General features: G+C 37.8%; 1 long non-coding RNA gene and 1 pseudogene across 2 annotated transcripts; one reads left to right on the plus strand and one right to left on the minus strand.

The window, feature by feature from the left end:
* Window positions 1–23,559: 23,559 nt before the first annotated feature.
* Window positions 23,560–40,193, plus strand: LOC105478010 (uncharacterized). Of its 2 annotated transcripts, none has more exons than XR_985102.2 (4): window positions 23,560–23,712; window positions 25,828–25,924; window positions 39,566–39,661; window positions 40,046–40,193. It is a non-coding gene; the product is annotated as an uncharacterized lncRNA (long non-coding RNA). The 2 variants fall into 2 exon arrangements; XR_985101.2 differs by having other exon boundaries at window positions 39,569–39,661.
* Window positions 40,194–48,225: 8,032 nt separating this feature from the next.
* On the minus strand, window positions 48,226–49,350 carry LOC139364010 (uncharacterized; annotated as a pseudogene).
* Window positions 49,351–60,948: the final 11,598 nt, after the last annotated feature.

Genomic DNA, 60,948 nt, shown 5'->3' on the forward strand with positions numbered 1-60,948 from the left:
ATGTATGTATAAATACTTTTATAATGTATGTATTCATGAGTTATTTGAGGGCTATAAATTTCTCATCTTTGTGTTCACAGAATCTAGCGAAGTATCTAATACTAGGAAATAAACATGGCTTTTGAATGATTCTAATTAACATATGTATGTTTTTCACTCACACATTTATATGTGTGTGTAAGTATATGTGTATGTAGGTATGTACACACACATTTGTATACACACACAAATACATATAGGAACATCTCTGTGTATACATATTTTTATTTATATACATACACACACACACACACACACACCACAATGAAAACACACAAATATAATAGGAACATTCTTTTGAGAACTTACTACATGGCACAGATTTTGCTAAGTGTTTTACTTGTATCGACTTCCCTAGGCAAAGGACACTAAAGGGGAGGTAGTGTTATTGTCTCATTCTATGTAAGTGAGGAAATTAAGCTGGAGCCAACATGTAAACCCAGTCAGTTCACTCCAGAGCAATGTTCTTGATCACCACACTGTACTAAAATGATTTAACATAACAATGAATGCCAAAATATAATGTAATTCAAATAAAATCAATTTTCTAGACATGTATTACGTGCCACTATTGGTCAAGTACTGGTTTTGGTTCTAGGAGAACCAAACAGAGAAAAGTCTTTTCCTGAGACTGGCTGCCATACATTATTTTAGAGACTTATGCCCTGCTCCTCTCCCAAACCCCATTACTGTACATGTTGGTTAAAGTACCTCACCACTCCATTTTAGGGATAAGCATTTGGTAAAGGTCTATCCAACCACAATATCCACTCTGCTAGAACTAGTAACTGGTACAGAAGTGAGCATGTACAACAGTGGGACCAAAGTTGTTCTTTGGAGTTGATACATGGGTGCTAGCAGAAAGAAGTTGAAAGTTCCCTCTCCCATGGACTGTTAAAAACAGAGGGGCGGGTGTTCAGGACTTTGGAGACTTGTAAATTAAAGACTATCAGCAATCAGTTTCCCCAGAAAATTCTCATTTTTAACCAAAAAAGGATAAAGGATAAGGTCAGCACACAGGGGAAGCAGAGCTAAGAGCTGGAAAGAGGGAGAAGGAAGCCCACAATGCAGTTTAGCCTTGGGATTTGGCCAAGTTTAAGGACCCTGACTTTCTAGGTAAATGAGTTAATAAATTATATTTTCTGCTTGAACTTCAAATAATTTTGTCTCTATTATAAAAATAAACCTCAAGAGGGCATCTGCCACTTTGTTCAAGCAGCCAAGTCAGAAGAGTAAATTACAATGTATACTGGTTATATATAACTAATTTATTAAAGCAAGTATTTATTCTATCATCAAAACTGCACAAGATAGGTATCAGTCATGTTCTAGCAAAAGTCAGATAATTCACCTTTCCTCTGTTGCCCTTATATAGAGCAAGACTATGATTTACAGAGTAGTGAAGGAAACAATGTTCCCACTATTTCCATAAGAGAAAAGGGAATGTTGGGGTAGACTTGGAAAGTAGGGACTGGGGTTAGTGGTGAGCATGTGGAATAGAAATTGTTTACATTTAGGAAAATGGTAACTAGGCAAAGTCCAAGCAATGTGGCACAATATATTTCACTGATTTTTTTCCGAAACCCAATAACTCTAAATAAAACACCGTAACTAAAACACAACTGCCTAAATTCAGTCAGGCAGTTGGCATGTGAAATATTTTCAGAAGAAAAAGTTTAAATCAGACTTTAGTCTCCTAGAGAAGGAAATGTTCAAAAAACTGAGTAGAATCTCATTTCCAAAGGTTTAGGGGTGACATGTGGGCCTTTGACTTTCAGCTCCTACTTCATAATTTATGTACACTACACTTCCTCATAAATAATAGTGAGGACAGCAATTCAATATATCTTAGGAAACAAAGCTCATCTTAGTTATGATTGCAAAACTGTCCTCAGCAAAATATATCGAACAATGATTTTTTTCACCCTTATGACTTGTTGATTGGGAGGTATATAACAACTCTAAGTATCTACCTTTTTCCAGTTGGACTTCTTTTCAAAGTCACTTGAGCAAAAATAGATCTCTGGAAAGATTAAGATCTGAGTAGCAAAGCAGATGTTCAGAGACTAGAACCAAAACAATGACCTATTTACCCGACCTGGAGCACAAAATCAGAGCCAAGATTAACAAAGGTGAGTTGATGCAAGGACCCAGTGAATTAGTTTCGTATTGCTTCTGTAACAAATCACCACAGATCTAGTAGCTTAAAACAACACGAAATGTGTTATCTTACAGTTCTGGGGGTCAGAAGTTCTAAAATTAAGGTGTTGGCAGGGCTGCATTCCTCCTGTGGTAAATAGAGGATTTCCATTTTCTTGCGTTTTCCAACTTCTATCAGGACCCATGTGATTCCATTGGGTCCACTTGGATAATCCAGAATAACCTTTCAAACTCATGATCCTTAATCACAACATCAAAGTTCCTTTTGCCATGTAAGGTAAGGTAACATATTCATGGGTTTTGGAGATTAAGACTTGGACACCATGTGGCGGGGGGATACAGTTTTCTGTCTATCACACCTAGGTTTATGGCTGCATTCCTAAAACCTGTCCAACTAAAGCCAGGAATTCTCTGTAGATGAAAAGAGTCAAACTCTGTAAAATATTTGAAGAGATTTATTCTGAGCCACATATGAGTGACAAATGAATGGCTTGTAACAAAGCCACAGGAGATCCTGAGAACATGTGCCTAAGGTGATCAGGTTGCAACTTGGTTTTATACATTTTAGTGAGACATAAGAAATTAATCAGTACATGGAAGGCATCAGTCCAGAAAGGCAAGACAACTGGAAGCAAAGGACTTCCAGGTCATAGGTGGACTCAGACATTTTCTGGTTAGCAATTGGCTGAAAGATTTATTATCTGAAGACCTGGTATCCACAGAAAAACAATGTCTGGGTTAAGATAAGGGATTGTGGAGACCAAGGGTTTATCATGCAGATGAAGCCTCCAGGCAGCAGGCTTCAGAGCCTTATCAGATCTAAAAAGGTGCCGGACTCTTAGTTAATTCTTTCCTGAATAACAGGAAAGTCCTGAAAGGAAAAGAGACTTTCCACAGAGTATGGATTTTCCCCACAAGAGACGGTTTTGCAGAGCCATTTCAAAATATGTCAAATAAATATATTTTGGGTAAAATACTTTGATTTCAGTCAGGGCCTGCTATCTTTCATATGATGCTATACTAGAGTCAGGATGAAATTTGGTGAATTATTGCTACGAAAACTCGTTTGGTTAGTCTTAAGATTTCTGTGTTAATGTTAATGTTGGTCAGTTGTGCCTGAATTCCAAAGACAGGAGAGTATAACAAGGCATGTCCAACCCCCGCCTTCCCATCATGGTCTGAACTAGATTTTCAGGTTTACTTTGGAATGCCCTTGGTTGAGATGGGGTCCATCAGTCAGTTGTGGGGCATCAATTTTATTTTTGGTTTACATGTCTTAGGGATGAATGTGGGCCTGAGCTGGCATGGAGAAGTCAAACCACCTGTGTTAGGGACAGAAAAGAAGTAGGGGTTGGAGATCAAACAAAACTAAACGAGTTAACTCCAAATGATAAACTGCTTTTAGACTCCCCTGACCCCAAATGGGTGATTGTATAAAGCTCTGCCATATTAACTTTTTAAATAAAATTATATGAAATCATTTTTACTCTCTGGCCAATATATACTAACATTCAGTTTATGGTGTACTAGGGGAAAAATGGACTTTGGAAACATCTAGACTTGATTTTGAGTCCTGCTTCTTATATTTAGAACTTTGCCACCTTAAGCGGTACATACACTCTCTCAATTTCTATTCCTTCATTCGTAAAATGGCAATAATCATTTCTGCCCAATAGGATTGTTTTGAGGATTAAATGTAATAATTTTATGAAAGTGTTTACTTAGCACACCGTGTGGCATGTAGCAGGCTTATCATTTCAGCTTTTCTTCCTTTGAAGCAAATTTGCCTTCTGGTTGTTTTGGCAGGAGGTTGCATTTTAGAAACCATCTAAATCTTGGTTATTAGACAAGAAACTCCATTTTTCTTTTTTCCTGTAAAGGTCTTTCCTTCATTCAAAGTGAGAAAACTTGTAAATTTCTATTTATTTGAACTTTTCTTTCACTTCAGCAAACAAGTCTTGACTCCAAAATTATTAGTGCAGCTCATGAAATAAATGTAACTAGTTTGAGCACAGTTCATTTGAATACAATATGATGCTTTCTTTTCTTTTTCTTTCTTTCTTTTTTTTTTTTTTAAACAAAAATCATTTTCTAGCATTCAAATTGGTGGAATGATGGAACTAGATGACCATAATGACATTGGTTCACTTTTACAACAAGTTTCCAGTTTTTCAGAGAATATCTTGGGAAACATATTGACTACTTCCTGTAGTCCAGTAGTTCGACTGGCATAAATGCCGCTCACGTTCTCAGTGATCAGGGAAATCTCTTGTTTCCAAAAGCCTTTTGTGTTATGTCCTTGCTTGAACAAACTGAAGCTTCTTTGTGTAGAAAACACATTGTAATGTTCACAGTAACGCTCTCAGAAACTTCCTTAAGATTTTAATCTTAAAGAAAAGCATATTGGTTTTAGCAACTTGACAACTGATGCTTTGAAAATAAAATTATAAAAGCTGTCTTAGTCAATAATGGATAGCCGACTAAAGTCCATTTTAGGTTCAGAGTTCACAGCCATCAATAAAAATTGTTGCAGAATTATAAAGCCTCTTACGGGGATCTATTGCTATTTATTGTAATATAAATAAGAACTATCAAGTTTTGGGCACTGCTGCTCATACTACTAGATTTTGAATGTCATGTTCTCCAAGTGTCTGCATTCTGCCCCCACGACTCTTCAGGCAGAGTACCGACATAATTCTCCACAAAATGATCAGTGTTTGATGTCTGAATGAACTGTTGCTTTTCTGAAATGAGTGCATCTCTGCCTTGCTTTCCCAAATGACAAGAACATTACTATATATTGAAAACTACTCCTTTGATTTGAGAAAATCAGCTATGTAATTTCTTTTGCTAGATCATTTTCCTGGATCTTTAAAATTATCAAATGTAGTTCAGTTGAGCGTCAAGTAATAATCCTTTGTGGAAACCGAACATAATAGAAGATTACACAGCATCTAAAAAATTTCCAAATGTTCTTTGTTGAGACAGATGGTGAAACTATTCAATGTAAGTGACAATGCCTCCATTTGTAATATTTAAACATCTGAACAGTGATTGATGGAGCTTCTTTAGTAATACAATCATTTCATCAAAAGTCTTGTTCTTCACAATCAAAAATACCTTCTCTATATTGTTTCACTGCAAAATAATAAAATGAAAGTTTCACAGCATGTGAATCCTAAGAAGAGTAATTTAGAACATCAAAATTTTCAGTGAGCCCCAAAGCAACCATTTGAGGTCTGCTCAAGTTTTGTTGTGGAGGTTGGATTCAATTGTTTGCCAAGACTATTTGAAAATGAATTTATACTGCCAGCTGCTATCCAGCTTTTATTGCCAAATAAAGCACATTACGTTATTATAACTAAAAACCGATATAAATAACTTCTCCGTTTCTCCTGTAGCCTACCCAATAGGGAGCTACCTAAAAGGAATGAGTTAAAACAAGGAGTTAAAGGAATAAAGGAGTGCAAGATGATAACTGTGTCAAATTCAGGGTGCTGAATATAATAATATGCAGTTCAGAGAACTTGTCCATAGTTTTTGTGGATATCCCTAAGTCACTTCATATTCAACCTTTACAAAACTGAACTTCTGACATTCCCCCAAGTGTGCTTCCTCCTATCTTCCCAATCTCAATTTCATCATCTACCCAGTCACCTAAGTCAGAAACCTGGCAGCTCTCTCAGTTCTTTTTTTTTTTTTTTTTTTTTTTTTTTTGCATCACTCTTAACATTAAATCGAGTATGAAGTCTTGTTGAGTATATCCCTTAAATGCCTCTCCAATTCAACCACGTCTCTATCCCTGCTACCACGAACCTGATCCAGGTCACCATTTCTCCCTGGATCACTGCCACAGCCTCCCTATTGGTCTTTCAGCATCCAATCTGGCTCTTGAAATACTTTCATCTCCATGCAGCTGGTGTTATGTTACGATATCTAATCATGTCACCACTTGCTTAAAACTCTTTAATGAATCTCATTGCCATTAACATGGCTCACATGACTCACAAACCTCTTTGTAAGCTTACTCCTGCTTACCTGTGCAGCTCCATCTCTTACTGCTTGACCACTCTTGGTTCATGTTCCAACCATGAGGAACTTCTTTCAGCTCTCTAAACATATCCTGTTCTCTCATCTCTGATAAAAACCATATCGTGTGTATTATTCCCTCATGAGACCCATCATGTAGTTAACTTCTGCCAATTCTCAGGTCTCCATCTTTCCCTCTAGAAAGCCTTCCAGGTAACTTCTCCTTCTACAGGCCCTTATAGCACTCCATATATTTTCTCACTATCCATTATGCTCCCTTAAAACTGTTTGCTTATTTCTGCCTCTATCACCAGACTGTTAAGCCCCATGAAGGCAGGGATTTGCATTTCCTTGTTTACTCTTGTACCCTAGTGCAGTGCTTGATATTATACATGGTGTAGACCTAAGCATTAGTTAATTGACTGAGTAGCCAGCTGAGGAACCAGCCTAGCCCATGCCCTTTCACAGGGCAGGGAAAGGCACATTCCTGAAAAGTCAGGAGCCGGTGAAAGGGCCGTGAGATATATGCAAGAAAGAATAGGATACTGAAAGGAATGGTGGTGGGGTTTTCAAAGAGTGGAGTGCAACTACTACACAAACTTAAGTCAGAAGCTCCATGGATATAGATAAGTAAAAATAAGGAAGAGAATCTTCAAGTTGATTAGAATTAGAGAAAAATTAGGAAATATCTGTGCTTAGTAAGCAACCAATCTGCATAGTTGACCCAGTTCTTTTACTGAGGGTAGAACTTAAGGGTGGTTTTATACCCACACCCATCACATACATAAATTTTGGCTCTAGGTGAGCTCTTCTCCTATCTAATAGAGAGCTTTGTAACTTTTTTATATATGTTTATGAATTATACAAGAAAAACCTGAGGACGGGCCTAAGAATGCTGTAGGTCATTTTGGCATACTGGCTTTGCATCCCCAACGAGGAAAAATGTCAGCCTGTGAACTGTATTCATAAATATGCCAGAAAGCATATCATTGTGGGACCTGGCATGGCCATAGCTTGGCATGTATTCAGTCAGGAATGAAACAAATGATAGAGTGCCTGGAGAGACTATTTCTTGCATATTGGAGATCTTAAAGAGCTGAAAGCTCCTCTGGATGCATTTTTGTATTATCTCATCCAACATCAAATAGAAATCCCAAGGTTTGAAGAGCAGAAGATAGTAGTTTATTCATCCTCTCAGGAACTCCCCAGGGGAGGAAATTAAGAGGGAGGCAGATTTCAGTGCAACATATGGAGATTTTTGCCACCCTCAGAGCTGTCTAAAGTGAGAGTAAACTAACAGCTTTGCAAATACTGAAATTCGTTTCATTTTCAGCAGGAAAAGGAGAAACTAGATCTTAGTCTTCAGCAGTGATTTGGGATGGAAGGGAAGTGATGACCTCTAAGCCTCTAAGTTCTATTCTGATGATAAAATTTGATGATGTAATTTTTTCTTGGTGACTCAGAGGAACGTGATGCGTGTGAATCATTGTAGTGCCCAGAGATGCAATGAGGTCCTTACGGTTTGTGAGGTGACTTCAGCTGCATTTTCCTATCTTATGTTGCTCCAGGCAGCAGTGCTTTTGCTGTTAACTTGTATTCTTTTCCCTCCATTCTATCCATGTCCCCGCCCAGGCTGGTCAACTAATACACTACATATTACCCGCCCTCATCTCAACAGAAATCCTTAGGAACAGGAAGCAAATTTACTTTTGGTACAAAGAACAGTGCTTTGACCCAAGAATTCCATCACTGTGGCTCTCAATGAAAATTTGGGGAATAGATTATGAGTGACTTTTAGGAGAGAATGCTACTCTTTATTTACCACAGCTTAGAAAAAAATCTCTGCCCCATGCGTTCACCCACATAGCCATATAGACTCTTTGCTCATATCTGAGAATAACATTTAGTGCTAGATTCTTCCTGTAGTTTGAAATGTCAACTGTCTCTTTCCTGTCTTCCAAATGCTTACTCATCTGTTTAACTCCCATTTAAATATCTGTTCTGGGATGCTTTCCTCGGGCATAATTAACTACTCCTGTGTGCTCTTTTAATTAAATACATACTTCTATTATTCAAATTTCATATTTTATCATAACTATTTGTTCCCATTTGTTTCCTCAGTTAACTCAGAGCTTCTTACAGACAAAGTAGCCCACCTTCATAAGCCCACCTCCATTATATATAATGCCTAGCATATAATGGGTGCTCAGTAGACCCTGGGTGGCTGGGTGACTGAGTGAGGTAAATTTGTGTGTCTCCCTCTGATGAAGAAAAGCACATAGCTTTAAGGCATTTATCTCAGGCAGCATTTTTACCCACTTTCTAATTCTCAACTTTGCTCTAGACCTAAAAATATGACATCCAAATTAGTGGGTCATGTATTACTACAGTGAGGTTTGTTGGTGGTACACACACACAAACAGATACACACACACACACACACACACCCTCAAACATCCCTATTAAATTTTAAATCTTTTTATATTTTGACAGATATGAGAAAACCATTTGTTATCATTTTAAGGATCATACCTTTACAAGATTAATGTGTTGTACAGAAGCCAATTTTCTTATTAGGTTTAAAATGGCCACAGAATTATATAAGGTACAGTCCACCAGACAGCTTCAGGCTCTGAATTTGAAAGGACATGCAGCTACAGGAGAAATGTATCCACAGTTTAATAATCACTAATATATAAATACATTAGATGTGGGTCACCACATGCACTGCTATCAGGGATGCAAACACTGTCTCTTCTCATCTGTCATCAAATCACTTAAAATTTTATACCCAAAGAACAGTTTAAGTCGCAATTATTGAAAAACAATTATTACTTTAATTAAGTCTGTACATCTTTACTATACTATGAAAAGAAAATTACAAAAGGTAAGCTTGGAGCCTGAACCTTAAAAAATAGTTCAATTAATTAATTACATCGATTTTCACATCATAAATATGACTGTATCATATTATGCCATTTTTCTGCCTTACTGATTCACTGCTAGGAATTCATGAGATAGGTTTTGGCACTTAAAATAGTGTTGGCCATTATTTCACAAGCAAGAGGAGCAGGTAGATCATTTTCCACCATCCTCACATCCATCCTGGCTTATCTCTGTGTCCCCTCTGTAGTTTTCTGGGCCAAGAGAGTTGTGCCCCAGGGATTACGTCTCACTATTTAAGGACACCAGTGGTTGAAAGATGATTCCACATCACTTAAGCCAATGGAAGAACTTGATGGGGGAAAATATCAAATCAAAAATCTCCTTTTACCTCATTTATGTAAGCTACTCATTCCGAATCATGAATTTACAGTAACATAAGACATTCCCAATTATGTCAGAGAACAGTTTTCAAAACAAAAGCCATTAAAATTCAACGTCTTTTTTTAAATTGAACTTTTAGAGCCCTATTCAGATAAGGGAATAGTGGCTTTTGAATGAAGATAGTACAACTCTGAAGATAAATAATATACTTGTACAGCAACGATAAATTTCATTTAAGTAAAAGATAGGTGTGTGTGGTTTTTTTAAACCAATTGGTCTTAAATAGATGCTCCTCATTACGACTTTTTCACTAGGATTTTTAAAACTAGGTTATAAATTGCTTTTTTGAGTAATTTCAAGGCACTTGAAAAGATAAACTATCTTATAGGTTATAGGTAGTCTTTAACTTGTTAACAGTTCGGCAAATTTGTAAATTGACTGAAGCTCAGAATGAACTTTTCCCAAGTAGATAATGTTTTACATAGGGTTGGTCCACAGGTAGACCCGTAGAAAAGTTTTTAAACTTTATATACAAGAAATGACACTAGGTTGTGTTAAGATGTAAGTACTACAAAGATTATGAAAGATTATGATGGCCTTACACGTGATTCAAGATAACATATTGCTTTTTTATAATGACATGGTATTTGTTTATATATCCAAATCAAAATAACCCTCTAAATTTTCTTATTGCAAACATCTCAGGTCAGTGTATCCAAAGGGGAGGATGGATTTGTCCCATTTCTCGTGCCACAGCTGTGCTAGTGTCCTCAGTAGGGACTTCACCTATTGCATAATTAAGTGCTGAGCATTCACATAGCAATGCCTTAGACAAAAATGGATCCTTAATTCCACATTCAGATATCTGGAGCATGTGTACTTCACAATGTGAGACAAGATCCTGCTCCACACTGTGGCCTTGCAGGTGTTTCACTGACTTGGAACAGGGGCGGCTGCAGGGAGTGAAGAACCACGGTGGGATTTGAGGGAGAAGGGAAGAAGCACTGGGGTGGTGGCGGGGGGAGAGTAGTTGGGAGGGGACACTGGGCTGGGGGAATTTCGAAGAGGGGAGGAAATTAGATCCTTTATTTTACACAGTACAACTGACCCTCTAGTACTACTTATTGTATATTTTCCAAAGATGACACGTCAGAAATGTTTTGTCTTCCTTTGTCTTTCGCTTCCATATCTTTATCTACCTCCACTGTCCATGTCAACGTTGTTCCAAATTATATATTTGCCTTGATCATCAATACTTAATAAGGCAAGGTGGAGAAACAGGGACCCAAACCTGCCGAAGAAGGGGCAGTAGATGGAGGGAAAAAGCTGAAATTGGGAGAGAAGGTCAAACTGAAGACAGAGTCTACAGCAGAAGGGAAGTGGAATGAGCTATGCCAGCAGAAAGGGAGTTCCAGAATGACATGTGGATGAGTAGGAGGGTGTAAGCAAAAAGAGAGTGTGAGTTAGAGTTATTCTCTACCAACACTGGTACAGTAATTCTCCCTCTACTCTGTGAGGATTGGAGATTTAAGGGCCATATGCTCAGCATTTAAATTCTGTGATGATCATGGAAGATTGCACATCTAGGTAAGGGTTGACACACTGAAGTCCTTGGACATGCTAAACAAAAAGCACAAACAAAAGGATGTCTGTGCCAGACATTCACTGAGCTAATGGTCAAGAAATCTGAATCTGAGAGTTAGCCTCAGCCTTGCCCCACTAACTCTCTGTGTGATTTTGGAGTATAAGTCTTTGAATTTCATTATCAGTGTATTGGAGAGCAGGACGAAACTGCCTCATCTCTTAAAAATCTTTACCACTCTTCTTCAAGTAGGTTTCCTATTTCTTGGCTGAGCAAACACAGTTTTGCTGGATTATTAAACAGTCCATAGGCAATGATTCCAAAACGGAATGAAATGGACCTGAGCCATTGCACAATAGATCTCATTAATGAGTCTCTGAAAGTAAGGCAAATCCTAATCTGTAATCACAGAGCCACCTGCAGATGTCAGATTGCTATTTTTCTATTTAATAATTTCTACATATAAACTCTTATCCCTATTCTAAATACTAGGATTGATATAATGAGGCAGTTATTCAAAATAGACTTAAGCAAATAGTCATAATTATCCTAATTTTACTAATATAGTTATTCACTAGAACAACAGAAATCAGTTTAGCAACTGCCATATTCCCATTCTTTAAAAAATTTTCCATTATTATTGTACATCTCCAATGTTATCAAAGTGACTTTCATCCATTACAAGGTATATTCCAAAATCTTTATTATAATTTTATTACCTTTCATGAGTCATAAAACCCTTCTAAAATTTGAACAAAAATGAGGCATGACAATAGTTTGATTTTCTGGTGAAATATTACCTCTGTGTTAAAAATGGATGCTAACATATATTGCACATTTATTTTGTGTAGGTTCTATGCCAGCCAGAACCTAGTGGATCCAATGAGGCAGGCAAGAATTATTATTACCGTTTTGTTTTATGTGAGTATTTGAGTCACTTATAGGACAAATGCTAGGTAAGTGGCAGAGCTAGGATTTTCCTAAAATCTATCTGATTAAATAAAATTATTCAAAAGAGGTAAGAAATTCTGGCTGTTTTCTGTGGTTTAACATACTTCAATTCAGGTCCTGGTTTGCCCACTGATACTCTGTAACAACCAGGTATGTATAGCCCTCAGTACCTTGAAGCCTGACTCAGGGACTCCAGCATGTCCTCTTCCTATAGATTTGAGATCATGCTACATGACAGGGAGTCATTAATTAGTAGAGGCTCCTTGATAATCTGCCCCCATTCTTTCTCTTGCCTTTTGACATACAGAAGCCAGTAAAATTTGTTCTGTTTTCTTAGGGAGTCTGTGAGAAGTTGAGACCCTTTCATCCTCATAGATTTCATGGTAATTCCCTGCCATTTGAGGCAGTTTCCATGAGGGTGAAAATTGGTGTTATTGTTTGGGGACCTCTGGGACACCCTTATTTTTTAAGGGAAGAGAGTCTGGTTCATAGGGCTTGCTTACGTCAAAGTTACAAAATGTATGACCTGGTTTTGTGGTCAGTCTGTGTGACGCTGAGTCATGATGTTGGCAATTTAGCAGCGGAGATGCAGCTTCACAGTGGTGATGCTCAGCCCGAGAGTAAGCAGCACAGCAACTCCTGCCACTTTCCACCATCACATTTTTTCTTTTTAAATAATGACAAAATAGTTAATTTATCGTACTTATAATATTTAGCTTAACATACCTAAGTAAACAGAAATATAACAAGGTTAACTATGCAAATCTTTAGGTTTAGTTATCTTAAAAAAAATCTAAGAGTATATGCTTCCTTATTTAATGGTGAGACATATGAGTCACCGTAGTACAAAATTAGTTGTGACTGAAAGGCTAGCTTTGAATAATTACATTCGTGATAAAAAGAATGATATTACCATAATATAAATCTGCTCAGTAAAGGGCATTACTCACATAATTTTACAGTGCAAAGAAATCAGTGGTAGAATAGATGTTTGTCAGCTACTCTTTCAGAACCAGATACTCTTTATCCTAAATACTTTTATACTAAAAAATGTACACCTAGTAGTAGGCTTTCACCTTTAATTTTGCTACCAGAGAAAATCTCTTTACATGTATTATTCATTTTATATTAGGCATTCAGACATATTTTTATTTAACATTAATTATACTATTAATACAAATAACTGCCATGCTCAGGTTAATATCCTTTAATATTATAAGTTCCATTGTTTATGTTATAGAGTGATATTAATTTTCAGTCAAATTTTATACTATGTAGTCACATCATTCTTTTTGCCATGGGTTCAATGTGAAATTTATTTGTTAAAAATATTGATAGCTTTACCAGTGGTTAGGGTTTAATTTAAACACTAGATGGTTTACATAGGATTTAAAAATGTACACCAATACACACACAGTGTACTGTGATTTTAGACTCAGAGAAACTTATATTCAAATCCTATGTATGTCACCAATTAGCTGTGTGAGATCATGGAATCTAGTAATTGATATAAAATACAAGCGCTGGGCCCTGATGTGCAGATCACAGAGGGAGATCATCTATCAATAAGGCCACAAGGACTGCTTCCTTGAAACTCTGTGCTACAATTTTAAGGGACACTGCCTCACTCCTTCACTCTTTACCAAGTGTTTTATTGTCATTGTTATTGGTCTTCTCTCCTCTGTTTAAATTAATTTGCTACACAAATAATAGAGTTATCTATATAAAATACAAAAGAAGATTTTTATCTCTCCCCTGCTTAAAATCCATCTATCTGTTTATCTATTTATCCATCCATTTATCTATTCATTATCATATTGTCTCAGGTCATTTCAATGGTATTAATTTATAATTCACCTCTATAGTTTGATATTATTTAATATATTATTCAAAGGGCAGTACCATCATAGAATAAAGAATTAAAAAGCAAAGATATTTTCCAGCCTTTATAATTTAAAGGAAAATTATACTGGACTATGAGGCCAGCACCTGCATTAATCATTTTGTGATCTATTCAAGTTCTTGGATTTTGAAATAATTAGTTAATATTGAATAAACTGTGCCTGCATTGTAATTTTTAAAAATATAGCATGATAAATCATGTCACAACAAACCTTTTACACATCATGTACAAGTAACTCCAGTTTTATCATATTTTAAAAAGTTCAAATATGATGAAGATGTTCTTGTAACAGCGCAGACGTGGGCACAGATGCTTAATGTTTGTTTGATTGTTCATGCATTTGTTTGTTACTGGAAAAGCTGTCCTGGATTCTCTGGCAAGATCTTTATTATCTCGTTCCAGAACTGAGGGGCTTACTCATATATCCTAGATCTAGTCCACTGGAGGCCGAGACCCTGGGTTGCCACACTCACTAAAGGGAAACATAGACTTTGGACTTTAATATATAATGCAATACAAATTTAGAACACAATATACTGGAAGGCACTAGAAACTATTTTTCACTGTGATATTATAAAAAGAAAACTAAGAAAAAAATATCCTTTAGAGTATAATTTACATAAACAGTCAGGTTCTCACATCCTCAGTGCATTAAACACATACATTGAAATTGGTTTCTTCTGCATTTACTTTCCCAAAAATAAACAACTATTTTACTATAAATTATAACAAAATATGCAGACTCTAATCAATACAGTCATTTCTACTCCTGTGGGGAGCCAAGAGCATGTTCCTCATAGAGGAGTTTTTGTTTCCTCCTACCCTGCCAACATAGAAATGGGGTACAAGCCCATGGGCGCTTGTCTTCCCTCTTCTCACTCTCTTCTGTCTTCCTCAGTGTTGTTGCTCACAACTCTTGCCTCAGAATTGTTCTCAGAATAGATCACATAGGTTCAGATGTAAACAAGTCATTAAAGAGCTTAAATATCTTGAGTTTCCAAAGGTGTGCCCCTTAATAGTAGAACATCCATTTTAAATTAAAGCAGAGCTTCTCAAACTTAATAAACTCCCAGAAACACGCAGACTCCTTGTGAAAAAGGAACATTCCTAAATCCATCTCTTGCATATTCTAACTCAGTAGATCTCAGGTGGGATCAAGGAACCCAGGTGACTCTGAAAATTAACCAAACTTAGAAAATACTGATCTAAAAAATGACTCTTTGGTTGTAGATTTCAGGAATCAAATGAGTAAGTCACAGGTTCTTTCTGACAAAGCTGTTAGAGGATTGTGGTCATGGTATTAAAATTATTTACTCCAGGAAAATGGAGAGCTAGACTGGCGTGTTTTGCAATTTTAATACAAAATAATTGCCCTGATCGTCTTTAAGACTGGACTTTCCATTTCCTATTTTAGCCAGCTTTATACCTAACAAATAAAATGAAGGACATCTCACAGGAGCTAGTATTTCCTGCCCCTTAAAATTAAATGTAGCTATGAACATTAAAACAACTTCTACTTAAGACCATTTTACAAATCAGTTAGAAGCTAACCCCTAGTGTTTAATAAGACATTTTAAAAGGAACCTGTGCTGGAAGTCAGCATCTTAATTTTCAAAATGGAGATTAAGGATGGAAATAAAAAATGATTATGGGAGCAAATTGAGTGTGACATGGGAACAATTTAGAGTCTCTTGGGAAATAATGCTTGGGAAAGATTATTACTAGAGTATTTTGGCTTATTTTCCTGTTCTGAGATGTGGGACACTAAATTTAAGTTTCATGTCATGAACTATAGACTACAGAGCTACTTTTTCTTCAACATTCATCTAATATTAAATGAGTTTGACCTTGTGTGAGACCCAGGGAGATATTCTACTTTGCATTCTACTTTGCATTCATAGTATCAAGAAGTTTAAAGAAGTGAGTGGTAATGGAAATCTGAAATGCTATGTGATTAATGTGATTATTTCATTTGTTTACAATGAAATAAACTTTAATGTTCTCAGTCATTGTTTATTTATTTCAAGAAATTCAGTATTAGAAAATACGTCATGTTCGACTCTCCCACAAGGGAACTAGCTTAGTAAGATTGGGTGGTTTTATTGTTTATTATTATTGTTGTTTTATGAGCATAAACTTCATTAAAAGAATGGGAATGAAGTAACATTCAAGTTGTCTGTGCTTCTTTATATAACCAAAGACATATTCGCTCTGAACTAGCCACCAATTAACTTTGTGAACTTAGAAAAGTGAATTCAGGCCCTAGATCAGATTGCAGCTTCCTCATCTGTAAAATGAGAGTTAGATTGGAGAAACTTTAATGTCCTTTGTGGTTGTATCATGGTGTGGAGTGGTGCTCCCTGACTCCTGGTATAGCCATGATGGTCAGTGCTGAGGTTGTCTGCAGAAGTTATACAAGGAAGTGTTTATGCTTGATACAGAGACATACCACATCTCCCTGGTAGGTCACATTTCATAGCACTTTACTTACATTAAATCATGTAATCCTCACAACAATGCTATAGAGTAGATGCTATTAATTTTGTTTCCGTTTTACAGATAGGGACTGTAAAGCACAGAGAGGTTAAGCAACAAGCCATGAGTCACCAGCTAGTAACTGGCTGGACCAAGATTTGGATTCAGGCCGTCGAGTTCAAGTATTTGCATGCTTTACCCCTATGGTCTATTACCTCTCTGCTAGTTTATGGGAAGAGCAGGTTTAGATCTCATTGCTAAATCTGGGACTGGCTGTGATATTCACATGGGGTCAATAACTTTATTGAGAAGATAAAACAGAGTTACTAGTTTTACCTAGAGGAGCAGAAATGCAAAGTCAGTTGCAGAAAACCAAAATGGTATCATACCAGGCACGGACATATTGGCTGCCAAACATCTGTCAGTGGCCCAGTCAAGGCTGTGGGGCGATTCCAACATCCAAATCAGATGGTGCCTCTAATTTCACAATCCTGCGTACATTCTTAATAAACTGTTGCATTTGTAAAAGAAAAAAAAAAATACCAAGACCACTAAAAATGCTGTCACTATAATAAACTTATAAACCCAACACAGTGTGTCTATAACTTGTGCCTTAACTTTCTCCAGAAGTACTAAGTCAAATAACAGCATTGAGTGTGATCAGCCTAGTTTTGATCTTACTTTAATGGAATTCTTTTTATGTTTCACTGTTAGATATATTTTGTGTTAATTTTTGAAATGTATGTATGTGTGTGTTTAATGCTAAGAGTATTTCTTTATCTTCCTCTTTCCAAGAATTCTTATTAAGAATGTTTGTTTAATTTTACCAAATGCTTTTTGGTGGTTATCAAAGCAACCATACCTTTTTTTCTTATTGAACCATTGCTACACTCCACAACAGAGTATATTGGGCTGTTTTAAAAGAATACCTTGAGGAGTATTACTACAATTTCAAGAAAAAAATTAAACTTAATCCTACCAAAAAAATAGTTGTGTGAATCTATGATATAGCAGAGACCACTGAGGCAATTTTAGGACCACTATACAAGGAATTTGAGCATATGCTGTTTTCTTCTTTGTCTTTCTTTTTTTAAAATAGGAGAAAAGACACACAAATTTATTTAACGTGTATGCATAAGAGGCTTCAATATGGAGACTCTGTGTCTTTCAAAGGTTGACTTATTATTAAATCATTTCCATAATTATCAAAAATATCTAGATCCATGAAACAAAATAAAATGAAGCAGATCAACTCTGTGAGAATTTTGCTCTTAGGAAGTCTTATCCAGTAAGACACCAGTTTAAAAGATTGCCTCTCTGTATTGGAAGACGTGAGATGTGAGAAGGGGCAGCACATGACTATAAAGACTAACTACACAGCCATAAAAAGAATAAAATTATGTCTTTTGTGGCAACATGGATGGAGTTGTAGGCCATTACCCTAAGTGAAATAAGTCAGAAACAGGAAGTCAAACACTCTATGTCCTCACTTATAAGTAGGAGCTAAAACACGGGTATGCAAGGAGATACAGGGGGGAATAATAGACCTGGGAGACTCCAAAAGGGAGTGAAGATTCAACAATCACCTATGGGCACAATGTTCACTATTCAGGTGATGGGGACCATAAAAGCCCAGACTCCTATGCAATATATCCATGTAACAAAACCACTTCTATCCCGTGAATCTTAAAATTCAAAAAAAAAAGAAAAAAAAGAAAACTCCATGATTTTTAAAGACAGAGTACACTAAGAGAGTAAAGGACAAAACTGAGTTTCCCCTCAGTTCAGAGGTATATTTTCTGTGAAATTAATTTTTTTATTGGAATTATTATTATTATTATTATTATTTTTGAGACGAAGTGTTGCTCTTGTTGCTCAGGCTAGAACACAATGGTATGATCTCAGCTCACCGCAACCTCCACCTCCACGGATCAAGTGATTCTCCTGCCTCGGCCTCTGGAGTAGCTGGGGTTACAGGCATACGCCACCATGCCCGGCTAATCTTGTATTTTTAGTAGAGATGGGGTTTCTCCATGTTGGCCAGGCTGGTCTCGAACTCCCAACCTCAGGTGACCCGCCTGCCTCAGCTTTCCAAAGTGTTGGCATTACAGGCTTGAGCCACCACGCCCATTTGGAAAATTTTTAAATAGGATATATTAAAGGTGTACAACATGGTGTCTTTTTACATAAGTATACCTTTTGTAATGATTCCCATAATTGAGCTAATTAATATATCCATCAAACATATTCATCACCTCACATAATTACCTTTTTCTTGAGATTAGAAGATGTAAGTTCTACTTTCCTAGAAAATTTCTACTATATAAGGCATTATTAGTAACTATAGTTACCAAGCTACCCATTGCATCTCTGTTATTTATCTCATAACTGACAGTTTATACCCTTCGACGAATATTTTCCCATTTCACCGCTTCCCAGCCCCTGGCAATCACCATTCTAATCTCTGTTTATCCAGGTTTGATTTGTTTAGATTCCACTTACAAGTGATATCATGCCTTTCAGTGCCTTGCTTATTTCACTTAGCATAATGTACTCTAGGGTCATCCATGTTGTTCCAAACGTCAGGATTACCCTCTTTTTTAAGGCTGAATAATGTTCCATTGTATCTGTGTGTCTGTGTGTTTGTATATATATATACACACACATACGTATGTATATATTATACAAGTTACCTATTTATTTATCAACAAATTCTCGTTTTTGTATCTTGACTATTGTGAATAGTGCTTCAGGGAACTTAGGAATGCAGATATCTCCTTACGATACTGATCTCATTTCCTTCAGATGCAAACCCAAAAGTAGAACAGCTGAATCATATGACAGTTCTAATTATAATTTTTTTTTTTTTAGGAAACACCACACTGTTTTCCATAATGGCTGTACTAATTTACATTCTCTCCAACAGTGTACACCTTCCCCTTTTCTCCATATCCTTAATAATTATTATCTTTCTTTTTTTTGATAGTAGCCATTCTAACAGGTGTGAAATGATACCTCATAGTGGTCTTGATTTGCAATTCCCTGACGATCAGTGATCTCAAGCACCTTTTTATATACCTGTTGCCTATTTGTAGGTACTATTTGAAAGATGCCTATTCAGGTCCTTTGCCCATTTTTAATCAGGTTATTTGGATGTTTTTATTTTGTTTTGTTTTGTTTACTATTGAGTTGTAGGAGTTATTTATATATTTTGGGTCGTGCACACTATTGGATATATGGTTTGCAAATATTTTCTCGCATTCTCTGAATTGGCTTTCCATTTTGTTGATTGTTTCTTTCACTGTGTTGTTAGCTTAATTTATTCCTACTTGTTTATTCTTGCTTTTGTTGCCTGTACTTTTGGTGTCATATCTAAAAAAAATTTGCCCAGATAAATGTCATGAAGCTTTTTCCTTGTGTTTTCTCCTCATAGTTTTACAGTTTCACAGCTAATGTTTAAGTTTTTAATTAGTTTGGAGTTGATTTTCATATATGGTGTGAGATAAAGGTCTAATTTGTTTTTCTTCTTGTGGATATCCAGTTTTGCCAACACTGTTTATTGAAGAGACTGTACTCTCCCCACTGTATATTTTGATATATTTGTCAAAAATCAATTGATCATTAATGCATATATTTATGTCTGGGCTCTCTATTCTGTTTATCAATGTCTGTTTTTGTGCAAATACCACGCTGTTTTGATTGCTATAGCTTTATAGTAGGTTTTGAAGTCAGGTAGTATCATGCCTCCAGTTGTGTCCTTTTTGCTTAAAATTCCTGCAGCTATTTAGAGTCTTTTTTGGTTCCATTTAAATTATAGAGTTACTTTTTCTATTTATGTTAAAAATGCCATTGGGATTTTGATAGGGATTGCATTAATCTGTAGATCACTTTGGGTAGTATGGATGTTTTAACAATATTAATTTTTCCAATTCATGAACATGAAATATCTTTGCATTTATTTGTGTCTTCTTCAATTTCTTTCATACATGTTTTCATGGTTTCTTCTTCAGATAGTTCATTGTTAGCATATAGAAATGAAACTGATTTTTGCATATTAATTTTGTATCCTTCAACTTTACTGAATGTATTAGTTTTACCAGTTTTTTGGTGGAGCCTTTAGGGTTTTTAATATATAAAATCATGTCATCTGCAAATAGAGACAATTTTTCTTCTTTTCCAATTTAGATGTCTTTTCTTTCTTTGTCTTGCCTAATTGCTGTGGCTAGGACTTCCAGTGCTTTGTTGCATACAAGTGGCAAGAGTGGGAACCCTTGTCTTGTTACTTATCTTAGAGAAAGAGATTTTAGCTTTTGATTGTTTGGTATGATGTTAGCTGTGGGCTTGTCCCATACGACCTTTAAGGTGTTGAGGTACATTCCTTCTATACTTAATTTGTGGAGAATTTTTATCATGAAAGGATATTGAATTTTGTCAAGTGCTTTTACTGCATCTATTGAGATAATCAGATAATTTTTGTCCTTTATTATGTTAATGTAATGTATTACATTTATTGATTTGCAGATGTTAAACCAGTTTTTTTGCATCCCTGGGATAAAGCCCACTTGATCATTGTGTGTGATTCATTTAATGTGCCATTGAATTAGGTTTGCCAGTATTTTGTTGAGAATTTTTGCATCTATGCTCATCTGGGATATTGGCCTATGATTATCTACATATGGTTCTGGATGTATGATACATTAATTTGCTACTGAATTTGGTTTGCTAGTATTTTGTTGAGAATTTTTACAACTATGCTCATTGGAGATATTGGCCTATAATTTTTTTCTCTTTAGTGTCCTTGTATGGTTCTGGAATCAAGTTAATGTTAACCTCATAAAATGAGTTTGGAAATATTCTCTCTTCTTCAATTTGTTGGAATAGTTTGAGAAGGATTAGTATTAGTTCTTCTTTTAATGCTTGATAGATTAATTATTTTCTTATAGATATCCTTTGCTCCTGGAAAATAGATGGAAGAAACACTAAAGCCATTGACTATTGGCAAGGACTGAATTCTTATGTTCTCCTTTGACAGTTGTCAGAGCCTGCACACAATAGGCATCAAAATGGGGGAATTTGCTTTCTTGGTGGAAGGTCACATAACTTTTAACAATTTAGGTGTTAGAAAAATTCCTCTGAGAACTCAGACCTAAATGTAAGACTGTAACAGGAAATCCTTCACAGACCTCCTTTACTCAGCCCGCAGCTCTTAACACCTCGTGGGAGGGGGAGCATGCAGGTGAGTGGGTACAGGGGCTAGATGAGTGCTTCTGGATGGCAGCAGGAGCAGAATTCTGTGTGGCCCCATGGCAGTGTCTAGAAGGGGAACTCATGACTCCTGGAGCCCCAGAGGGCTATGTGTTACAGTGCTCTTTTAGCTTTGCCATCCACCAACATCTTAAGTGTTAAACAGCGCAGTGTGACAGCCCTCTGTATCCTAAGCTCTTGTTCAGCATTCAGGAAGAATCAGGTCGCATGAATGAATTGAAGATGGTAAATATGGGAAATTTTATTGCCAATGAAAGTGGCTCTCAGAAGGATGGAGAGCTGGAAAGGGGATGGAGGGGAAGGTGGTCTTTCCCTGAAGTTCGGCCGTCCCCAGTGGCTGTGCCCTCACCCAAATCTCACTTTGAATTGTAACTCCCATAATTCCCATGTGTTGTGGGAGGAACCTGGTGGAAGATAATTGAATCATGGGGGCAAGTTCACCCATACTGTTCTCATAGTAGTGAATAAGTCTCACGAGAGCTGATGGTTTTATAAGGGGCAACCCCTTTCGCTTGGTTCTTATTCTTTCTTGTTTCACAATGTAAGACGTGCCTTTTGCATTCCTCCATGATTGTGAGACTCCCTGGCCATATGGAGGTGTAAGTCCATTAAAACTCTTTTTCTTTATAAATTATCTGGTCTTAAGTATGTCTTTATCAGCAGCGTGAAAACAGACTATTAGACCAGCCAAACTCTTCTCTGGGGTCCTGCCACCAAGCCATCCCTCTGAAGTCAAGCTGCTTCTCTCTGACATCTGGCTGCTGTTTCTCTCTGATACCCGGCTGCTTCTTCTCTTCTCTCCTTCTCTGCTGCTTCTCAGCTTGTGGAGCCTGGGTACCGGATGGGGGGCGGGGTGGGCCAGGTGTGTTTGGAAAAGGCAACGTTTGAATGGGAAAACAGGGATGTAAAGTTCTCACTTTGCATCACAGTTCCAGGCTTGAGGGTAGGGCCCACAGTATATCATTTAGGTTGAATATATGGGTTTAGAATTCAGCAGCCCAGTTCTGCCACTAGCTAGCTAAGCAACCTTAACTTAGTCACTTAACTTCTCACAGGCTTCAGTTTTTTCGTCTGTAAAGTGGGTATAATAATACTTGTGTTCCCAGGGTGAAGTAAACAAGGTAAAGTGATTAGGTCAGTGTCTTGTGCATAGTAAAGTACTCAGTAAGTGTTAGCTAAGTATGTCTATATATCCACCCATGTATACATTATGAAACATTTTCAGAGCCTCCAGAAACTATTAGAAATATCTTGTTGAGTCCTCTGGTTCAAAGGATAAGTGCCCTGAGACACAAAATGAATTGCAAAATCCAGCGAATCCAGCTAATCCCCACTCTTTGTGTCAAGCGGTACTGTACCTGAAAGTTTTAAAGCCAGGGGAGTGTTTCTTATTATGAAAATTTACTAAAGGGCATGTCTTCCCTAGTGAAGAGTCACCTTTGCAGTACAAAGGTGTTCCTCATAGGAGGATCATACTTCTTTCTGGCCTATAAATTAATTACAAACTTTGCCATGAGAAATTCTACAAAAAAGAGAGGAAAATAACATAGGTATTTTGCTCCTCCTCAAAGTAAAATATTACCACGTTTAAAATTAAAAATTAAGTGTTGATTGAATTATTAATGATCAAATTAAATATCATTAAATTAAGTATTGGTTAAATTAAATATTGATCCAAAATGACTCTAAAATTAATTTCTCTTAAGCAAGACAATAGGAAGACAGCCTGGTGAACCGTAATTACCATACTTGGGAGCAATGGGCTTTATTCTTGGCTTCACCTTTTCAAGCCTGTGGAATACTTCAGGGATTCTTCTTCTTTTTTTTCCTTTGTGACGGAGTCTCGCTCTGTCGCCCAGGCTGGACTGCAGTCGTCCAATCTCGGCTCACTGCAAGCTCTGCCTCCCGGGTTCACGCCATTCTCTTGCCTCCGCCTCCAGAGTAGCTGGGACTACAGGCGCCCGCCACCTCGCCCGGCTAATTTTTTGTATTTTTACTAGAGACGACGGGGGGATTCTTCTTAACTAGCTGTGAGATATGGGTAAGTCACCTACTTCGTTGGCCATTGGTTTCCACTTCTGAGAACTGGGCAGGTTTGGCCAACAGATGTTAGCTCCCTGGCAGCTCTCACATTCTTCAATTCCATGTTGTGCTAAGTCAGGCTGCATCACACAGCTTTGTGGAAAGTCCTCCCTGAACTTGGCAGACCAGATTCTAGGACAATCAAAATGAGCAGTGAAGAAATCAGCCAGCTCTGAGCTTCACCTTGCTTCTAAGTACAGGGACTGGACCAAATTCCCTTCCAGGACTACCGTGAGCCCTAGCATTCCATACCAGCTCTTGCCTTTGAAAAATTACAGTTAGGTTCTACTTGGAACTGCCAAATTAGTATAAAAATTAATATAAAGAACCAGCATCTGTGAATCTCTTCCTAATAGATGTATAACTGGATTTAAAGTCTCTGACACATTTAGACTGAGTGCTAAGTCACCCAACCATCTGGCTCTAGGACAGTTATGCAAAGAGCTGCTCTCCACCTGGGCACTGAGAGCATTAATGTTAACATCCTGCTGGGCAGGCACATGCAGAAACAGAGATGGAGATTGGCCCAAAGTCAAAAGCCAAAAAGATTTGAAAAACACTTGGACTATCTAGTGAAAATTCTGTCTGTGAAGCAGTAAGCTTGAGGTAAAGAAAAGCCAAATGACTAGAGGAGGAGAATATAGAGTGAACATCAATGAAGAGAGCCTTTAGCTTAGACTGAAGAGAATATGCTGAAGCTTTAGCTGGCCTTTTGAAAATCCCTTCTCCTTCAGAATTGTTAGGAAGAGATGACTTTGAAAATGTTCCTGATACCTGTTTTCATGTTAATGCTGCTGGTCACTATCACCTGATTCCTTTTATTGCCAGTTGGCATTTTGAAAATATCTGTTTGCCTGGGAAAATGTAGTCCCTGGATACATATTCATCATATATTTCTGCTTCAGAGGCAACTCACACCTTTAAGTTTGGTTACATTTCCTTAACCAAATACAGATTTCTATAGCTCCCAGGTGTCTGGAATAAATTTGATAAAAACAAGATTCCCACCCCTGTGCCAGGCTGTGAGTGACTGTTCTGCATTACTTGCTAGTAGAATAATCACTTGAATGGTGGATTACACTGCCATGCACTCAGTTTATGCATAGAAAAGTCCCCTCCTTCCATTTTCTCCACTTGCTCACTGATTCCATTGACAGGGAAAATAAAATATGTCATTTGGCAAGTAGAAATATGACTTTAAATCCAAGTATCATTGGGAGATGTGATGTTTTCACTGGAATTCAATAGTTCAAAGAACCAGAGAATTTGTCCCTTCTTCATCTTTCACAAAAAAAGAGATTTTGATCTTAGATATTTCTATATCACCCTGAAAAAAACCCCAAACTTCTGAGAATACTAGAAATGTGTTAGCTATGCATTAAACTTCTATATATGTCATACTCCATGAGTTAGATGGGAAAACATGCCCTCTGCATTGTCTCAGCTCTTATACCTTCTGGGAACACAGGTTCTGATCAATTTCTGGGCTGTGGCTCAACCCACATGTAGTGCAACAGAATAACAATAGGGAACAGCTGCTATTTTATTATCACCTGCTATTTTCCAGGCATTGTTTTAGGCATCCCTCATACATTGTTGCATTTAATCTTTATAATGCCTCTGCAAGGAAAGTATGAAGGAATATTTCCTATTTCATAAATGAGAAAAATGAGCTCTGTAAGTCTGAATCTTTCAAGAAACAGACATCTAGTTGGGATTAAAACTGCAAGAATCTTGTTAGGGAAGATGCCTGTGTTAAAGGAAATAGGAAGGGAGTTGGAAAGCCATCAGACCACAGTCAAGTTTGCTCCTGGATAAATGGGAGAAAGAAAAATGTACCCTCTAATATTCTGGACTCTAAGGAAGGTTCTGCAATGTTGCCAGGGAGTCCTTGAGCTAAGAACAGTATACCAAGGAGTCCTTGAACCAAGGTTGCAGACCAAATGTTCCTTGTCTCCCAGGAATAGGTCTGCTTCAGTATCTGGGTGACAGATTTCAGTAGCTGGGATGTTGATTGAATCACTCTCCCTGAGGAAGGAGGTCTTCCATGTTCATTCTCACGGCTGTTCAACAGGTTCAGTCAGCTGAATTTGCACCGGATGTCACAGCTAGTTGGTGGCAAAGGAAAAAACCTGTCGGTCCAAGCCCTATCCTCAGACGTCCAGATGTATGTGAGTAGAATCCTAGAGGTGCCAAACACTGGGCGTAGGCCCCTTACATGTTCCCCATCTCACTCAGGCTCCAGAGCCTGCAAAGGCTGGCGCCATGAAGCCGCAGTACCCGGAAGCAGGAGACAGCTCCTGTCAGAGGCAGCCCGTTGCTACCTAGCATGCTGCTCTCCCACCGCTTTAATAATTTGTTATAAAACAAACAAAGTCACCAGGGGAATTGCTGCCAGTGGATAATGGCCTCCTGCCTTGCAATTAAGCGCTGACATTCAGCTTTGCCTCACCAGTCACAGTATATTGCTGCTTCCTGTCCCAGTGTTCTCACCCATGAGCGTTTTCTGCTAATCAAATTTATTATCCTATGCAGCTGATCTTGACATTCATTTCCTTTTCAGCTTGGTGGTGAAGATTTAGAGAACATAATTTTTAAGCTACCTGTTCTCTTCAGCCCAACATTCATATAGCCTACAAAGAAACACAATCTCTAAATAGAACAAAAAAAGCTCCAAAAGTTTATGTTGGTAAGATATCCCAGTTGTTAATGGGATTCAGTGGCAAGATAATCCTAGGAAGTGGATAAGGAAGTGGAGACTTGTGGAAGTTCTTTTCATGCCACCCTGAGCTGATTTCCTACTGACCCCTTGACTAGAGGTTCAGATCCATAAGCCTTGACTTCTGATATGACATTCTGTGGAATCCTGTGGGATCCTGTGGGATCTAATACACCTGTCAATTCAAATAGTAACTATCCCGTAAGAGTTGCTACTTCCTTAGCAGCCCAGGAGCTTAGAACTGTGCATTACCCCAAGCTCTGAAAAATCATATACCTATTCCCTTGGAAGAGGAGATAATGCACCATACCCTCCACAAGTATAACCAATTTTGAAATGTCTGAGCAAGAACTAGGAGGTTCAACTCATGAGGTCTCAATTCCCTTATCTGCAAATTGAAGGCAGTAGAGTAGGTGATATTATGGGCCTTTTTAGATCTGAAAGACCATGATTTTGTGATAACCAGGAGGTCTTAAGGATAGGCATCAGGCACTCATCATTCTTCCCATTTCTCCACATCAGCCTTCTTCCTCCTAGTAATAATCTATCTTGAATGTCCAGACCCTCTCTACTGATTTAAGGTCTAACCCCTATTACCTGCTTTCTCTAGCCCACAACAGACTCCTCCTCTTCCTTCTCCTCCTCCTTATTGCCCCCCTAGTTTTCTCCCTTATCACTTTGTGACCATGTAAACCAGATTTACTCTCCAGCCTACTCTCAGAGACCCATTTTGTCCTTGCTTTCTACTTTCTTTGCCAGAGGAAAACAAATTTGTTATACAATTAAATGCTGACAACCCCGAGAAAGGTAAAAGGTCATTTTAAATTTACACTAAATTGTAAAAGACATAGAAAATTCTTTTCTGACCACAGAGGGGAAAACATAAGTTACGGAGTTGAGGAAATTAGGAGGAGTTTGAGAGAGAAGAAAGAAATAATTATTTATTGAGTGTCACATAATGCCAGGAAGTATACTATGTGTTTTTCTTTTTAATACATTGCTATACTGTCCTTAGATTTCAAAAGCAATTTGTACATCTCACATAATGTAAACACAACCAGGTGTATAAAATAAAGTCAACTAAATGCCTATCCCCCACCACTACCACTGCCCTCTTTTAAGACCAACAACCTCAACAATTGTGTTATTTATTGACTCAATACTATTGTGTTACACGCTGACTCTTCACTGTCTGCCAGGCCCATAGCAGTGAACAAAACAGACAAAACATCTGCTTTCCTGGAGCTTACTTTTTAGTGAGGAAAGACAGGTCATTACAAACCAAGTAAGTATAAATATATCAGAGATGATAAGAGCTCTGGAGAAAAATCGAACTGGGAAGGGGATAGAAGGAGAAAGGACAGGGTGTGCACACATGAACAGTTTTGACTGATGCCATCAGAAAACACATTGTGAGAAGGTGGCACTTGAGTGAATGGCTGAGGTTTATAAAGCGGGTGAATATATTTTTCTCAAAATTTTCTCTTGCTTATGCAAATACTCCAAACATAAATGCATGCACATGGTTTTGTTTTAACACCTTTTACAAAGTAAGATTATATTATACACATTACTTTGCAACTTGCTTTTTCCACTGAAAACTAAATTATCGAGATCTCTGTGGGTCAATATATGTAAATCCAGTTTATTTTTTGAATAGCTACATGATTTTCCATAGTTTGAGTGTATCAAAATTTACACAAATGTTCCTCCATTAATGGAATTTAGGTTATTTGTAGTTTTCACATTCTTTTTATTCTCTTTGCAAAGACAAGCAATGTTGTATAGTTTTCTAGTCTTTATTTGTTCATGCCAAAGTTTCAAGTATTTTAAATATTCCATTTTACTCAGCACAACTTAACTGAGAGCTAGATATTATTATTGTTTTTTTTTTTTTTAAGCAGAAGTTCAGAATAGTTAAGTTGATTTGCACTGCACTGGGTCATGGAAGAACAAAGATTCAACCTCAGGACAGTATGATTTCAAATACTATATTCTTTTTAAAACTATGTCGAATCTCAGAGCTGAGGACAGAAAAGCAGTACCATCCCCAGGAGAATGGGAAGAGTAAGAGTAGTGCAATTTGTTTTTCATAGCACTAAATTTATTCAATTTAAGAACTGTCATTTATTTTGAGATTGTGTCCTATGTTTTCAGCATTAAATTGACTTGCTTCAATGAAACAAGGTGACAGCAGATGGTGGACAACATCTTCTAATGAACTTATTCGGAAAAGGAAAACTTCTCAGTTTTAGTATGGTTTCCCAAATACACATTTTCAAACGTTCCATGAAACACTGGAACCACTGGAGTAGGGAATGCGATGTGAAAAACCCTGGTCTAAGCAGCAAAGATCTGAGCTCCACCAGGAGTGTGTCTCTGCCTATCTGCCTCAAGACATACTTTTCTAGACTGTAAAACTGAGATTGTAATGATTCTCCACCCTGTACATGTAGTGTTTTTATTTTGCTTCTGCCTAGACCTGTGCCTATTCACTTATATCTGGAGACAGAAGATTCGGCCTAACTTTATGGATGACGGTGAAGTTCCCAAGTTTGAAATAAAATTGAAGCTGAGTAAAATTTGGGGTCAAGGACTAAGTAACCCATGTTATAAATAATAATAATGTCAGAACATTTATGGAGAGTTCATCGTATTGTCAAACATATATCCTGTTTAATACATTTAGGATACTGTTGCTGCTTACTTAAAATTTGATTGAGCTAAGTTTTTAAGAACTACATATATTTGAACTTCACTTTTTTTTTTTTTTTTTAAACAGGGTCTTGCTCTGTCACTCAGATTGGAATCCAGTGCAGGATCATGACTCACTGCAGCCTCAACCTCCTGGGCTCAAACTATCCCGCTACCTCAGCCTTCTAAGTAGCTGAGACCATAGTTGCGTGCCACCATGCCCAACTAATTATTTTTATCTTTTGTAGAGATGGGGTCTTGCCATGTTACCCAGGTTGGTCTTAAACTCCTGGGCTCAGAGTTTGAGCAGTCCTCCTGCCTCAGCCTCCCAAAGTGCTGGAATTACAGGCATTAGCCACTGTATCCAGCCTGAACTTCACTTTTAATGTTAGATGAAGTGTTGACTGTGATAGTACTCTTAAATTGGAAAAAATATGTCTTCACTAATTCTGGAAGTCAAAGCCAAACACACACACACACACACACACACACACACAAACACACACACAAAGCTAGAGTATTTGAAATTGGGAATGAAATTTAAAAATGAAAGCATAAGAAGAAAAAATTTTTAAGGAACTAGATTAACATAATATAAAATAGCCCAATAAAAACATTATACTTCATGTGTATAAAATAATGCACTGCAAAAAAGAAATTTATAATAATCTATACTTAAGTGCCTAATCTGTTAGTAGCAGAACAGTTAGATCCCATGTTAGCATAGCATCAACTTTATTGAAGAAACCAGTCATATTAGGAAACCACTCTGGATTTCTAGCTTCCTGTTTACTTACTTTTCATTAGATACAAAGTATGGAGGCTAAGGGTTACACTTTCCGTCTGACTTCATCACATTAATTAATTTCTGTAATAATGAGCTGAGGAATTTATTAAAATCTGGGGGGAAAAAAGCCTTACTAGGAAGTGAATGTTAATTCAGAGTGACAATGCCTCTCAAAGACACATGCGATTTCCCCAGAGCATAAAGGAACCAGAATGCATGCTCGTCTGTAGCTACAACAGAGCAAATGTCTAAACAAAGGATGCTTGCAAGCAGTTTATTCCATGAGATTTATAGTCCTAATCTGCTCTGTTGGGTGGAGTAAGCAATGTGTGCTGACTCTGCCAATGTCAGACCTAGACTCATTAAAGACAGAATCAAAATGCTAACTGAAGCAAGAAAGAAGGGATTAATGTTGAGGGCGGTTTCTTCACCACTGTAAAATTAACACTGCTGCTGCTGCGGAAGCACCATGATCACTGAATTTAGCCTTGCACTGTGCAATAATCTCCTGTGAAAAACAAAAACCCAAATTAGGCATTTTGCAAATATTTGATAATTAGAGAAGCAAGAATAAAGGAATGCAATAGCTTTGATCTTGAGATTTTTAACATTGGGAAAAGCAAAATAATTCTGTTCTTGAAAAAACTTTCTAGGTGTCTTTACACTAAGACTCTGTCATAGACATTACATGGAAAATGAGAAATAAGCTTGCCTTAGTTCTTTTTCCAGGAGTTGAGTTTTGTGTGCTAATGTGTTATTTCTCTATTATAAATCTGTAATTATAAAGATGCCAGTTGTTCCAAAAATAACCATGTTAGCTTGGTAACTACTTAAAGAACAAGACTTAAGGGACTAGAGGCAATAAAATTGGAAGCAGAATTAATTTCATATGTGCTCACGTAGAAATGCTGGTAGTCTAAAGAAAAAGCTACGTCTCCCTGATGGATAGCACATGACAAAGTTTAGATCCTACATTTGCCAATTACCTCAAAAGGCCTAATTAATCTCAGGAAAGTCAATAGTTCAGTTGTTGCCAGAAATTGTCACCCTTTTTAAAGAAAATATGCTTAACAAAAACGTTCCTTCTTTACTTTGGCTCCTCAAAGAGCCCCTAGTATCTGCATATGGAAGTTGTGTGTGGAAGGTTCTCTATTTACCATACACTGTAGTGTATTTCTCTGGTACCCTTGCAAATAAATAGTTATATCTGCTTCTTTGTTCTCATTACTTAGTTACAGAGTGGTCCACAACTTGTAATTAACAGTACAATATGCTTTGTCATTTCTTTTTTTTTTTAATTATACTTTAAGTTCTAGGGTACATGTGCACAACGTGCAGGTTTGTTACATAAGTATACATGTGCCGTGTTGGTGTGCTGCACCCATCAACTTGTCAGCACCCATCAACTCGTCATTTACATCAGGTATAACTCCCAGTGCCATCCCTCCTCCCTCCCCACTCCCCACAATAGGCCCCCGGTGTGTGATGTTCCCCTTCCTGTGTCCAAGTGATCTCATTGTTCAGTTCCCACCTATGAGTGAGAACAGGCGGTGTTTGGTTTTCTGTTCTTGTGATAGTATATTGAGAATGATGGTTTCCAGCTTTATCCATGTCCCTACAAAGGACACAAATTCATCCTTTTTTATGGCTGCACAGTATTCCATTGTGTATATGTGCCACATTTTCTTATCCAGTCTGTCACTGATGGACATTTGGGTTGATTCCAAGTCTTTACTATTGTGAATAGTGCCGCAATGAACATATGTGTGCATGTGTCTTTATAGCAGCATGATTTATAATCCTTTGGGTATATCCCCAGTAATGGGATGGCTGGGTCATATGGTACTTCTAGTTCTAGATCCTTGAGGAATCGCCACACTGTATTCCACAATGGTTGAACTGCTTTACAATCCCACCAACAGTGTAAAAGTGTTCCTGTTTCTCCACATCTTCTCCAGCACCTGTTGTTTCCTGACTTTTTAATGATTGCCATTCTAACTGGTGTGAGGTGGTATCTCATTGTGGTTTTGATTTGCATTTCTCTGATGGCCAGTGATGATGAGCATTTTTTCATGTGTCTGTTGGCTATATGAATGTCTTCTTTTGAGAAATGTCTGTTCATATCCTTTGCCCACTTTTTAATGGGGTTGTTTATTTTTTTCTTGTAAATTTGTTTGAGTTCTTTGTAGGTTCTGGATATTAGCCCTTTGTCAGATGAGTAGATTGCAAAAATTTTCTCCCATTCTGTAGGTTGCCTGTTCACTCTGATGGTAGTTTCTTTTGCTGTGCAGAAGCTCTTTGGTTTAATTAGATCCCATTTGTCAATTTTGGCTTTTGTTGCTGTTGCTTTTGGTGTTTTAGACACGAAGTCCTTGCCCATGCCTATGTCCTGAATGGTATTACCTAGGTTTTCTTCTAAGGTTTTTATGGTATTAGGTCTAACATTTAAGTCTCTAATCCATCTTGAATTAATTTTTGTATAAGGAGTAAGGAAACAATCCAGTTTCAGCTTCCTACTTATGTCTAGCCAATTTTCCCAGCACCATTTATTAAATAGGGAATCTTTTCCCCATTTCTTGTTTTTGTCAGGTTTGACAAAGATCAGATGGCTGTAGATGTGTGGTATTATTTCTGAGGGCTCTATTCTGTTCCATTGGTCTATATCTCTGTTTTGGTACCAGTACCATGCTGTTTTGGTTACTGTAGCCTTGTAGCATAGTTTGAAGTCAGGTAGCATGATGCCTCCAGCTTTGTTCTTTTGACTTAGGATTTTCTTGGCAATGCAGGCTCTTTTTTGGTTCCATATGAACTTTAAAGCAGTGTTTTCCAATTCTGTGAAGAGAGTCATTGGTAGCTTGATGGGGATGGCACTGAATCTATAAATTACCTTGGTCAGTATGGCCATTTTCACAATATTAATTCTTCCTATCCATGGGCATGGTATGTTCTTCCATTTGTTTGTGTCCTCTTTTATTTCACTGAGCAGTGGTTTGTAGTTCTCCTTGAAGAGGTCCTTTACATCTCTTGTAAGTTGGATTCCTAGGTATTTTATTCTCTTTGAAGCTATTGTGAATGGGAGTTCATTCATGATTTGTTTAATTTCTTTAGTTGGTTTCAACAGCTCCTTTGGCATTTTTATATATTCATGAATTCTGGTCACTATAGGTAACACTAATTGATGTCAATAGAATAAATTAGGACCAGATAAATTCCACCCAACTTTACAGTAAAAAAATTGCACAGCAATGCAAATTGCTTATGTTTCAGAGTGTCAAAGACACCCTAAGTCTGTGGTTTTGTGCCTTGGTGTGCATCAGAATCATTAGGGAAAGTATTCAGACTGAGCATCAGGGCCTATAGATGCTGATTCACATTTAGCTTGGGGCTAGGATACCCAGTATTTTTTAAGCCTCCTAAATTCTATGACAATAAGAAAAATTGAGAACCACTATTCTAAATGATAGATGGTAATTTATGTTACAAATTTCTTTCCAGAAAATAAAGAATACTCGCAGTTATAATTTTTTTTCCTCAGGATCTGAGGGTTTTCAATACTCATTATTGTTTTTAAAAGCAAAACTCTCCTCCCCAAAACAATTTTAATAAAGGATTTATATAACTCTAATGTCTCCCCTTTTATCCCACAATGCCACACACATGTACTATATACATTGCAAATAGCTTTTTTGGGGTTATCTTTCCTACCCACATAATCAAAAAATTACTAGGTAACTAGGAATAACATAGAGAAAGAACAAAATAAATATACACCTACATAAAATTATACAGCATTAAAATAAAAGTCAAAAATTGAGAAAATTAATTTAATTTGGCTTTTCTATGGTTTATTCTCCTGAAAGTAGCATCAGACATATTGCAAGTGGTAAAAGGATGACCTGGATTGGCCTATAGAGCCATGGTGTTTTGGTCAAGTGAAATAGAGTACCAGTCCCTTGCCTTAGCAAAAGCTTGTTCCTACTCTCATTTCAGGTAGTTTGTTTTTGCCATCCAGTTTGATGCTGAGTTGCTAAGAAAAGCCATTCATGCCAACAGACTGAGTTTTCTGTAATTGCTTTTATACATCTGCAGAAATGGGACCATCACAAAACTTTATTAAGACTTAATTTTCTAACATGTACTACACAAGTATTCTCTTCTGCTTAAGTCACTTCTGAGTTCATGGGTTAGTAAATTGGACCTTAAGAACCTACCATGGTATTTGTGAACAAAATTTCAAAGACATTTGGAGGAAAGAGACTTTACTCCAGTGAACAGTGAGCAAACCAGGGAGATGCTGTCTTTAGGGTAAAATGAAGGTGTGTTCCAGAGAACAAAAGGAGGGTTAGGTTTTACACGAAGAGTTCTTACCCAGGTTCCCAATCGGGTCCATTTATGCAAATGAAGGATTCAACATTGCTTAGTTCCTGTTGGCTGACTTAGCTGAGTATTGATTGGTTCACACAGCTGAGCTCTGATTAATTGGTTCAGGTAAGCTCTGAAAGCCCTAAAGAGAGCTGTGGGTTTTCGGGGAACTCGGAATATATGTGTGACCTCTATGCAGCAAATGCCAATTTGTCTCTATTTAGAATTTAGCCTCAGTTAGCCACTTGGGATCCATCTTGAAAAACTGGCACTTTTAGATTCTCATTTGTTCACAGTATTAATAGTTGGAGATTAGTAGAACCCAAAGATTTCCAGCTGCATTCTGAGTTGTATGCACAGCTTGCCCTTTAATAAGAACCAGTTTCCTTCCCTTGAAAAGAGTTCTCCCAGTGGTGATGCAAGAACTTTTGCTCCGTAGTTCAGCTACATCCTGGTTCTTGTCTCATGACCAGGAAAAATTAAGCAAGCAGACACAAGGGCAGAATTTATTAAATGAAAGGAAAGCTCTCAGCAAAGAGAGGGGTCCTGCATGCATGTTTCCACTTCACAAATTGAATACCAGGCCACCCTACACAAGCTAAAGAGGCCATGCTCCTACCCTGCATAAGGCACTAATTCCTCGTGGCTTCACCCCATTCCTCCAGTTTGCGTGGGCCTCCAGTCCCTTGTGGACTTACCCATGCAAGACCCCATGCAGGTTCCTTTGTCTACAAAAAAACATCTGGTGTAAACACTTGTAGGGTGGCTGGAAGATTCTCCAGGGATGCTTCCTTGTCTGCCCAGGCATTTGTCTGCCCCCTGCCTCTATCAGTGGCTTCCATCATTTTTCACTCCTCAGGTAGCAACAGTTTTGATTGTTTTCTTTAACAAGCAAGAAGAGTATAGATATAAATCCATAAATTCAAAAGCCATTTCTTGTGGGAATGTGTGAAAGCTCTGAAAATTGCACTCAACTAAAATAAGAAGGAAAATGATAAGCTCCTCTTGATTTCTCTTTTCTTCAGCAGCATTACAGTATATAAAGTCGAAGGTGGTTTTTCTGTGTAAATTGACAATTCTAGTGTTTCAAGCCAAACCTGTAAAATGCTGTTATCAGTGATTACACATCCTTCTTCACTGATACAAAGTAGAGTCTGAACAAAATTTGCCTTTTCACGTGTTATTGTGAAATCTTTTTATTCTGAGGAATTCTGTGGGATTCAAAATCTTTAAATTAGTCTGTTGACTAGGCTAATTTAATAGGTATTAGGCTATTTATGGTTTGCTTGTTTGTTTAATTGTGGTAAAACATACATAAAATTTATCATTTTATGTAATATGCATACAGTTCAGTGGCATTGAGTAAAATCATGTTGTACAACTATTACCACCGTCCATCTCCAGAACTTCTTTCATCTTCCCAAATTGAAACTTTCTATCTATTAAAACAATAACTCTCATTCTCTCCTCCTCTAGGCCCTGGCAACCACCATCCTACTTTCTGTCTGTATAAATTTGGCTAGTCTAGCTACCTTGTATCAGTGGAATCATACAATATCTGTCCTTTTGTGTCTGGCTTCTTTTAATTAGGCAGCGCTTCAAGGTTTGTCCATGTTATAGCATATGTAAAAATTGTATTCCTTTTTAAGGTCCAATGATATTTCAATGTGAGATATATATATATTTACTGAACCTTTATGTAGCATAGCAAGTCCTGTGTTTTCTGGAATAAGATCTTCAACATGAGATAGATGTTTTTTACTGGCTCATGAATTCACTCATTTTATTTGCACAAAAACAAAGTCACAATTAAATATACATTATATATTAAAAGTATATAATATGTATCACATTTTGTTTATCAATTCATGTGTTAATAGACATTTAGATTGTTTCTACATTTTGGATATTGTGAGTAATGTTACTATGATCATGAGTATACAAATATCTGCTCCAGTTCCTGCTTTGAGTTATTTTGGATACATACCCATAAGTGGAAGTCCTGGATCTTTACAATAATTCTATGTTTAATTATTTCAGGATCTTCCATAATGTTTTCCAGTGTAGCCACACCATTTTACATTCCCACCAACAGTGCACACAGGTTCCAATTTCTCCACATCCTCACCAAGACGTTATTTTCTGTTTTTTGGCATTTTAAAAATAATAACCATCCTAATGGGTGTGAAGTAATATCTCATTGTGGTTATAATTTGCATATCTCTAATGATTAGTGATGTTAAGCATCTTTTCATGTGTTTATTGGCCCTCTGTACATCTTCTTTAGAGAAATGTCCGTTCAAATCATATTTTCACTTTTAATTTAATCATTTTGTTGTTGTTGAGTTGTACTTCTTTACAAACTCTGAATATTCATCTCTTATCCCACATATGATTTGCAAATATTTTCTTCCTTTCTGTGGATTGCCTTTTCACTGTTAATAGTGGTCCTTTGATGCACAATGTTTGTTTATTTTGATGAAGTTCAATTTTTTTTGGTTGTTATGCTTTTGATACATAACTTGAAGCATTGAGAAATCCAATGTCATAAACTTTTCACCTGTTTTCTTCTAAGAGTGTTACAGTTTTAGCTCTTATGTTAGGGTTTTTATGTTTTTCTGTTTGTTTGTTTTTTTGTTTTTTTGAGACAGAGTCTTGCTCTGTCGCCCAGGCTGGAGGGCAGTGGTTCAATCTCAGCTCACTGCAAGCTCCGCCTCTCGGATTTCTCTCCATTCTCCAGTCTCAGCCTCGTGAGTAGCTGGGACTACAGGCTCCTGCCACCACACCCAGCTTTTTTTTTTTTTTTTTTTTTTTTTTTTTTGTATTTTTTGGTAGAGACGGGGTTTCACCGTGTTAGCCAGATGATCTCGATACCCTGACTTCGTGATGTGCTCGCCTGGGCCTCCCAAAGTGCTGGGATTACAAGCGTGAACCACTGTGCCTGGCCCGTGTTAGGTTTTGAATCCGTTTTCGGTTACTTTTTGTGTATGGTATGAGTTATAGACCCAACTTCATTCTTTTGCATGTGAATATACAGTTTTCACATCATCATTTTTGAAAGATTCTTTACCCATTGAATGATTTTAGCAACCTTGTCAAAAATTATTTGAACCTGTATGTGAGGGTTTATTTCTGAGCTCTATATTTTATTCCATTGATTTATATGTCCATCTTTATGCCAGTTCCACACGGTTTTGATTGCTGTGGCTTTGTGGTAAGTTATAAAATCAGAAAATGTGAGATTTTCAACTTTGCTCTTTTTGAAGATTGTTTTGGCTATTTGGGGTCCCTTGAGATTCCATATGAATTTTAGGATGGGTTCTTCTATTTACAAAAGGTCATTGAGGTTTTGGTAGGGATTAAATTGAAACTATAGGTGGCTTTGTGTATGACTGACATTTTAACAATATTGTCTTCCAGTCTATGAACCTAAGATGTCTTTCTAATTGTGACTTTGTTTTTATGCAAATGAAATGAGTGAATATATGAGTAACTAAAAATATCTTCTCACGTTGAAGATCTTATTCTAGAAAATATAGGACTTGCTATGCTACATAAAGGTTCAGTAAATAAAGAAGAATGAATGAAAACCAATATTTTGATGGACAAGAGAATCACCTTTTTTCACACATACCACAAATAGTTTTAAGGACTCTCTGTTTTATTATTGTCCTTCACCTACAAATGTAACATAACTGATACAGCCTAATTTCAATGTGTAGATGAGACTAAAGGTGTTGATTTGTGGATAAAGGCCTTTTTAACTCAAAACTATAGAAGCTTGCTCTGCCGACATTTCAGTTCAGTAAATAGCTCTAAGGATATACAAAAACAACCTGGGAGATTTGGGGAAAAAAATGTAGACAACAATTCTTGTCCTTCCAGAGCTTTCAGTCTAAACTTGGAGGGAGGGAAATCAGACAGACACACATTTAGAGGCTGGTTGGTATTTAAACGATAATATGTTTCTGCAACAATGACTCAAGACAACACAGTGATATCTGAAATTCTCTCTTATTCACTTTTATCCTTATCTTCCATGATGTATTTGAGTCTAACTCTGATAAATCTTATTTTAAAAACTAAAGTCTGGTAGTAGTTGAAAAGTTTTAAACTGTTATGAAAGACCATATTTGATATTACCCAGGCATATCTCATTTTACTGCACTTTGCAGCTATTATACTTTCACAAATTGAAGGTTTACAGCAACCCTGTGTCAAGCAAGTCCATCAGCACCATTTTTCCAACAACATGTGCTCACTTAATGCCTTTATGTCACATTTTGGTAATTCTCATAATATTCCAAACTTTTTCATTATTGGTGTATCTGTTATGGTAATTTATGATAAATGATCTTTGATATTCCTATTATACTTGTTTTGGGGTACCATGAACCACATCCATAAAATACAGTGCACTTAATTGATAAATGTGTGTGTCCTGACTGCTCCACAGACTAGCTGTTCCCCCATCTCTCTCTCTCTCCCTGGGCCTCCCTGTTTCCTGAGACACAACATGCCTGTAGTGTCTTACCTTCATTGTTAAGCTAATTATTGTTTACTAACAATTCAGGTTAGTTACTCTAGCAGTGAGGTAAGTTACGGAGTGTCTCAGTGAAGGTGTTAGAAAAGACTCACACGATTTGGGCAGATGATTGAGTATATTAATAAATTGTATCTAGGAGGAGGAAAAACTAGATCAAAGCTAACTCTGTGATTGATAAAGCGGCAGCAGTCACTCTTTTGTAGCAAGCTTGTCCAGCACATGGCCTGTGGGGCGCATGAGGCTCAGGATAGCTTTGAATGCAGCCCAATACAAATTCCTAAACTTTTTAAAAACATTATGAGATTTTTTTTTTTGCTATTTATTTTTTAGCTCATCAGCTATCATTAGTGTTAGTATATTTTATGTGTGGCACAATTCAATTATTCTTCCTCTAATGTGACCAGGGAAGCTAAAAGATTGGAGACTCCTGCTTTACAGGGTAACTAGAATGGGAAACTCTACAGGACAAATATCCCAGCTTCTTCAGTAAATAAATTGCAAGTGCAAAATGGGGCAGGGGAAGCAGGAGTCACCCTCAGTGGCCAGGATAGGGGAATGTATGGCCATTTTGCAGTTTGGACAGAGTTCACATTTTGTCTGTGTTTAGACATGCTTACAGAATGGTCTTGCTTTTGTCTTGATGTATCACAGCCCTGAAATGGCCTTGTCTGATGTTAATGTTCTATAACATTGTTTATGCTTAGCAGAAGAACCCCATCATCTAGCTGTGAAGGCCAAGATAGCAACTACCACCACCAACTCCTGAGTGATCCTGCCAGGCCAGCTCCTGGGCGTGAGAGGTTACTTTTCTCTTTCTCACATCAATCACACATTAATTTTTTTCTCTGAGTTCCTGTAGCACTTATCATGGCATTTAGTTAAATGTAGCTTCCCTCATTATCAGAGTGTATGTGTGCTTTGTCTCCTCATGGAGGCAATAGCACATGTAGGGCAGTGACCAAGGCTTAGAAGCTTTCATCGCATCCTTGGTGTTGAAAATCCTCTGATTCAATCTGTGTAGTAGATGCTTAATATTAACTTTGAAGTGAATGAATGAATGAATAACTTAAGCCCAAATAAACCTCATTTCATAGTTTTTCAATTCTACAAAATTGAAGAAGAAGAAATCAGTTCTTATTTAACTCAAATAAAATGATGTTTTCCTTTCACATGCCAAATCAAAGAAGAATGGAGCTGAAAGTAAAGTTGATCAAGTTGACGTAAATATTTGAGTGAAGAAAAGACTTGCTGGTGCATTTGAGACATCAGTAATTTAAATCTTCAGTTAGATATGAGGAATGATTCGATAAAAAATGAAAATTGTTTTTTATTTAAAAATGTTATGGAATATTTTACTTGCCAAAAAGAAGTTTATTCATCATTTGTATATTATCTTCTAACACACTACTAAATTTTCAATCTTTCCCCTAATTGATAAAGTATTCAATATTTTAATAAGTTTTTGTGAATTTCAATTTTGATTAATTCATGGGTGATAAATATTGATGTTACATTTTTATCTCCACGTTCTTATTTACTCTCTTTTGAATGAGGTATAATCCTAACAATTGCCAATCACTGAAATAAACAAATGTCATAAGTAAAACTCTTAAAATCATGGGGGAAAGATATTAACAGTTTTAGAGCACTGGGGTTTAAAAATACCTTTCTGCAAAGAACTCAAAATAAAAGAGATAATATGAACAGGAGATCTTTAGATCTCTATCTATCTATCTATCTATCCATCATCTATCTATCTATCTATCTATCTATCTATCTATCTATCTATCATCTATCTATCTCTATCATTTATCTATATGTATCTGTCTATCATTCTATCTAGAGATTTGCTTTAAGAAATTGGCTCACAAGATTGTGAGTGCTGGGAAGTCTGAAATCCACACAGCTAGCTACAGGGTGGAAATTGAAGTAAAAGTTGACTTTGCGGTCTTGAATCCAAAGGCAGGAAACTCAGGCTGCCTAGAAGCAGAATTGTTTCTTCTTCAGGAAACCTCAGTCTTTGCTCTTAAGGCTTTCAGCTGATTGGATGAGGCCTATGCACATTAGGAAAAGGCATTTGCTTTACTTAAAGCAACTTATTATAAATGTTAATAACTTCCTTAAAAATTATTTTACAGTAACAGCTAGATTAGTATTTGACCAGCCAGTCACCACAGACTAGCCAAATTGATACAAAAATTAGCCATTGGAATATACTTTCAACTAGTTATTGACCCTAAAAAAGGCTTACAAATGAAAGTTGTCTTTTATATTAATACCCCCTAAAACAATTAATTTTTTGAAAAATCAACTTCTCAGTGAGGTATTAGTGGTAGGAATAATTATTCCATTGTACAGATAAGGACACAGCACAGTCATGTGCTACAAAATGACATTTTGGTCAACAGCATACTGCATATATGATAGTGGTCCCATGAGATTATAGGGGAGCTAAAAATTCCTGTGACATAGTGATGTCATTGCTGTCATAATATCACAATGCAACATATTACTTTTTCTGCGTGGAAATATGTTTAGATACTCAAATACTTATCATTATGTTACAGTTGCCTACAGTATTCAGGACAGTAACCTGCTTTACACGTGTGTAGCCTAGAAGCAGTAGGCTGTTCCATATAGCCTACACTTGTAGTAGGCGCTATCATCTATGTTTGTGTATGTGAACTCTATGATAGTCACCCAACAATGAAATTCTTAACAACACAGTTCTCAGAATGGAGTCCTCCATCATTAAGTGATATATTATTAACTGTACTTTGGGTTTGAATGATTTGCCTAAGGCCACTAGAAAGTCTGTGATGTAACTTGTCATCATCACTGGCCATCAGAGAAATGCAAATCAAAACCACAATGAGATACCACCTCACACCAGTTAGAATGGCAATCATTAAAAAGTCAGGAAACAACAGGTGCTGGAGAGGATGTGGAGAAATAGGAACACTTTTACACTGTTGGTAGGATTGTAAACTAGTTCAACCATTATGGAAAACAGTATGGCAATTCCTCAAGGATCTAGAACTAGAAGTACCATATGACCCAGCCATCCCATTACTGGGGATATACCCAAAGGATTATAAATCATGCTGCTATAAAGACACATGCACACGTATGTTCATTGCGGCACTATTCACAATAACAAAGACTTGGAATCAACCCAAATGTCCATCAGTGACAGACTGGATTAAGAAAATGTGTCACATATACACCATGGAATACTATGCAGCCATTAAAAAGGATGTGTCCTTTGTAGGGACATGGATGCAGCTGGAAACCATCATTCTCAGCAAACTATCACAAGAACAGAAAACCAAACACCGCATGTTCTCACTCATAGGTGGGAATTGAACAATGAGATCACTTGGACTCAGGAACGGGAACATCACACACTGAGGCCTATTATGGGGAGGGGGGAGGGATTGCATTGGGAGTTATACCTGATGTAAATGACGAGTTGATGGGTGCTGACGAGTTGATGGGTGCAGCACAGCAACATGGCACAAGTATACATATGTAACAAACCTGCATGTTATGCACATGTACCCTAGAACTTAAAGTATAAAAAAAAAAAAAAGAATCCAACCTTTTGTTTCCAATCCAATGTATCAAGGCCACCCCATTTCTGTGAGATCTTGGTGTGCATGATCATTCCTTACATATTTGAAATGCACGCTTTTGTTGCCCACTGTGGCATTGACACCAGCCAGCCATAAGGGTTTTCATAATAGTTTTCAATGAACAGATGGTCCTTTTTCAAGCTAATAAATGCCTTCCTAATTCTACATTGTATAAGCATAATCCCCAATTCCCAACCCATTAGAACACTGAACCATCATTGTTCCCTTGTTATCCCTGACTAACTCACCATCATCATAAATCCAATTTTAAAGAAGAGTCAGAGAGTTAGATAGAAGACTGTGGGAACTATATGCCTCCCCCCCGCAACTTCTACCTACTTGAATTCGGTTTCTTACTTTACCATTGCACTTGCCAAGATTTTCAGTCAAATCTCTGATGCTGTCATACCCCATGTCCCTCAAATTTGCACTTGCTATTCATTCAGGCTTCCATTGGGTTTGAGTCCTATATTGCCATTTAATAGCTCAGTGACGTTCTAAGATTCAATTTGCATCTTCTATTAAAATATAGACAAAAATTCTAACCTCGTGAGATATTTTTTAGTGATGCATTCTATTAATATGTACCTAATTGACCACAGTGCCTGGCATCTACTTACTGTTTGATAAATGCTAACTACCTTACCACCCACTTATGATGCTCTAAATCTGCTTATGGGACTCTTAATCTGCCTCTAGCCCCAAATTTTCTCCTCCCTGATCAAAGTGAGAAATGTAGTTTTCTACAGTGGTTAGAATTATGATAACGGAGGGTGACAGGGAGACAGAAGGAACATTTTTTCACCCCATTGTAAAAGCTTCCAAGCTAATCCTGAGTGATAATGACAGGCTCTGAAAGTATCCTCAATGAAATTTCATCACTTGGAGGTACAGCAGCAGATTGTTGTTGGAAGGTAGAGGGTAAACTTGAAAGAAGAGTGAAATAATGAAAAATCCAAAACTGAGCTTTGAAAAATTATTAGTCAAAATGGAATCAAACTTGCTCCAGGCTAATTACTTGCACTTTTTAAACTTCAGTTGGTAGAAATGTAATATCTGGAGATATAGGTGAATATTTCTTGTACTATTCTCATAAGTAAAACCTAGAATGAAGAATAGTCATAATTTCTCAATTTCTCATGATAAGTATTCCGTGATATGGTGCATCAGGTAGAGTATGTGACATTTGGCATTATGAAATTAGAATATTAAGTGGTTCCCTAGTTACTTAACTTGTAGTTGTCATAGTCATAACATCCACAAATAGCATTACTTAGTCAAGAGGTGCATGAGAGAGTGTTCAACGACATATAAAGTAATACACACACTGATGTATTTGGACATGCATGTAGACTTTATATTACAAGCACTGGAAAAACTAAAAAATTACATTAAAATTTTATAGTACTTCAATCTTCATTCGTAAATATAGAGCATGGATTGTGATGATAGTAGCATCGATGCTTAAATCCATTGCTATCTTAGCTAGGTAACTACTACACTTTTTACCTCCTTCTTTTAGACTACATGCCACATATTTGTCGTTAATTTATTTATGTGCCTGTCTCTTTCCCTAAATTGTGAGCTCTTTGGTGGCAGACTCTGTGTCATTCATCTTATCTTCATGCCTGGCATAAGCCTGACACATAGTGGACATTCACTGTACATTTGATGGATTGAATTTTGTTAAATGATGGAAGGAAAGAACTTTATCGTATCATGATTTTATTGTTTACTGGGCTCAAAGCACTATACTAAATCTTATGATTAGCTAAAACAGTTTGGACATAGGCTCTATCCTCATGCTTCTTGTATCTGGCTGACTTAGAGAATGTGAGTGTTTATTTCTAACTTACTGTGAACTTCTCTTTCCTAGAGTTTGGATGTTTAAGGACTGTTTTCTATCAGGCATGTTCCTGAAAGGTCACTCATGATTTTGAGCCTGGGACAGCTAATTGTAACATCATCATCAACTCAGCTATGGCATCTAGATTACATCTAAAACACATATCATCTTGTATACAGTATCATGAAAATTTGGTTCGTAGGTGTATTTTATAGACCAAATGTACACTATGCTAAAAAATTTAGTCACCCAATTTGTTATTTCTGAGGAGAGAAAAGGAACACTATTAAATTGTGTACCAGATCCACACTTTAATTATACAAGCAAAGAAAAAGTGAAGTTAAAAGGTTATACCAGGTCCTAAAATACGAAATATGTAGACAGTCATGTCCATTAAATGTTAGAAAAGAATGTGATATACTACAGAGAACTTTCAAATCATTTTAGTCATTTTTATTATTTGCTTTAAAAAAAGCACAAGCAAGTCAATTAAGTGACAGATTGCTGGGATTTTAAAAGGACATATGCTTTAGTTTTATATGACTTTCGAAATCCCAGGCATTGAAAATGATTTTAAAATATCATGAACTGTAAAAATCTAATTTACTTTACTCAACTTCAAGTGCCAAATTGTGGGCAGTGGTAAGATATTCAAGAATTGTGGTCATTCTGCTGCCAATATGCAATGTTAGCAACATTTCCACCAAAGAGAGCTCAACTAATGGCCTCTATGTTAATCAACAGAAAACTATTTAAAGTGCTATAATAAGCTTCTAGAAGTAGTCTTGAATTTTAAAATGTTAATAATTAAGGTTATATGTATATTAAAGGATAAAATCTTTTAAAAAACACCTAAAATGATCATAAAGTTGAGGATATAATGTGCCTTTACACAATATATTTTCACTTATGGCCTGGAGACTAACAACAATAACAACAAAATAACCAACACAAACCCAAAGGCTATGAGAATATCAGAATTTAGGGAGAAAAATACAGACATACCTGGAGATATTGTGGGTTTGATTGTAGACCAACACAGTACAGCACATATCACAACAAAACAGGTCACACAATTTTTTTTTTGTTTCCCAGTATATATAAAAGTTATGTTTATACTATGCTGTAGTCTATTAAGTGTACAATAGCATTATGTTTTTAAAAATGTACACAACTTAAAACACTTTATTGCTAAATCATGCAAACAATCATCTGAGTATTCAGTGAGTTGTAATCTTTTCCTTGGTGGAGGGTCTTTGTGTGTGTGTGTGTATGTGTGTGTGTGCGCACGGCGGCAAGATTTATTAAAGTGAAAGCGAAAGGAAAACTTCCAGGTAGTGGAAGGGTATCCAGAACAGTTGCCGTTTCTGGCTTGGGTGTCTTATGCTTATGCTTATATCCCCTTATGACTCCTCCCCTTTTCCTTGTTCTGTCCTATAGGATTAGCTTATTTTCTATCCACTAGTGTTGGCAGGCCTGATTGGTTAAAAACATTAGGCTGCAGCTAAAGCTTAAACTCCCTGTGTGATTGGTTGGAGTTTCAATCCTTCAGTTTGCAGCTGTGACTCATTTTGGCTTAGGGAAAAGTCCCCTTTGATTGGTTGAAGTTTCAATACCTTAGCTTGCAGCTATGCCTTACTTTGGCTTAGGGGAAAGTCCCCTTTGATTGGTTGAAGTTTCAATCCCTTAGCTTGTAGCCATGACTCATTTTGGCTTAGAGGAAAGTCCCCTTAGGGAAGTCCCCATTGACCCAGGAAGTCCAGCCAACTTAGCCACTTAGTCCCTCAGTCCCCACTCTCAACAGGAAAGGCCAAGTGCTGTTGGGAAGTTGGGCGATGATGGTTCTAGATACTTCTTGCTGAACTGGGGCATAGAAGGGGCTCTGCAGTTGAGGTTTCCTCGGGAGGGGAGTCTTCAGTGTCGTGGTGTGAGAACAGATTAGCGGGTCGGTCTAGGGGTCCTCCATAATAGGTGCTAGTGGTGGTTATTTGGGGTTCCATTTGTAGAACCATTTGCAGTTTTATGGATTCTATTCTGGAAGAGACAATTTTTACAGGGAGGTTAAAGATGCAGGGTCCAAAAATAAGCTTCATCACAATAGCCACCAAGGGTTCCAAGAAGGGGAGAAGCCAGGGCATCCATAGGTTGACAATACTCCAAGACCCTGTGTCTTGGAGCTCTTGTGCCCAGCGCTGTATACAGTCTCAAAGCTCCTTAACCTTCTCGGTGACAATTTCGGATTGATTAATGAAATAGCACTCTTCTCCTAGGAAAAGACAGGTTCCACCTCTTTTGGCTGTTAATAAATCTAAGGCTCTCCGAGTTTGAAGGGCTACTGCTGCTAAAGAGTTAAGCTGGCTTTGTAAGGTGACCAGCCAATCTGTGAGTCATTCCATGTCATCATTTAAGTCTTGTGATAATTTGTAATAGAATTTGGGGGAGGTGGTAATGCCTCCAATGTTGTTTCCTCGTTCTCTTAGCCCCAGTAATGAATGGCAGGACTTGTGCCCATTTGTAACGGGGTTTGGGTAGAAGAAAATTCTGTAACGCGTGATCAGTGTAGATAGTCATAGGCGGCACCAAAAAGGAGAGAAAGCATAGACTTTCGGAGGAGCTGTTTAAGCAGTGGTAAGCTGAGGAATCACAAACAAAAAATATTCCTGATGGTAAGCAAGAGAGTCGTGGAGTTAGGGTAATCCGTGTTTTGCATTGGAAGGCGGCTGCGTCAATGGTTGTGCTAAACTTTACACAGGTGGGATTTGATGTATGTGTTATTTCTAGATTTGAGACTAAAGGACCCACCAAGCCTGTGGTGTTTGTTCTCAGTTCGGTGGCTTTCCAATGTTCGGTAACAGGAACGGGGACATACGGTTTAAAGCGTAAGGGGAGGCACATCCAGCAGTCAGTTGGATTTTGGCTGGAGGCCTTGTGAATTTCGGTAAGGGTGACGTTAAAGTGGAGCTAAATAAATTTAGCAAGTGGGAGTGAGTGACTAATCCCTGTGCTTTTAGGTCTTTGACAATCTTTTGTAACCCTCGTTGGGCTTCTGGTCTGAGGGAGTTCTGCCTTTGATAAGGAAAGGAGGTAGGATCCTTTAATTTAGGATCCTTGAACTGGACAAGCATTTTTTGCTCATCCCTATTGTCCTTGCTCTGCCCAGACTTTAGGATTAACACCTCCTCGAGTAGAGGGCAGCGAACAGGTATTCCTTCTCCTATAATTAAGTATATAATGGCCCCTGCTTTAGCTAATATGTCCCTCCCTAGTAAAGGAGTAGGGCTCTCCGGCATAATAAGAAAGGCATGTGAGAAAAATAAGGTTCCTCAGTCATGACTTAGGGGGTGGGAGAAATATCTAGTGACTGGCTGTCCTAGGACCCCTTTGATGGTGACAGACCTGGAGGATAGTTGTCCGGGACAGAAAAGCAAAACTGAGAAGGCCATGCTAGTGTCCAGGAGGAAGTTAGTTTCCTGACCCTCGATAGTTAAGCTTACCTGGGGCTCTGTGAGGGTGATGGCATGGACTGGCACCTGTCCCAGGCACCCTCGGTCCTGTTGTTGGAACATCTGGTTAGTGGCCTCTGGCTCAGAAGACCTTCATCCTTGGGGGCAGTGTGCCTTCCAGTGATCTCCCTGGCACAAGGGACATGGACAAGGGGGCGGCTTATTTTTCTTCGGGCAGTCCTTCTTGAAGTGCCCTTGTGAGCCGCACTGATAATAAGTCCTGTTAGGTGGGTTGCCTGCCCAGACCTTCTTTCTTTCAGAGTCACAAAAGTTTGTCTGCCTGAGGGCCGTAACTAAGGCGGTGGCCTTTTTCTTGTCTTGTCTGTCTCGTTCAGCCTGTTTCTCCTAATCCCTATTATAAAACACCAAAGTTGCCAAATTCAATAGAGTTTCCAAATTTTGCTTGGGGCACAGGGCAGACTTTTGAAGTTTTTTTCTGAAGTCTGCAGCTGACTGAGTGATAAACTTATCCTTTAAAATTAGTTGGCCTTGAATAGAGTCGGGTGACAAGGAGGTATGCTTTCTTAATGCCTCCCTTAGCCTCTCCAAAAATGCTGTAGGGTTTTCTTCCTTTCCCTGCGTTACGGTGGACATCACTGAGTAATTCATTGGCTTTTTTATGGTCTCTCTTAATCCCTCTAATATACAAGTCCATAAATGCCTGTGACTCCAGTCTCCATGCTCCGAATCAAGGTCCCAAAGGGGATCCACACTGGGAACCGCCTGTTGGCCTGTGGAGAATTGTTCCCTTTCTTCTGATGCCATTTTATCATTTACCTGGCTTAGGTACCAGAGATCCCCAAACTCCCGGGCCACAGCTAAGGCAGCCTCTTTTTCGTTGGAAGTTAATGTTTGACCTAACAACAACATAAATCTCTCCGTGCTAAATCAAAATATTGTCCTAATCCCTGTAAGATGTTTATGTATCCATCAGGATTATCTGAGAAATTTCCTAGGTCCAATTTGATCTGTTTTAAGTCTGAGAGGGAAAAGGGGACATATACTCGTGCTGGGCCAAAGTCTCTTCCTCCTCCCTCAGCTTGCAGGGGTCACAATCGAGGGCCATTGGTGCATTTCGGTTCCTTGACTACCGTTTTGTCTGGTTCCTTTTGGGTCGTTAGGGCCAAAGGACAGTTCTTCCTAGTGGGAAGGAGAACCGTGGGGAGACCTGGGTATGGGGGTAGGCTTTGAGGACCCCCAGTAGGATGTAAATTACATTTTTTACATAATTGTGGGTTATCCCTTAGTGAGAAAAAACCCTGTACATATGGCACTTCATTCCACTTGCCCTCTCATTTACAAAAGAGATCTAGCTGTAGGGTGGTATTATAGTTTATACTTCCCTTGGGTGATGACGTCTCCCCTCTGGGAAGAGGGTATTGTGGCCAAGTGGTGCTGCAGAAAAATATAAGTCGCTTCTTCTTCAGCGTTTGAGGGTCAAATTGGTCCCAATTATTCAGAATACACCTCAGGGGTGGCTTCACTTTTGAGGAAACATCTCTCATCTGAAAGGAGAACATGGGAGTGCCTGGAATCCTAGTCATCCCCTAGTGAGCACTAGCCCTAGGGCATCCCGTATGGTTCTAGTGTCCTTTTCTTTCCAGGGTGTGCAATCACCCATGGAACCCTGCTTATCCGATTTACTTGAGCCTGCTGACGTAGCAGTTTTGCCGGCACTAGTTTCCTGCCCTTTTATAGCCACAAAAAAGGGGGCCGGGGCTGCTTACCAGCGTGCCCACAATTGTCTTTGCATCTGTGAGTGGGTCTTAGGTTCAGGGTGTATTTTGAGTTCAGACACCAGGCACCAGTTAGCATATTTCTGGACTTGGAGCTGTCCCAGCAAGATAAATTCCTTGAAAATGGCACTGAAGCACAACAGTTTTAGGGTAGGCAGCGGCAATTTGGGGGACTAAGGTTGGAACAGTGCTTTTCATACCCGAAATTTCTGTCCCCTATTTGCCCTCCTAAGAATATTTATTGACCTTTGGACTTGAATCAGGGGAGCTATTGTCTATTATATTGTTTTTGGCCCATAAGTCTGACTTCTTGGAGTGAAGAAGTTCTACGGTTCTAATTGCTGATCCCAGACAGGAAAGGTGATAAAGTAGCCTCTACAATCTGGAGTAAGTTTAGGGCAACAAAAGGAAAAATGTCCTAGGCCTTCTATCAGCCACTGACATGTCTTTTGATGTCCTGGACAGTGCCTAAGGTACAGGTTACGAGGGACAGTCCCGTATACTGATACCCATTGGCATAAGAATAAGCCTGGGGGTACCATGGGCAAGGGTCTTTGTATTGCCACCCCACTTGACTTAGGCTCCTAGCCAAAATACTCTTAGACTCAGAGGTAGGAAAGATCCTAGAGGATAGGGCCTCAAGAAAGCCTTCTCTGAGGATGTTAGAACCCAGGAGGCATGGGTCAGAAAAGGCAGGGAATGCACACATGGGCTGCTGGGGAGTAGAAGCTTCTCGCTGTGCCATAATCTCCACCGGGTCAGTGCCGGGAGTTCAGGACAACAGTTTTCCGCCTCTAGCCAGCCCTCAGCTTTTCCCAGGAAAGGTAGAGAAAGGTGGAACTGGTTCCAGGCAAACCAATGCTCCCAGCCCAGAGGGCCAGGGATTGCTAGAGAGCCCTTTCCCAGAAAACCTCACACCTGTGTCTTAAGTTCAGCAGCCACACTTATTGCTTTTAAATGGCCAACAGGTGCCCGGTGTTTTCCTCCAATTTCTAGTGAGAAGATAGAACAGAATAGCAAGCCTAAGGGGTCCAGTGTTACTCACCGCTTTGGAGAAATCCCGATGGGCCCCCAGAAATGAGATGAGAAGTCTTCTTCTGATCGAAGGTTTTTCTCAATCAAAAGGTTCGTAGTCTCACGGGCTTCAAGTAACGAAACCATGGACCACAGCGGTGAGTGTTACAGCTCAATTAGAGAAACATACAGACCCAAAAAGTGTGCGGCTGCAAGATTTATTACAGCAAAAGCGAAAGTAAAGTGAAAGTAAAGCTTCCATGCGGTGGAAGGGAACCTGGAAGGGTTGCCCAGAGGGTGTTGTCTCAATGTTGATTGCTGCTCACTAATCAGGGTAGTGGTTGTTGTTGAATATTGGGCTGTGGCAATTTCTTATCGTAAGGCAACAATAAAATTTGCCACATCAATTGACATTACCTCCCAGGAAAGATTTCTCTGTTGCACGCGACACTGATAGCATTTTATCCACAATAGAACTTCTTTCAAATTTGGAATCAATCCTCTGAAACCCTGTTTCTGCTTTATCAGCTAATTTTATGGAATATTCTAAATCCCTTGTTGTCATTTCAACAATATTCACAACATCTTCACCAGGAATAGATTCCATCTCAAGAAATTACTTTCTTTGCTCATAGCAAGAAAGCAACTCTTCATTCAAGTTTTATCATGAGATTGAAGCAATTCTGACACATATTCAGGCTCCACTTCTAATTCTTGTCCTCTTGCTATTTCCACCACTCTGCAGTTACTTTCTCCTTTGAAGTCTTGAATGCCTTCATGTCATCCATTAGGGCTGAAACCAACTTCTTCCAAACTTCTATTAATGTTAACATTTTGACCTCCCATAAATCATGAACATTTTCAATGGCATTTAGAATGATTAATCCTTTACAGAAGGTTTTCAATTTACTTTTCCCCTATCTATCAGAAGAACTACTATTTATGGCAGCTGTAGCCTTACAAAATGTGTTTCTTAAATAACAAAACTTGAAAGTCAAAATTACTCCTTGAATCCATGGGTTACAGAATGAATATGTGTTAGGAGGCATGAAAACGAGATAAGTTTCCTTGTACATCTCCATTAGAGATCCTGGGGGGCAAGGTGCATTGTCAATGAGCAGTAATATTTTGAAAGGAATTATTTTTTTCTGAGCAGCAGGTCTCAACAAGGGGCTTAAAATAATCAGTTAACCATGTTCTTAACATATGTGCTGTCATCCAAGCTTTGTCATTCTATTGGTAGAGCACATCAAAGTAGATTTAGCATAATTGTTAAGGGCCCCAAGATTAGCAGAATGGTAAATAAGCCTTGGCTCACTTAAACTTCAAGTTACTAGCTGCATTAGCCCCTAAGAAGAGAGTCAGCTTGTCCTTTGAAGCTTTGAAGGCTTGCATTGACATCTCCTCTCTAGCTATGAACATCCTAGATGGCATCTTCTTCTAATAGAAAGCTGTTTTGTTTACATTGAACATCCATTGTTTATTGTAACTAACTGCATATATTACTTTAGCTAGATCTTCTGATTAACTTGCTGCAGCTTCAACATCAGCACTTGCTACTTCACCTTTCACTTTTATGTTACAGAGATGTCTTCTGTCCTTAAACTTTACAAATCAACCTCTGCTGTCTTCCAACTTTCTTTCTGCAACTTCCTCAACTTCTCTTTTGAAGCTTGCCAAATAAATTACAGCCTTGGATACTTCTCTTTTTAAATTCCTTTGGCTTCTCATCAAAATGCAGATAATGCCTATCTCACAGTATTGTGAAAATTTTATATATATTTGTTTAATTATCCACTCATGTTTGGGTTTAACAAATATTTATTTGGCACCTATTGTGTATCAATTGCTGTGTTCGGCACAGGTAAAGACACACTTGAAAAACAGGTTGGATTCTGAACCATTTCTTCATGTCCACCACTGTATTCCTTCCTGAACTCACTGAACTCCTAAATGATTGCCATCCTTTCTTTTTTTTTTTTTTTTTTTTTAGATGGAGTCTCACTCTGTCACCCAGGCTGAAGTGCAGTGGCACAATCTTGGCTCACTGCAACCTCCGCCTCCCAAGTTCAAGTGATTCTCCTGCCTTAGCATCCTGAGTAGCTGGGACTATGGGTGCGCACCACTATGCCCAGCTAATTTTTGTATTTTTAGTACAGATAGGGTTTCACCATCTTGGCCAGGCTGGTCTTGAACACCCAACCTCGTGATCCACCTGCCTCGGCCTCCCAAAGTGCTGGGATTACAGGCGTGAGCCACCATGCCCGGCCTGATTGCCATCCTTTCTTAAGTGGTTTTCCATCATTTCCATCCTCTCTGATATCTTTACCTCCCCACAACCATTTTCACCATTCAGATGCCCAAAGTGCTAGTCATACTCTACCCCATCTCAAACCCCTTAGTAGATCTCCCTACATGCACAACTAAAAATTCCTCAGAATAATATTTAAAGCTCTCCACAGTCTCTCTACATCCTGTCCAATCTTATTTCACTACTATCTTACAAGAACATGAGACTCCAGTGAAATTGAACATGCCTTCCAAATATGTCATGCATTTTCTAGAAGGATATCTTATATGGTTTTCTCTGCTTGAACACCCTAGATTTGAATGTCCAAATCCAATTCATCTATTGTATAAAATAGTTCTCAATTTCCTCACCTATAAATAAATTATTCCTCTCTAAACTATAATATTTGATCTATGTTTCTCTTTCATAGACATATTTATACATGTCTCAATGTCTTTCTTAAACATGTTTATTTAAATTAAACTTTTATTTTGAGTTAATTGTAGATTCACATGCAGTTGTAAGAAATGATACAGAGATATTTTTGACCTCATACCTAGTTTTCCCAATGACACAATCTTGGGAAACTATAATGCAATATCACAAAAAGGATGTTGACATTGATACAGTCAAGATGCAGAACATTTCCCATCATTACAATGATCCTTTCTACACCTACTTCCCTCTTGCTCTCACACCCTCCTTAAGCCCTCTAAACCACTAAACTGTTCTCCATGTCTGTAATTTTTTTCATTTCGAGACAGTTATATAAATAGCATCATACAGTATATTTAGAATTGGCTATTCTTTGTTTTTATTTTTTTTTTATTTTTAGAGACAGGGTCTCACTCTGTTGCCGAGGCTGGAGTACAAGTACAGCTCATGGCAGCCTTGAACTCTTGGGCTGAAGCAATCCTACCACCTCAGCCTTCTGAGTTGCTGGGATTATAGGCATGAGTCATTATGCCCAGCAGTATTGGCTATTATGATTAAGTAAAATTCTCTGAATATTTATCTGAGTTGTTGCATGTATAAATAGTTCATTGCTTTTTACTGATGAACAGCATTCTCATGATTCAGATGTACCACAGTGTGATCATTCACTCATTGAAGGGCACCTGGGTTGTTTCCAGTTTGGGAATAATACAAAATAAAACTGCTGTAAAACTTCATGTACAGGTTTTTGTATGAACATAAGTTGTTTCTATGAGATAAATGGCCAGAAGAACAATTTCAAGGTTTTAAGCTAGTTGCATGTTTTAAATAAATAAATTGCTAAACTATGTTCCAGACTGGCTGTACCATTTCACATTTCCACCACATATATGAGTAACCCAGTTTTTCTTCATCCTTAAGAGCATTTGGTGTTATTGCTGTTTTTTTTCCATTTTAGTACTTCTAAAAGGTATGTAATTTCTATAATGTGAATGTTTGCATCCCTTCAAAATTCAGGTATTGAAATTCTAACTCTCAAAGTGATGATATTAGAAGGTGGGACCTCTGGGAGGTTATTAGATCATGAGAGTGCAGCCTTTGTGAATGGGATTAGTGCCCTCATTTTTTTGCATGTGAATATCCAGCTTTCCCAAAACAGTTTATTGAAAAGATTTCCTTTTATCATTACGTTTTTCTTGGCTCATTTGTCAAAGATTAGTTTACCATATATGTGTAAGTTTATTTCTGGACTTTTTATTGTGTTCCATTGGTCTATGTGTCTATTTGTACCATAATGTTTCAATTATTATAGCTTTGTAATAGAATTTGAAATCAGGAGGTGTGATACTTCCAGCTTTGTTCTTCTTGCTCCAGATTGTTTCAGCTATTTAGGATCTTTTGAGATTCCATATAAATTCTAGGATTGTTTTTTCTACTCCTATGAAAAATCTGTGATTGGAATTTTAATAGGGATTGCATTGAATCTATAGATTGCTTTGAATAGTATGCATCCCATTTTGTTACTATTGATACGATATCTTTCTGTTTATTTCTGTCTTCAATTTCTTTTATTGGTGTTTAATAATTTTCAGTATATAGATTTTTTCCTCCTTGGTTACATTTACTCAATTGTTTTATTCTTTTTGATGTTATTACAAATGATAATGTTTTCTTAATTCTCTTTCAGATAATTCCTTTCCAGTGTCTAGAAATGCAACTGATTTTTGCATGTTGGTTTTGGGCTTCTCAACTTTACTGAATTTGTTTAGAGTTCTAACAGTTTTTTGGTGGACTCTTTAGACTTTTCTATATATAAGATCATGTCATTTTCAAACAGGGAGTATTTAACTTCTTCTTTTCCAATGTGGATGCTTTAAATTTTTTTTCTTGCCTAATTGCTACAGTTAGGACTTTCAGTACTGTGTTGCATAGACATAGCCAGAGTGGGCATCTTTGTCATATTTTTATTTTTAAAGGAAAAGCTTTCAGATTTTTACCATTCAGTATTACGTTAGCTATGGTTTGTTTTATATGAATGGCCTTTATTATGTTGAGATGAATTCCTTCTATACCGGATATTTTGAGGTATTATCATGAGAGAAAGTTAAGTTTTGTCAAATGCTTTTGCTGCATCTATTGAAATGAGCATATGACTTTTATCCTTCATTCTGTTAATGTGTTATATCATGTTGATTGATTGATTGATTTGCATGTGTTGAACCATTATACTTGCATCTCAGAGATTAATCCCACTTAATCATAATGAATGACGATTTAATGTGCTGTTGAATCTGTTTGCTAAAGTTTGTTGAGGACTATGGCATTTATGTTCATTGCTGGCTTTTTAAAATTGTGGTGTACTTGTCTGGTTTTGGTGTCAGGGTAATACTGACATTGTAAAATGAGTTTGGATGTGTTCCTTTAAAGGAGAACACTTTAAAAGGAACACACACATATGCATACACACACACACACACACACACACACACACACACACTCTTACCTTTATCAGCAAGTTTTATATTTTTGTATGTTTTAATGTTACTAAATAGCATCATTTCATATGATCTTAAAGAACACTCTAGCATTTTTTGTAAGGCAGTTCTAGTGATGAATTCTATCAGTTTTTGTTCATCTGAGAAAGTATCTCTCCCTAATTTTTTTTTCACATGTGCAGAACGTGGAGGTTTGTTACATAAGTGTACACATGCCATAGTGGTTTGCTGCACTCATCAACCTGTCATCTACATTAGGTATTTCTCTTAATGCTATCTCTCCCCCAGCCCCCCAGCCCCTGACAGGATCCTGTGTGTGATGTTCCCCTTCCTGTGTCCATGTGTCTCATTGTTCAACCCCCACTTATGAGAACATGTGGTGTTTGGTTTTTCTCTTCTTGTGTTACTTTGCTAAGAATGATGGTTTCCAGTTTCATCCTTGTCCCTTCAAAGGACATGGACTCATCCTTTTTGTGGCTGCATAGTATTCTGTGGTATATATGTGCCATATTTTCTTTATCCAGTCTATCATTGATGAACATTTGGGTTGATTCCAAGTCTTCACTATTGTGAACAGTGCCCCAGTGAACATATGTGTGCATGTGTCTTTACAGTAGAATGATTTATAATCCTCTGGGTATGTACCCAGTAATGGGGTTGCTGGGTCAAATGGTAATTCTAGTTCTAGATCCTTGAAGAATCGCCACACTGTCTTCCACAATGGTTGAACTAATTTACACTCCCACCAACAGTGTAAAAGCGTTCTTATTTCTCCACATCCTCTCTAGCATCTGTTGTTTCCTGACTTTTTAATGATTGACATTCTAACTGGCATGAGATGGTATCTTATTGTGGGTTTGATTTGCATTTCTCTGTTGACCAGTGATGATGGGCTTTCTTTCACATGTTTGTTGGCTGCATAAATGTCTTCTTTTGAGAAGTGTCTGTTTATATCCTTCACCCACTTTTTGATGGAGTTGTTTGCTTTTTCTTGTGAATTTGCTTAAATTATTTGTAGATTCTGGATATTAGCCCTTTGTTAGATGGATAGATTGCAAAAATTTTCTCCCAATCTGTAGGTTTCCTGTTCACTCTGATGATAATTTCTTTTGTTGTGCAGAAGCCATTTAGTTTAATTAGATCCCATTTGTCTATTTTGACTTTTGTTGCCATTGCTTTCGGTGTTTTAGTCAAGAAGTCTTTGCCCATGCCTATGTCCTGAATGGTATTGCCTAGGTCTAGGGTTTTTATGGTTTTAGGTCTTAAGTTTATGTCTTTAATCCATCTTGAGTTAATTTTTGTATAAGGAAGGGATCCAGTTTCAGCTTTCTGCATATGGCTAACTGGTTTTCCCAACACCATTTATTAAATAGGGAATGCTTTCCCCATTGCTTGTTTTTGTCAGATTTGTCAAAGAACAGATTATTGTAGATGTGTGGTGCTATTTCTGAGGCCTCTGCTCTGTTTCATTGGTCTATATATCTGTTTGGGCACCAGTACCATGCTGTTTTGGTTACTGTAGCCTTGTAGTATAGTTTGAAGTCAGGTGGCATGATGCATCCAGCTTTGTTCTTTTTGCTTAGGATTGTCTTGGCTATGTGGGCTCTTTTTCTTGGTTCCATGTGAAATTTAAAGTAATTTTTTTTTTTTCCCAATTCTGTGAAGTAAGTCATTGGTAGCTTGACGGGGATAGCATTGAATCCATGAATTACTTTGGGCAGTATGGCCATTTTCACGATATTGATTCTTCCTATCCATGAGCATGGAATGTTCTTCCATTTGTTTATGTCCTCTCTTATTTTCTTGAGCAGTGGTTTGTAGTTCTCCTTGAAAAGGTCCTTCACATCCCTTGTAAGTTGTATTCCTAGGTATTTTGTTTCTTTGTAGCAATTGTGAATGGGAGTTCACTCATGATTTGGCTCTGCGTTTGTCTGTTATTGGTGTATAGGAATACTTGTGTTTTTTGCACATTGATTTTGAATGCTTTGCTGAAGTTGCTTATCAGCTTAAGGATATTTGGGGTTGAGATAGTGGGGTTCTCTAAATATGCAATCATGTCATCTGCAAACAGAGACAATTTGACTTCCTCTTTTCCTTATTGAATACCTTTTATTTCTTTCTCCTACCTGATTGCCCTGGCCTGAACTTCCAACACTATGTTGAATATGAGTGGTGAGAGAGCCTATCCTTGTCCTGTGCTGGTTTTCAAAGGGAGTCTAGCTCTGTCGCCCAGGCTGGAGTACAAAGGTGTGATCTCAGCTCACTGCGCTCTCCACCTCCCAGGTTCAAGCGATTCTCCTTCCTCAGCCCCCTGAGTAGCTGGGATAACAGGCGCACACCACCACACATGGGTAATTTTTGTATTTTTAGTAGAGACGGGGTTTCACAATGTTAGTCAGGCTGGTCTCAAATTTCTGATCTCATGATCCACCCACCTTGGCCTCCCAAAGTGCTAGGATTACAGGCATGAGCCACTGCGCCCAGCCTGACAGTTTTTTTCTTTCAGCACTTTGAAATTACTGTCTTGCTGTTACTTGGCCAGCATGGTTTCTGCTGAGAAATCAACTGACAATCTTATTTAGGTTCCTTTGTATGTGGTAAGCCTCTTTTATATTGCTTCTGTCAAAATTCTGTCTTTGATTTTTGACAATTTGATTACAATATGTGTTCATTAATTCTTCTTTGGTTTGAACCTGATTGGAGACCTTTGAGTGTCCTGTAACTGGTTTCATCTGTCCCCAGATTTGGGACATTTCTAACTGTTTTTACTTTAAATAATATTTCTTTCCCTTTAGCTCTCCTTCTTCTCCTTTTGAAACTTTTATAATGATATATTTCTGTCCCATAAATTTCATAGACTTTATTCATTTATTTTCATTCTTTTTTCTTTTTTCTCCTCTGACTGTATATTTTCAAAGACTTATCTTCAGGTTTACAGATTCTTTCTTCTGCTTGAGTAGGCCTGCTATTGATGCTTTCTATTCCATTTTTTCATTTCATTAATTGTATTCTCTAGCTTCAGAATTTCTGTTTGGGTTTTTAAAAATTTATGTCTCTCTACTGAACTTCTCATTTAATTCATATGCCATTCTTTTGATTTTGTTGAGTTGTCTATTTGTGTTCTCTCATCATTTGCTGAGTTTCTTTAAAATAATTATTTTGAATTCTTTGTTAGGCAATTTATTGATCTCCACTTTTTTTGTGGTTGGTTACTAGACTACTAAAGTGTTCTTTTAATGGTGCTGTTTCTTTGATCATTTGTGTTTATTTCTTGACATCTTGCATTGCTGACTTTACTGACTGACTTCAAGAAAACAAACATCCTCACCAATCAGCTTGACTAGGGATTTTGAGACCCTCTCAGACATTCTCCATGGATCCACTTGATTTATACCTTTGTCTCCTCTTAGGATGGGGATGAAATTCTTAAGATTTGATGTATTTTCTGAATCTCACAAAGCCAAGCCAGGTGCTCAGAGCCTCACATTTGTTTTCCCTTGGGAAGAGCCCCAAAATTGTCAAGTTTGTGTTTTTTCTTTCAGGCCCACAGAGTAGAAATGGCTATTTGTGGGGCATGTTTTCCCTCACTGTCCATGGGGAAGCACTGGGGAGTTCACCTGGTGGAAGGGGGCATGAGGCATACAAAGCATTTGGAGTGCCTATGGGTCAATTAGGAATATCCATAGGTGAGGCACCCCAAGTGACTTATAGGTGGGCTCCTTGAAGATGGAGTATGTGGAGAAGATATTAGGGCCTCTCTTCCCTGATCCTAGTCTCTCCCAACAACTCAGCTATGCCAGTCATCTCCATTGTCTGGGTGAGATAAAAAAATTAGTCTTCCTGGGCAGTATTCACATGGTTGGGGGAGCAGGTTCCTCATTTATTGCACTCTCACCTTCTCCCATGGGAGAAAGTGCAGGCAAAGGGGTTCTCTCTTGGCACAGAGCTGTACTACTTTCAAGGAAGATTGACATAAATAAGATAAAACTGTTCTTCTTGCTTTCTTCAATGCATCTATTCTGAAATTTTTTTGTTCCAGTGGTGTGCTAGAACTTCTCCACCGGATTATCAGTGTCCCAAAAAGGTACTTTCATTCATGAGTATTCATCAAGATTGATGTTTCTACAGAAGGATGATCACCATCTTACTGACATCACTCCTGCTTGTGGCTTTTATGACACCACAGTCCCCAGGTTTTCCTCACATCTCCAGCTACTCCTTCTTTGTCTCCTTTATAAATGTATATTCTTCTCCCCTGAGGTTTCTAAAGGGGTGAACTGCATTCTCTTTCTCTTCTGATTTTATAATCAGTCCTTGAGTGTTCTCATTCATGCCATGGCTTTGAATACCTCCTAGAGAATGATAACCTGCTCATCTGCAGGCCAACTTCCCTAGCAATATATCTAATTCACTTCTTGCCATCTCCATTAACATGTCTCAAAGTCACATTAAACAAAGTATGTCCAAAACCGAACTCATTTTTTCTTCCCAAGTCTTATCTTCTCCGTGCTTCTGCACAGTAAATGGAATCACTATCTGTGTTGCACTTTGCGAAGATTAACCATGCTAGGATTTTTGGAAGCAAGAGAGAGATAGCAGGTTTAGATTTGTATAACATCATTCTAGCTCCAGTATGGAAAACTAATTGCACAGTGGGAAAGAGAGATCTTCTTTGAGTTTCACTAGTGTATCATATTCTAGACACTACAGAGCATTTGGGCTTGCTTTTCTTGTCTGCTTAGAGTACTCTTGCACTTCTCTTTACATTCACTCTCAACTTACTCAATTTCTTCAAGATAACCTTCATCCTTGTTAAATCAAATTCTTCCATTACAGCCCTTGCTGTGGCTGTAGCATTTGTCCTAGTTATTTGTGTGATTATATGTTAAAAGTCTACTTCCAATAAGAAAATTCCATCTTTCATCAAAAGAGACTATGCCTACCTTTTCTCACAGCTAGCAACATAGATATGGAATATCCTTCATAATTATTTGGCAAAAGAGCTAAAAATAATAGTAATTAATAAGTTCTGTGGAAAAGCAGAGGCACACCAAAAGCTCTGGGCATGCCCTTAGTCAATACAGATTTCTACAATGAAAATACAATATTTATCTGATGCTCATAATGACTAGC

This window comes from Macaca nemestrina, chromosome 7, assembly GCF_043159975.1.
Source record: "Macaca nemestrina isolate mMacNem1 chromosome 7, mMacNem.hap1, whole genome shotgun sequence".
Classification (NCBI taxonomy): domain Eukaryota; kingdom Metazoa; phylum Chordata; class Mammalia; order Primates; family Cercopithecidae; genus Macaca; species Macaca nemestrina.